General features: G+C 35.2%; 5 protein-coding genes and 1 pseudogene across 6 annotated transcripts; 2 read left to right on the top strand and 4 right to left on the bottom strand.

Annotated features, from left to right (window-relative positions):
* Window positions 1-13,477: 13,477 nt before the first annotated feature.
* LOC113762286 (calmodulin-beta-like) lies at window positions 13,478-15,127 on the bottom strand. Its single transcript, XM_027305672.1, has 2 exons — window positions 14,969-15,127; window positions 13,478-14,442 (listed from the first exon to the last, which is right to left on the bottom strand). Exon 2 carries the CDS (start codon window positions 14,332-14,334, stop codon window positions 13,717-13,719), a length of 618 nt encoding a protein of 205 aa, XP_027161473.1. The 5' UTR covers window positions 14,335-14,442; window positions 14,969-15,127; the 3' UTR covers window positions 13,478-13,716.
* Window positions 15,128-16,266: 1,139 nt separating this feature from the next.
* On the bottom strand, window positions 16,267-29,052 carry LOC113759468 (brefeldin A-inhibited guanine nucleotide-exchange protein 2). Its single transcript, XM_027302045.1, has 11 exons — window positions 27,391-29,052; window positions 24,666-24,983; window positions 24,145-24,487; window positions 23,619-24,041; window positions 23,165-23,457; window positions 22,064-22,337; window positions 20,241-20,740; window positions 19,794-20,115; window positions 19,201-19,582; window positions 18,401-19,086; window positions 16,267-17,211 (listed from the first exon to the last, which is right to left on the bottom strand). The coding sequence occupies exons 1-11, from the start codon at window positions 28,608-28,610 to the stop codon at window positions 16,600-16,602; spliced, it is 5,373 nt and encodes a 1,790-aa protein (XP_027157846.1). The 5' UTR covers window positions 28,611-29,052; the 3' UTR covers window positions 16,267-16,599.
* Window positions 29,053-30,708: 1,656 nt separating this feature from the next.
* On the bottom strand, window positions 30,709-30,873 carry LOC113764257 (annotated as a pseudogene).
* A 960-nt stretch (window positions 30,874-31,833) lies between these two features.
* Window positions 31,834-35,124, top strand: LOC113760502 (pentatricopeptide repeat-containing protein At1g01970). Of its 2 annotated transcripts, XR_003467056.1 has the most exons (3): window positions 31,834-32,684; window positions 33,477-34,382; window positions 34,562-35,124. XR_003467056.1 is itself a non-coding variant. In XM_027303106.1 (2 exons), the coding sequence occupies exons 1-2, from the start codon at window positions 32,208-32,210 to the stop codon at window positions 34,248-34,250; spliced, it is 1,251 nt and encodes a 416-aa protein (XP_027158907.1). In that variant the 5' UTR covers window positions 31,834-32,207; the 3' UTR covers window positions 34,251-35,124. The 2 variants fall into 2 exon arrangements, 1 of the variants encoding a protein (XP_027158907.1); XM_027303106.1 differs by having other exon boundaries at window positions 33,477-35,124.
* A 3,207-nt stretch (window positions 35,125-38,331) lies between these two features.
* LOC113760504 (LOB domain-containing protein 30-like) lies at window positions 38,332-41,700 on the bottom strand. The gene is made up of 2 exons (XM_027303107.1): window positions 41,368-41,700; window positions 38,332-38,823 (listed from the first exon to the last, which is right to left on the bottom strand). The coding sequence occupies exons 1-2, from the start codon at window positions 41,698-41,700 to the stop codon at window positions 38,431-38,433; spliced, it is 726 nt and encodes a 241-aa protein (XP_027158908.1). The 3' UTR covers window positions 38,332-38,430.
* A 24,909-nt stretch (window positions 41,701-66,609) lies between these two features.
* On the top strand, window positions 66,610-69,277 carry LOC113763928 (LOB domain-containing protein 19-like). The gene is made up of 2 exons (XM_027307923.1): window positions 66,610-66,956; window positions 68,843-69,277. The coding sequence occupies exons 1-2, from the start codon at window positions 66,666-66,668 to the stop codon at window positions 69,155-69,157; spliced, it is 606 nt and encodes a 201-aa protein (XP_027163724.1). The 5' UTR covers window positions 66,610-66,665; the 3' UTR covers window positions 69,158-69,277.
* Window positions 69,278-72,089: the final 2,812 nt, after the last annotated feature.

Raw genomic sequence — 72,089 nt, 5'->3', positions numbered from 1 at the left:
TAGTTATAAGTATCAGATTATGTATATGTAATATAATTAATATTATTAGTTACAGTACTAATAATTATACATTTATACTAAATTGCTAATTACACCTTTTACTAATTATACATTTATTCTATTAGCCTCCATGGGGCAGAGGGAGTAGGCGATAGGAGGCAGAGCAGGGGGCAGGGGAAATGTTTGGGCAACAGGATGGGGAGCAGGAAAAGGGTCCCCTACTCCACCTATTGCCATTCCTACTTGTGGTGGATGTTGTCATTACCACTAAAATTTTTTATTTGATATAATTTTTAAAAAATATATAACACCAATAACAATTGCAATTATCAATCTTTTGAATATTTAGCCAAAAGTAACATCCACAATTAATAGTCATTTTACAAACAATATGCTACATGTGACAAATAAAAAGTCAAGTAATTGACATAAAAAATCATATTTTTAATACAAACATAAAAAACCGTCAATAAATGGTACATTATTTTATCACAAAAAGTACCATTTTGTTAATTTTAAATTACAATATATATACATGCATATTAGTATTATAATACATTATATATAAGGCAGGAGAGAGGACGTGAGTGGAGCCCTATTTAAATCGATGCTAAATTATACATAAGTCTACACAATACATTAATTACACTGCTGTCCAACATTACATTATGTAGTAGTAGAATATTTTGATGAATATATAATAAGAAAATATAATAAACTAAAAGTTAACCCTTGAGAAAATAGAAAGACCGGAGGTAATTTGTGAAGAAAAACATACACATGGATTTGTCAAAATTAGAAGTACGAACATAATTCACTTGGAGGATAAAATATATTATTTTGAAAATCATGGTGGTAAAGTGTTACCACCCCATAGATTAGGGGGGGGGGGGTAAAGTATTATTAACCCTATAAAGAACAAATGGTAAAAAAGAATAAAAATAAAAATGAAGAAATGGAGCTACGTATATGACACTTATAATTGAACCAAATTATTTGTCAGGGAAGAGAGTGATGGAGGAGGGAATAAGATGTGGCGCATAGTGGGACAACATGAAGCCTGGACTCGCGAAGAATCCAAATACTTTACAACCCTGAAAAACTCTCGAGCCGAACAAAAACAGACAGATTAGGCATTATTGAGAACTCATACCGGCCACCACAGTCAAAGGTCACGCATAACTCAAATCATCCACTTAGTTGTAGCCCAAGAAGCAGTACTACGTCGTAAGTAACTAGGTAGGATAATAATATAGCACTAGCATCGTAGCATGATGAAATGAGAAACCGGGGAGAGTGGGCGTGATTGAGACCAGTGGCGTGGGTAGCTCTGACAGCTGACAGCTGACACAACTCTCTCCCCACCTCCGGCACCGCCACCGCCACCGCCACCAGCACATCACCCGCTCTTTCTTCTTTTTCTCATACCACTACTTACCCCTTACCACCGCTACCACGTCTTCTCAACTCAGCTAATCCGCTACCACGTCTTCTCAACTCATTCTCTCTTTGCTTAAATCAATTTGGCAGCTCTTTATTTTTAATGTTGTATCACGTATGTCACAATAGTTGCATGGATTGTAAATACGATATAATTTTTTGTAATTTTACATCGCGTGAAAAATTGTTTGAACAAGTAGTGCCAAAGTCCACATTATAGGGAGTTAAAAATTGTTAATATTTTATACTTTTCTTTTAAATGTAAGTAGGATGTTTCGAATTTGAAATCTCTCCCAATAATAAAAAGAAAGAAGAGCACAATTAGTTTAAAGTCTGCCAAGAAACATTTGTCTGTGAAAGACACATATTAAGATACCAACAAAGACTGATAGCCAATACCAAAACCTAATTAAAAAAAAAAAGGGAAAATGACCTGTTTCATCCCTTACATTTCGCAAAAATATTCTTTTCGTCCCTCACTTTTAAAATGAAGCAAATTCGTCCCTGACATTTAAAAATTAAAACTATTACATCCTTGAACCTAATTTTCAATCTGAATCAAATCATCCAATAGCCCAGTAATAAATTTTAAAAATAGAATTGATAGATCATTCAGTCAACTTCATCATATTCATATGACATTTATTAAACCAAAAAAATAAAAATTATAACATAAAGGCCATTCTTTGTTTTGGAATAGTAGAGTTTTTTTTTTGGATAAATCTTTTCATGCACCGTTAGTATATCTGCTTGCGAATCTAGATGTGTATCATAAATATAAAATTTGGTGTTTAAATTTAAATTAAAATGATATGGCAGTACATAAAACCATCAGTGTATATAATGATAATGTAGAAAAGATTAATCTTTCTTTTTTATGTTATAATTTTTTATTTTTTCTTTTTAGGTTCATTAAATTTTACATGAATATCAAGTTGAGTTAACCAAGTGATCTACCAATTACACCCCCAAAATTTGTAATCAGGTTGATTGGTGGTTTGATTCAGATTGAAAATTAGGTTCATGGATGTAATAGTTTTAATTTTTAAATGTCAGGGACGAATTTGCTTCATTTTAAAAGTGAGGGACGAAAAGAATATTTTTGCGAAATGTAAGGGATGAAACATGTCATTTTCCCAAAAAAAAAGTTAAGAAAGTGATCTTAATTAATGCTAAACGGGGGCAAAAAATTGATCAATTACCATCTCGATGGCAAATATATGAATGGCCAAATTCACATTGAACAAATCAAATCGAATTTCACAGTTTAGACGTTTTGTGTTGTGCTGTGAAACAATGAAAGACACATCAAAAGTGCCATTGCAAACTTGATTTTTGCATGCCCCAAAATGCTTCCTTTCTTCAGAAATAAAACTGGAACTAAACTAATAATACTGTGTAGTGGGCAATTAGGCAAAAAACTTGCCTTCCAAACAGACCCTGTATGTTCTGTAGAATTACAATCTAAATTAGCTTCACGGGAAATTAGTCACACATATATACATGAGTCCGGCCGCCTCCCAAACTACGAAATTGGTTCAATCACAAAAAAAGATACAATACCAATTTTCACCTTATGAATATAATCTCTAGCTTGTAATGTTTGAAATGTGCATTTAAGGGAATTAATCACTTTTGCTACAACTGATAGCATTTTTAGTCTCCTTTGTTTTTTTTTTTTATCAGACTTTTGAAGTTAGTTAATTAAACTTAATCCCAAATTTAACCCCAAAAGCCGGCAACTCTTAAGGCAAATTTGGGGACTTAACTACCCAACCCCCAAACCTCTTAGAATCGATGTGGGACTACGGGAAAGTTAATAGGGAAGCCTCTACTAGGCCTTAACGAAGAACCCACTTACCCCAGATACCTCCCCTACGTCTTTGCCTTTTTTTAGTCTCTTTTGTTGTGTCTCTTTTAAAAAAAAAAAATTGAGCTTTTAATGTCAATTAACAGTAGTAGTTTTTTTTTTTAGGAATACACACACATATATAATTTTTTTTACTGCAACGATAACATTTTTATAAGCTAATCTATCATATTCTCTGTGAAGGGGAGTTTAAAGAGATTGTGTAAAAAACTAACAGATATACAAACTTAAATCCGACTCACAATTCAAAGGGGAACTTATTTTCCTTTTTACGGCGACGGAGTTAAAACACAGTGGTTACACATATGTATAGATGGTGATTGGATAAAGGACAATCTCATTGTCAAGGGTCCCCCACAGGACAACCGGCCCGCCTCCTCCTCTTTTCCATGTTACTGACTCTCGTCTCTCTCATATAAATATGGCTACCTATTTGGGGGATTTTATGCCTTGTAACAATACAACAAACCATCGTTTTCCAAAAGCAGTCAACGGTTCCTCCAGGAAATAACCTAATACCCCCCCAACCCCACCCCCTCCTCCAACAACCCAAAAAATAAGAGAGAGAGAGAGAACCAAAAATAAAGATAATAAAAAGTCCTCCATCATCATATTTCCCTGAGTGAAGAATGTGCATATTATAAATCGTCCCATTAATGTCAAAATGATCCAGTGCAGATCGATGCTTTCAACCTATACATTGTGGTAAAGTCTCCTCTATTGATCTCAACACAAACCATTTGTAATAATAATTGGTAGTTATCCACAAGATGATTTCTTAGTGTTGCACATTGATATATGGTGACAAGGAAAAAAAAAAAAAGGTGGTATGCTACTCGGCCGCGGAGAAGGACCAAATTTTTGTCTTGTCATCATGGTGAAATTGAAAGAGTCAACAAATTAGCACCAAGTCTAAACACAGATTGATTTCTCTAATCTTTTATGAGTGGCCAAAAAGGTGAGAGACAACATATTGCATGATTGTACATTTGAACTCCGAAGAGCTCATGTCATGAAGATAATTCCATAGACTCGCAAATTATGTAGTGGTGGTGAGTAATTTGTAAGTGGGAATTGATGCTTTCTTCTAAAAATGGTCGATTGAAACCATTTAGTTGTTTCCATTTTGGTTAGTAATTGTTCGTGAAGAAACGAAAAAGAATAAATTGGGATTGAAGATTTAGTGTTCTCTGCGCAACAACCCCTCCCTTCGGCCTTCCCCCCGCCCCATCCTCAACCTAACAAAACAAAAAATGAAGAAGCAGAAACGAGAAAAGGGGAAGAAGTTGTGGTTCGTGAGGGGAAACTGTGTTGAATCTTTTGGACATGGAAACAGGAAAGTGGGACTTTCAAGGACGACACAGTCTTCCCTTTTAAGATAAGATAAAAGAGAGACAAATTAACGGCTTAGAAAAATGTTGCAGCTATGGTTTTAGTGCAACAAGTATAGAGAAATGCTAATGCTTATCTTAATCAGCTCCTTTCCAATTAAACTAATACAGCCCCATTACCTTCTCCAGATAAACAATTCAGATAAAAGCAAACTGATCTCAAAGAGGAGATGGACCACGTCAAAGAAAGAAAGAAGAGTACAACAACGTTCATGTGAAGAGCATACAAGGTTTCGAATCTGTCAAAAAAAAAAAATGAAGTTGCATGTTCTGACTTTTTCTTCGGAAGCCACTTAATTATTCTTAAGTAGTGGATCAATGAAGTTGAAATTGTTGTACCCCATTTCTTTCCATCAGCCGGTGGAAGAACATTAGTCAGTAGCTTTCGACTTGAGAGATTGATTAATGCAAATTGCAATTTTTTAGAGGCTAAGCAGCCGACCAAATTGAGGTCACCACGTGATGGATGGTGATGGGTATGGAATCCTTCTAGTCATCCGTCCACCACGCAGACGCAGTACCCCCCAGCTAGGTTGCTATGCCTCTTTCTCATCATCCAATGCTTAATTATCAGGCCATTTGCCTACCATTATGTCAACGCTTCCTTTTCATCCTCCATTCATTCGAGACTTAGCTCTAATCCACTAATTTCTTCCGTCGTATATATGCTTACATAACATATGTTTCAACACTCACATCAAGGTTGTATACTAATGTTTGTTGGGGTGTGCAATATATATACATATATATAGACACACATATATATGTGTGTGTGCGTGTAGGATAAAACTTTCTCATATTAACAATTGATACAGTAGCAGGCATGTACTTTAAATTTTACATACGTGACATGCATTTAAAACTGTCAATATATACACCATCAATATAAAAAAGATTAAATACAAGAAGGATAGGAAAATAATCAAAATATTTTTTGGGAGTCATTAATTTACTATGTTGAAGTTATGTGGTAGACAAAAAAGACCAAGTGTCAAGCTTCTTTTGACAATTGATAATATGATATGCAGTGCTTGAAATGAAAAGTACAATCAAATCAAATCCGACTAGTATATATATCATTGTGTTACTCAAGCCTCAGTTAATTAAGCAGTTTCTTGTTTTACTTGACCTGCAGTTTTGAGCCAGGGCAAAAAAAAAAAAAAGCAACGAAATTGCGAAGCACAAGAGAAAGCTGGGTCCTCAGGACTTTCCATCAGTATTATATATTAATGCTACTCTATAATTTGAGAGACATCGTGAAAAAATAAAAAGTTCCCAACAATTTGGAACTGAAGTTTAATACTATCTAGTTAGGCACTTGAACCACAAATAGTTTGTTTTAATAATTCCTAAAGATATTTATAGGTGGGTTTTGTCTTGAAATCCGTTCCAACATATACAGTACTGAATTGGATACTGCAATATATATATATATACACACACACAATCATAAATGTTTGGTTTATCTAATTAGCTTGATCATAAAGTATTTTTTGCATATAAGATATCTAAACATTGCTAAACTTAGCAACTACCAGAGAGTCTGTACGTGAAAAGTTGACAATGCACATGAGCAATGATGTATGCTATCTAAGATATATACCAAATGATTGCATTGAAACTGACCATGGCTACTAATAATATACATGTCCATAAGGGCTTAAAAAATTGCTTTAGGTTAATGAAAAAATTGAGAACACAAAGATTAAGCAACTGGGGTTATAGATTATATATGCAAGCATCCATATCTAGACTCCCAAACATAATGCTTAGTTTTCAAATCATGAGTTTTTAAGGTAAAATCGGGGGAGGGTTGGGTTGGGTGGTACGGGGGGAGAGAGTGTAAGTAAGAGGTTTTGGGTTCGAGTCCTTCTACTTATATTAAAAAAAATAATAAAAAAAAGGTAAAATCATCGAAGAAGTTACCTTGATTAACAGGTATGCAGTAGGTATAGTATATTTGTTGGATTTAATTAGTAACTAACAAAACAAAAGCAGCAAATGCACATATTGGGATTGAAGACTGCAAATTAAATTAATTAAATTCTCCGTACGAAACACAAAATATATAAAATAGGAAAATATGTGGGAAAAAGAGAGAGCATGTCCGACAGCCCAAGAAAACAACCTGAATATTTTAGATAATTTAAGCATCAAAACCAGACAGTTCGATTCTATCAACATGCCTACAAGTGCCATACTTTCATTGCATAGACATCATGATTATTAGGAACAAAGCATGATATTATCATATACTACTATGGCATAAGGATGTTTTGAAAAGCATCAAAAGTCAATCGCAAAATGATTTTAAAAGAAAAATTTCTAGATGTATGTTAATTTGGAGAGGCTAACCAACTTGTTTATTTCTTCCTTTTGTTTTAATTATGCTGTCGAAACAGAATATTGGTTAAGCATCCTAAATTTTCTTCCAATATTTCTTTTCATCAGTAAAAGTAACAAGCAATTAATGGTCTCACCAAAAGCATGTGAAAATGTGAAAGAGAAAATTGTGTTGTATTGATACCTCAACATATACCTCATTCCTTGCTTAGATCCCCAAATTCACCTGTACTTTGGCATAATAAGTTCATTTTTGTAGTAACTTAGAATCAGGTATCTTTAGCCTGTTTGGATTGTTATTTTTAGGAGAGTTTTTATTAAAAAATATATATACAGTAACGATTTGATGTATGTGAGATGAAAAGGTGATTGGAAAATGTGTTTATGAAAAACGTAAAAATTTTTGACCAATTGTTTTGACTTGGTTTATTAGTACAAATTAGTGTTTGCCAAAAAAGCAAAGGAAAAGCTAATCTAAGACCCTGATTACAGTACTGTTATACACATCCGTAGCCCCTTTCCCGTAGGCCGTAGTTGGGATGATGCTGGATCATGTACTAATTGGGCCCATGAAAAACTGCATTACTGGGTCTTCCAAGAATAGAATCCTGAATTAAGGATGGGCCCAAAGAAAAACCGTAAAATTGAGGTCTGCCAAGAACTCAAACTCAAGGCGTAGGTTGATTAGGCCATGCTTGGATTGCTTGTTTCCGTCGGAAAATATTGTCGTTTTTCGTAATCACATTTTCCTATCACCTTTTTCCCTCACATATATCAAATCGCTACAGTAATTTTTCCATGAAAAATGACGGAAAATGCAATCCAAACACAACAAAGATTGGCTGCTGTGCAAGCGAAATCCAGAAAGCCAACTGGGGTGAAATCCCGACGGTCACCTACAAAGAAGTAGAACAAAATGGAGCAGAGCTATCCCGCGGTATGGCTCAGAAACTCAGGTCAACAGTGCTCTCAGATAAAGAGGTGAAGAGTTCAGAAATCGCAAATTATGTACTTTTAAGAGAGCAAAATGAGAGGTATTTATACTAGTAGGGGTGAGATGGGAGTAGTGAGGGGTAGAATCGCAGCCTGACATTCTAGTCCGAGATAGTTGGACAATGTTAGACCTAAATTTGAATCCTACGGCGTCACTCACGCCTATCACATCAATGAAGCCACACCTTTATTGAGACTGTGTTTTGGTTATGAGTTGTAAATTATGTACTTTTAAGAGAGTAAAATGAGAGGTATTTATACTAGTAGTGGTGAGATTGGAGTAATGAGGGCTAAAACCGTAGCCTAACATTCTAATCTGAGATAGTTTGATGATGTTAGATCTAAGTGTTAGATCTAAGTCTGAACCCTAGGGCATCAACCCATGCCTGTCATATCAATGAAGCCATATCTTTACTAAGGTCGTGTCTTGGTTATGAGTCGCAAATTATGTGCTTTTAAAAGAGTAAAATTAGCGGTATTTATACTAGTAAGGGTTAGATAAAAATAATGAGGACTAGAACTATAGCATCACATTCTAGTCCAAGATAGTTCGACGATGTTACATCTAAGTCTGAACCCTAGGGCATCAACCTGCGCCTGTCACATCAATGAAGCCACACCTTCACTGAGGCCATGTCTTGGCTATGAGTTGCAAATTATGTACTTTTAAGAGAGTAAAATGAGAGGTATTTATACTAGTAAGGGTGCGATAGGAGCAATGAGGGTTAGAACCGAAGTCTGACATTCTAATCCGAAATAGTTCGACGATATTAGACCTAAATCTGAACCCTAGGGTAGCAACCAGCACCTGTTACATCAACGAAGCCACACCTTCATTGAGGCCGTCTCTTGGTTATGACCTCGAGGCGGGGCCTCGAGACCTCAGTGAATCAATATTCTCCATGTTCCCCTTCGGCATATAAGGTCAATTAGCCTAGTTGGGACAGAGGTGATCATGGTCCTCACAGCCGGCTACCCAAATTGTTCGAAATCAGGCTACAAAAGAGGAGCCCACGGCCCACCTTTTCAGTAACACGTAATGCAAAACACAGAGAAATCTCTCCGAATAAGAGTGTTCAGGATTGTTTGTTAAAGAAGTCTTATCGATGCTACATATTCGGCTCATTAATTTCTAAATTACTCTCTGATTAGGTTCCCCTCGGGCCTCAGCTCAGCCTGGTTCTGCCCAACAGGTAAGATATCCTAGCTTAGCTAGTCCATCCAATTCACGTGTGACCCAATTTCAGGCAGTCCATCACGTGCGTCCAGAAACTCTTTTGGGCCAAATATCAATTGGGATGTTGTGTTTCCAAACTGTGCAAAAGCCTGCCGAAAAAATTTCAAAGACTTCCAGTCTTCCAATCATCTTTTAGTTATTTAACCAGGCCTCAGGCCATGCCCTGATTCACACTCAAGCTTTCTTGCCCATTGTTACCATTGACACAGATGTATATAAGCGGAACCTCTTTCAACAAGTCAGAATGACTATCATTTTTCTAGTGCCACACTCATGTAAGATCTCACATCATATTAAGGCTTCATTTGAGATTGCAGTGCACTTCTAAAATGTTTGGTAAATAACTTAAATAGTCCAACTTTTGATAATTAAAAAATATTTTTGTTAAAAGCCCGTGTATCAGAAGTGCTCCTTTATAAGTCATTGTAATCCCAAACGTCACGTAACTTAGAACAACAATTTTAATGGTCTCAGGTGGTTCTCCTATTTGCTCAACCCCATGACCCCATCATATTGTATGAGCAAAAATATGATAATCCAATCCAGAATTCCATCTATGTCAAGTTAATCTCTTATTGGAAGTCATAAAACAATAATGATAGTTAACTAAGTAGTTGCACCAATATACCACTAAGTTTTGGCTCAGTGGCCACTAAAAAGGGAGCGAATTTCTAGGAATAATGTGAAAAAGAGAAAACATCACAAAAATGATGCTGTTGTGGGCTCGCTTCTAGATTAAGGGTCGCTGCAAATGTCAGACAAGACTTCGTAAAAAATTTGATTTAAATTTCTTTTTTTTTAAAGTCGGAACCAATTTTTTTTTTCGTTTTCACAAAAGTTTCGCCGCAAATGGCGAATTAGGCTGAGAAAAAAATATTTTTTGAATTGCTGCAAATTACATTTGCGGCGAAGCATGAAAAAATATTTTTTAAAATTTTTTTTGGGGAAAACCGCAAATTGCATTTGCGACCAAGGAGAAACCACCATTTGTGTCCATTTGTCTTATCATCAGTAGTGATTTTCCCATGCTCTAGTTGCATTCAATATGAAGATAATTATATAAATATTCATGTGTTACTTCCTATGATGCTGATCATGACATGCTAAATTTAAGCAAAATCGTCAGAATCCTCTGCTAGTTGGGATTATTACTTTTTGCTGGAGTTGATCATTTTGTACGAGACAAAGTGGTGGCATCTAACCTTATAATAGAGGATTTTTGTAGCTGATGGACTGTCATAACACCATAGTTGCTGACCTCATACAGTTGCAAAATCTCTGTAATATGTATCTCGATCCCGTCAATCCTGTGCAGTGTGCTCATCCTGCATTGATAGCAATTCGAGAAAAGGTTTTCGGGACATTACAATACTTGAATCAAAGAATCAGGATGACAGTTGGCCCATTTGACCATTAAGATGTTGGCCTATCTAGCTCTCGTACTGTCCCTTTTGAGATCTCGTACTGTCCCTTTTAAGATGCCTGTCGTGCATTTAGCTAAGCAAATGCATGCTAAAAAACAAGAAGGTAGGTGTCGCAGAGGGGTACATCCACACATGTTGTTCATGTACTCGACATATTTAATTTTCAATATGTCTTGCCCGACATTAAAACCAAAAAATTCAAAAATGGATGATTTGGACATATTTAATTTTCAATTCATTTTATATTTTCTACCAGAAGGAAGCTGAAAGCATTTTTATAGGATGATTAATCACCATTTATGAAATTAGCACTATTTTATAGTTAAATTATATTTGCAACTTTTAGGGTTAGGGTTTACGTATTAGGATTTTAGTGTCTTAGGGATGGGGTTTGCAGGCAAAATCATCGCAATTCCATTTTTTTAAAAAAATAAGGTTCGCTGCCCATTTGAGGTGCGGCGAATCCTTTAAAAAAAATTATTTGCTTCGCCATCCTTTTGAGGTGCGGCGAAGCCTTGTAAAATATAAAAAAAAAAAAATTCAGTCCTTTTACTTCGTTGGCAACGAAAAAAATGGAATTGAAATCAATTTTTTTTGAAACCTTTACTTTTCCATTTGCGGCGAACCTTAAAAACAAAATCAACCCCACATTTGTAATATTTTTTTATTTTAATATTATTCTAAGAAATTCGCCGGCATAAGCCGGATCAATAGCTTTTAGTAGTCCAGGATACCCAAGAAGTGAAAGACCTGCCAGAAAACAAAAGTTTAAGAGACTAAATCACCTGGAAATGAACCATAAAAAAGAAAGAGAGATGAATCAGCTAATACTGCCAATAGGAGAAAATTGGAGCTAATGGTAAGCAGTAAGCTGTAGACGCCAAGCCATTAGATGTGCGGTCATTAGCCAGACACTAAGATACGAACGGTCACGATCTTTCTCCCCACATCTCAAAAAATTGTGGGACCATCATGTACCTTTTGCCTCAAAATTTTTAGAAATAAAAACTTTTTACCTTCGCCGCAAATTACTTTTGCAGTTTCTGAAATTTTTTTTTTATCCTCTGCTTGCAGCAATTCAACAACAAAATATATTGGTTCCGACTTTAAAAAAAATGAAATTTAAATCAATGTTTTATGAAACCTCATATGACATTTGAGGCGACCGTTAATCTGGAAGCCAACCCCCAACAACATCGCTTTTGTAATGTTTTCTTATTTTTGCATTATTTTGAAGGACTAAGTCCCTCTTTGAACGGTAGGTCAAGGGTTAGAATCTATTTACAGTGAAAAAAAAAATTAAATGAGGTATCAGAGCACCTCTTTTTGATCTAGTCAGATTTGAAAAATTAGATTATACAAATATTATCGTTGTCGGACCAAAAAAAAAAAGTAGTTGTACCAATAACAATAGAGATAATTTCATAAACCTCTCCTGAGATTTTATGAAATATCACCTAACTCCCTTGAGGTTTTCAAAATCTCACTTAGCACCCCTTGAATTGACATTTTGGTAACATTGGAAGTCCTTCTAACAAAAAGTAATATTAAAAAATTCATGTTTGAGGAAAGAGATTATTTTAGTGCCTTTAATACCCTTAGACTATAAAATAAATGAACATTTTATAAATCAAGAAAAAAAGTACTATATTGGAACCATCTTAAAAGTGATGAGATGAAAATTAGTAAGATTTTATGTTACAGTCAATAGTCACTTCTGCACTAAAAAGAGATAGTAAAAGCAAATACTATTTTTTAAGCTATTTCTATAAATAGAACCCTTCATAGTGTTGAAGGTAATTAGCATGTAAAATCATACATTTGAACAAAAAAACTTAATAATAAATGGAAATCAACTTCAATATCATACAAAAAATTTACTCAAAATAGATAAACTTTTTTTATGGGTGTGAAATATGAAAATTTTATTATAGAAAAAGTCAGAATTTGAAAAACTATTCGGAGTTTCAATTACTTTATTTCTCTTGCGCTCTACGTGAATAGGAATAAATAAATAAGTAAAGTTGTGAAACACTAAAAAAGGGAAAAAATAAAAAGAACCTGCAGCTATTCTTCTCCAAATGCATTGAATATTTCATTGACATTTGCAATTCAATTATACATACATATATATTGTATGTATATTTATATAGACATTGTTAAAGAAAAGTAGGAAATTTAGAGAAAGAAAAACAAGTTTAGAAAATTTAAATATGAAGGTATTATTGATAATTCATCACCTTTGATATTAGTATATGCCCTGCTATCACTTCAAGGGTGCTAAGTGAGATTTTAAAAAGTTTAGAGGAGCTAGGTGATATTTCATGAAACCTCAAGAGAGGTTTCTAAAATTATCCCATAACAATAAGGGCCTCATGCTTCCAAACTACCAGAAAAATGTTGTTGCACCAAGAACAATAAGGGCCTCATGCTTCCAAACTACCAGTCAAAGTCTTGCGCCTCACCCTCCTCCAATGAAAAACTATCAACCAATCCCTTGACTGCCTGTCTCTTCTCTTCAACCAACGCGCTTTCTAATTTTCTTTCAATCTTTGTCCCACGCTAGACAGCATTCAGTACTAGTGTTCCTTTCCTCCTATATCATTCTTACTCCCAATTATCCTTTCATAGACAGAAAGATGCGACAAGATACTAGCTACTAGCATATAGGAGTAATACACAATTAGCATAAAAAGCTGTGATTGGTATGGTTTACATGAAAATTTTCGGTCTGACCACTGTCTTGGCGCAACAGATAAAACTTAATCGGTATATAAAAAATTAATGCAAACAGAAATTCTCTTACGCACTCAAACATGCTAATCCCAAATTAATCTTCCTAATTAATAGTTAGACTGACATGCTGCTGATCATCATCTTGATAACCTCTCAACTCTTCCTAGCTAATCCTTTTTAAAGAATGACTATGATAATGCAACTTAAATCCAAGTTGTGATCTCAAAAACAAGTACAGAGTATCACAGGCAACTTACGCTGCTGCGCAGTAATTAACTAGAACTAATTTCTGCTACATCCTGCACTCATCATGGACTTGAATTCTTGGAAGTTTACACTTCCATCTCCATCTCTATCAACCCCTTTTATCATTCTTCGGCACTCTCTAAGACTGCAGTTTTGGCATCCAAGGCTGATCAGAACCCTCTGCAACTCCTTAGCTGATATAAATCCGTTCTTGTCGGCATCAAATATCTGAAAAGCTTCAGCAAGATCATCTTCTCTGTCAAGAAAAGAAGCAACTCGTTCACTTTCGTCAGCGCCCATCACGTTCATGAATTCGTCCAAGTCGACGAATCCATCTCCATCACAGTCCATTTCTCTTACCATGCCTTCAGCTTCTGTGGTGGCCAAAGATTTTTCATGACCGAGGCTCAGCAGAACTTCACTGAGCTCAAGAGGGGATATTTTGCCATCTCCGTTCTTGTCAATGATTTTGAAAACATGTTTCAATTGGTTGGATACTTCCATGGCAGCAAAAGAAGCAGTTAACCAGCTCAAATCGGCACCAAGTTCCTTCGATCTCCTCCTTTTCCAGCTTCTGAACTTGTTCAAGAAACTGAATTTTACTGACTTGATCAAAGCAGAATTCTTCAAGTACATCTTGAGGGAATCCAGCATGGTGGTATGAGATTTTTTTTGGCTTTGAATTGGCGAGGAAGGAGGGTCGAGCTCGAGGGAGTCAATTAGACTATGGTCAAAAGGGGTACGAGATAGTAGTATTATTCCCTGCGGTCAAAAAAAGTTGGACAAAAATGATTGAGGCAAATAATGAAGCGTCTAAAATGGGAAAAATGGTACAATACTCGAGGATCATGAATGCACCGTGGCAATTACAGAAATCCTCTGCCGCTCTTGTAATCCAAAGCTATGAGCTCCTCGGATGGATGGTAGGAATTAAGACCATCCTTTTTCTTCTTCAAATGAACCATGTGAGATTTACAGGCATTTTCCTCTTACTAAAAACACAACTGCATTTCTACTACTAGCTCTGTTAAAGCGAGAGCCAATCTATGTGGAAAGAGTCTAGGACTAGAAGCATCTCGAGTCTTTTTCCTACCCCCTCCCCACAAAAAAAAAAAAAAGAAGAGAAAAAAACACCTTACTTTTTTGGTTGGTTGTAGCCAGTAAGAACATACATTATACATAGTAGCGGGATTGCCGGCATCTGATTTTATAATTATGGGTTCTGCATTTTTGCCTAAAATTTGGAGGGAAAAAAAAGAGAGAGAGAGAGAGAGGTTTGGTAGAGTACCTTGGGGTCTCCGCAAGTGAAGGAGCAATCAATTTGTCCTTGATGACCATAACATAAGCTCTTGGCTTTTAATGCCTCTGCATTATGGTCGGACACCACACCAGTCCCAATGTATCCTTCAATTCGAGATAGGTAAATAAACCAGAGCCCCTCCTCCTTATTTTCAATGCTATATTCATTTGCCAAAAAAATTCAAGTCAGGTCACTAATAAATGCGGTCTCCATTGCTCTCCAGATCCGTCTGGATTGTCAACTAACCGCAGTGGAAAGCCAATCAAGAAAAGAACCCCAAAAGCCAATCAAAGAATTGACGTACAAATAAAATGGTTCAATCGGGTATCATTCACAAATAAAATAGTTCTAACCATTATCCTCAATAAGATCCTTCTGATCATCACACCTTTTTTTTCTTTTTCAATTTTTTGCAGGTATCATTAGCGTAAATCACTCTTGTTGTATTAACTTGCCACTAGCTGCATAAAGACTTCGTATAAATTTTTTTAGAAATTCCGTTGGCACGTAGTCAGTCAGCTATAGATAGTAGATAGTAGTAGTGTATTTTTACCCATCTTGGCAAATATTTCTATGACGCGGTCTTTTCTACTTGCTTTGTCCATCTGAGTCCACTACGCGTGCCTGATCAAAAAGTACACTAGACATTAGCTAACAAGTAGGGTCCTGCAAATGCAATTAGCAAAGATCCAAGACCAATATGTGATTAAGTGAACTTTTGCAATCAGATTCAACAATCAATTGAGAAAAACATTTCAGGGACTGGGTTAGTTCCACAAGTCCATCTCGAACCAGAGCCAGCTTGCCAGAGAGAGAGAGAGAAAAAGGGTTGAAGTCTCAGTGGCCATTCTTCCTCCGCTTCTTTAGCTACTGGCGCTCAAAAACCATGTCAAAACCAACATACCACTTAAGAAAGTAGTGGTGGAAACAATCTTTTTTCAGCAATTTCGCTAACATTAAACATAATACATATAGTTTCCTACAATGTCAACTTGGTTCAGCTCAATGAAATCTCTTGATTGAGATACTACTAACAATACTGAGAATGCTGGTGTTCTTTCTTGGTATCATATTAAGAACACAGCTACTTTAGCGACCACAACCAGAATGAAGCCAGAAGGTCGAATTGTTCAACCCTAATAAGTAGGATGAGAATAGATGCATCACTAATAGTAAGTGTATCCTAGGTAATTCGTTGAAAGCAGGAATAAGTAATCTTCGGAACCAAGCAAGCCACCCCCCCCCCCCCCCTCCTCTACCTTCCTCCCCAAAAACCTCTAAATGGCAAGGCAATGGACAAACACGTCCAAAGCAAACCTTGGAATTCTATGTCAAAGGACCATCTTTACATGAGATAATCATTCTACCATATAAAAAAGAGAGCTAATCATACAACAATGGAGTTCCTAATATAACCCTAACATCCTAGATCGAGCCAAGTTCCCTGAAATTACTACAAGGTTTCAAAGCACTTGGCATAAAAAATCTCCGCTATCTCATCATACACTGAATCTATATATTTCAATAACGGTTATGATATAAAAAGAAAAAAATTTGCAAGACTCAACAAAGATATCATACAAGTAGCTCAAAAGCGTGTAGCAAAGTCCACTAAAAGCTCAACACGATCGAAGCAAAACTGGACCCACCGAGGAGTTGAGCATGTCACTAAGGGCTAACTGAACCTCATTTGATCCATGCTCACAACTTATCAAGCTTGATAGTAAGGGGAAAAATAAACTGAGGTTCTTCTCGAATGATGTATCTTGTAAGCTGCAAACAGCTTGGAGAGTTGCAACAACAATAGGTGCTCGTGCAGCCAATTCTCTCCGTCTACCGGAACCTAAAGGAATAGCCCAGCGGATCTGTCTACTAACAGATGAATCGGATACCTGCCCGGATTGTGCAGTTTCAACATAAAACTGCAACACCTCATGGCACAGCTTGACCAGGTAGGACTCCACATCCGACTCTTCATTATGAGAAGGCCTATCCTCTGCAAGATTCTGCATAAGTGTGAGGCAAATTTGATAAGACTCGTTCTCAAGGCGCAACAATGGGGGATCCTGCATTTGGGTAACGGACCCCAGCTCTTGCAATCTAGCGCGTAATGTGGAATCTGTGTTTATCTTGTGAGCATGAAACGCAACAGCATGCATACCATCAAAGAGGATGATGACATTTTTGACCGAAAGTTGAGATCTATACATAGTGTAAATCTCCATGACTGCCTGTAAATCAAACGTACAATAATTGAATGTCAAATTCAGACTACACAAGTATTTCATGGAAATACAAGGTGCAGCACATAAAAACTAGCTTCTGAAAACAGAATCCTTTCAAAAACAAAAAATACACTAGTATTTCATGGAAATACAAGGTGCAGCACATAAAAACTAGATTCTGAAGACGGATTCTTTTCAAAACAAAAGACCTAAAAATACGGTAGCACTATTAAATACAGAATCAAAAGTAAAAGAATATGGACATCAAATGCCAGCTGGTGGTATGATTTCTAGCAAGACACGGGGGAGTTTTTCCACTTGACTCTTCAGTCAAATGGTTCGATGGTAGATTTTCATATTTGACGGAGTCTAATATCAACTCCGCTGAACCTCAAGGGGTATATGTAATCACCGAACCTAAAATTACTGCAGCCTTCAGGATATTGGATACCAAAAATTTGTAACTGTTTTCTCATATGATCATTTCTTCTCTTTCACCATCTCTTCTTTGCCTCTAGGGTAAAGCAGTCTTGCTAGGAATATATGCAGATAACAATAGTACACGGGTGAAGCCAATGCCATTATGACCAGGGGATGGCCGATAAGGACAAATCCATTAAGCCATTGCTTAATTCCTCTGTCTTCAATCTTTGCATTTGAAGTCAGACCAGTTTAACCAACTATTTAAACAAACATCTCATGGTTATCTAAGAAGCATGTCAATCCCAAAGCAAGCATTTTGAACCTGTTTTCTTTTGCTAAAGCTATTTTGAATCTAAATATCATACAATTATTAAAAATTACAAGCCTCTGTTTTTTTTGGGGTAAGTTTTGCAAAGCCAAAAGCTATTTGTAAAGCACCTGCAGGGCAGTTTTCTCAGCATCTGCTTTTCTTTAGCATAGATTAAGCTAAAAGCAGAAGAAAAAAGCAAACACAACACCTTGAAACGTCTTTTAGCTTTTAAAAAAATAAAAAGAAAAGCTATAGTCAGCCAATTTTAAGCAAATGAGAAAAATACTTCAAGTAGGTTGATGAAAGAGTGCAGAATCAAATTTTAAATACATACGACAAAAACAATACATATATATACATACATACACAGAGAGAGAGAGAGAGAGAGAGAGAGAGAGAGATTATTAATTGGACTTCCAACATGTCATTGGGAAATGCATAGCATTTAATGGTAATATTTACCTGAATTAATAAAAGCTGAACAGCAGCTCGACATTTTGCATCAGAAATAGAAGCATACAGGCGGTGTCTCCTTAAGTTTTCTAGATCTTCATCCTCTGCATTAGCTCCAGCAAATTCCCCACTGCTCCTTCTACTCACATCTCCATCATGGACCAAGACTTCACTATCTTCATTAAGAGCAAATGAAAAATCAGGAAGTGTTGAATCAGCCGCTTCTTTAAGGGAGAAAACAACTTCATGCCACTTTTCTTCAGAAAACAGATTCCCGGCATGGCTCATCAAACGGACAAATGCAGCAATTCCAATACCAGCAAGGCTCTGGTGAGGACGCTTGATGAAACTCACCAACAAGGACAGGACTTTTCGCAGAAGGGGGTTCACAGTGTCATAAAATTTAACAAAAAGATCTACAACCAGTTGCAGAGCTAAGGTACATGTCTCATAAAGCCAAGCATCTTGGTCAAGTTCACCACTTTCCCTGTCAAACCCCTCCTCTGGATAGGTTTCACCAGTAGGGTCAATAGTATGACGAACATAGTCAAAAATTGGAAAAAGGACAGACTCAAACACCCGTTCCCACAAAGGTAGAGAGAAATGATGGCCATAATTTCTTAAAGTGTCAAAGAGTACTTGTAGGGCACTCTTTCTTATTTCAGTCCTTGGATCAAAGCTAAGTTCAGATAACCCTGGACAGAGAGGAAACAGAGGGTGAGTTTATACCATCTTCCCAGTCAAAAAGATTAAGCTTTATCAACACTAACAGAAGACTGACCAATAAAAATATGCACGCTTTGTCTTACCAGCCAGCAAAGGAAACCAGAAGTATAAATGATCCTCCTTCTCTGTTAGATCTCCATTCTCATTTCTTTTATCTTTTCCCTTCTGTGGCAAAGTCGGTGAGATATTTCCAGAAATTTCCTTGTTCCTGTTCCTTGCAGAGGAACCCAAATCACCTTCAGCGAGTTTTGCAGCACAGAAACGAAGGAAAGCAATGGCATTGAGACTAATTTCTTTGTTGAATCTATTATTAGTGAATGCAATCAGGCAATTCACACAGTCCGTGAATGTGGTAGTCTCTGTCTCAGTAATATATGGGAAATAATCTCGTACAATCTTCTCAATTATTTCAAAGGCCAAGAGGACAATATTTTTGCGCTCATCCTGAGCAGCTGTAGTGAAGACCTGGAAAAATATACCAACTTGTATGAGAACCGATAGGGAAAAAACCAACAGGTTTATAAATGTGTTAAGGAAACAAAAATATATTATGTCACCAATTAACCATATAATATAAAAAAATATGTCACCAAGTAACAACACATTTAAATATAGTCATAGGCCAGCTATATGGGACCAGAATGATCAGGAACAAGAGGGAAAGTAGATTTAATACCATGAACATGCTCTTCCATCCTGACTTAACATTGTTCACACGGGACAAGACCATTTGAGAAACGCATCTGATAATTAACTCTCTGATTTCAACAGCACTGCTCTTACGCATTACAATTACAAATGGTTTCATGAACTCATTCTGGAAGTTGTAATTTGCCAACTCCTCTCGCTCCAAAAATTTCATTGACAATTGTCGTAGAGAATCCATGGCAAATATTGCAATAGAGAGGTTTTCAGAACACCCAATGGTCACAAAAAAATCAGAGAGCACCCGCCAGATTTTTGACCAAACAAGCCTGATGCGGCTCATATTATAATGCCTGGAAAGAAAATAAAGTTATTTTCATCTCCAAAATACAAGTGTAACAAAATAAAGATGAAAACTATTTCAGATGGATCAGATGGAAATAGCAGAGAAGCTAGACAGAATCTTCAAGAAACATACGCAATCTCAACTATCTTTGTAAGGCTAAAGACCCGTGGATCAGATGTAGATCGCAGTTCTTCCATGGACACCTTGCAAAGTGCCTTGACAAAATCAACTATTGCTTCACTGTTTAGTTTTTGACTCCTTACAAATATACGGCTCATTTCACCAACTTGTTCCAACATGTTCAAGTTAGAGACCAAATTGTTCATCTGTTCAGAAGTAATCCCTGCAGAAGCATTGCCGCCTATACCAGCACTATCGTATGAACCCCTTCTCACAGATGCAGCTGCATTCTGAATCTTTCCAGGTCCCTTCTTCTTAAGAACTGGAAGAACATTTGATTTGGATTGTTTCGACTTGTCAAACTCATTTTGAGGAATTGCAAAAAAAGTTGCATCAGGAGGAGCACCCTCTCCTAAGAGATGCAAATGCTCAAATCGGGAAACACAGGTTAATATATGTTCCCAGGCCTCCTGTAAATAATTCCCATCCTCATCCGCAATCGTAACTATCATCTGTTACAACGACGAGAAATGGATATATCAGAATTCATGTATGTAACTTCCTAGATATCACAAGGATTCTTTAGTTTCTGATATGTTTGCTATCAAATAACCTTACCATATAAGTTATCAAATTAAACAACTTATGGACAAAATGTTGAAAGTAACTTCCCATAAAAATAAAACAGAATTGTGGTCACTAACTTTCACTTCCAAACAATTAATTATCCTTGCACAGATATTACTGTATTTAATCTCTTTTTTTGCATGACAGAGTAGAATACAATTTGCATGACTTCACTTTCAAGATATATCAAACAAATTATAGTATATTTTCCTACTTCCAAAAGCACATCTGCCAAAGGATAAAGCAGAAAAACTAAGTGATTTGGTTGTACTTGAGCCAATTTCAAAGCCTCATTGTCTTAAAAACTAGACGGTTAAACAGGCATCATCCACTCAAAAAGTTGAACTTTTATTTCTTTTAGCCTCATTGTTAAAACATAGCCGAAAGAGAACATGAAACCGAAAAACTTTTCACTTCAGAGGACTTTCAAAATGACATCTGGCTTTCACTTCAAAATACAAATTTAGATGAATTTAATCATGTCTGCAAACAGATAAGATCTGTTGGTTTGCACTTGTAGATAGTAAACTGCTTTCAAAACTGTCATTAACGCACAGTGGTACAGGAGAACTGGAAAATAATATTTCAAGGTCATAATGGAAAAGGGAAACCATTATATTCCTATCAACTGTATGAGTTCATCATAGAGTCTAGATCCAAACAACTAACGTGAAATTAACCATTTGAAACACATGGGTAAATCATTCCATAAAGATTATGCCTACCTGAATGTTCCAGGACAGGCAAATGGGAGAATAAGTTTAAAACAAAAAATGTTGCTATTTTACCACATGAAATGCAAATGCCTGCAAATTTATCAACCAAAATAAACATATGTGCTCAGAAGAAACATGTGAAAATGACAATTCCAGGAAAATAAAAGGTCAACAGAAGCAACAGCTACATCGACATTGTATGTTGAAATGATTCTTCATGAATCTGAGACTTCCTCCATACCGCTTTCAACTTTTGAAAATGATTCTTGTGCGCTAAGTACTGATCTCAAATAAAAATCTGAATCTAAGAATTGAACCCAGAGAAAACCAACAAAAAGATAAGACTGAGAAAAGTTAACTGCCGATAAATGCAAGGGACCACATAATCATCTCCTTGAGATAGACAAGGTGCAATAAACATCTTAAAACATCAGAGAACAGCCATCACTAATAATGACCTTGTAGCTTATAAAGAGAGTTAGAGGTCTGTACCTTTATAGCATCAATGTTTTTTTGTTTGATATCTGCAGGAGAGTGGAGAGAAGTAAATTTTGCTAGTGATGTCACAAAAGCATCTCTATGAGTCTTCATTGACATTCCTGCGGTGACATGAATGGCACTTTGAAAGCCTTCCAAACATTGATATATTACAACTTCATCATCACTTTGGTCAAGAGGAACACTGAAGGCAGCCAACATAGGTGCCCAGCATACTTCAATCATGAATCGAAGGATCACAACATCTGTTGCTGCATAATAGACTGACCTACAAAATGCCAATGCAAGTCATACATCAAGACCTACACAAACTTATGGTCCAAAACTTGTCGAACCTGGTCAACTAAAGGAAAAGAGAGGTCCAAAGCAGCAATATAAAATGAAAAAACAAAGCTTACACAATTAATGCAGCAGAATATAGGTTATCAATAATTTATTATTTTTTTAAAAAGTACAGACATCTAGTTAGATTAGTCAGAAACTTCAACATCAAAAAATTACAGAAACATGTCTTGATTGAAGTTAAAATCCACATGTAACAAAGCATGAAATTTGTTATCTCTACCAGACTAATATCCACTCATGAGCCCATGCATTTTTTGCTTAAAGACAGCCTCACTGAAGCGCTCCTAGTACCTGATTACAATATCTTTAACCAAAACTCTTTTCCTAAATCATCATTTTTCTTCAAAAAATACAGCATGTAGACAAACAATACAGAATAAAATCAACATAGAATCAACATAGAAGTTCAGATCTCTGTTTTCTTATAAACATAAATACCACCACATACATAAAAAACCTGAAAGTCCTCCCAAGGGAAATTCTCAAAAGGGAAAAAAAACTATCTAAATTCGGATATATCAACTACATGAATACCAATTACGATGGCTGCGTACACTTTTTGTTAATTTTTATAGATTATATTTTAATTTTTTCCACCATTTCTTCCCACTCCAACTCCTATGCCTTTCCTCATTTTCTTCTTGGTACCATTGTGTAACACATGCAACTCAAAGATAAAGTGATCCAAATAAATTCATAAAAGAGAGCAAAAATAAACAAGCAAACGCAATTTGAGATGGTTGCTCTTACTCAGATTTACGAGCTTTTTCTTTAAATTGTTCCTGCATGTGTCTCATGAGATCATCACTAGTCTCCAAACGATTTTCTTCACCTCTGTTGCGGATTACAATGTTCAAAATACTATCCAAGCCCAAAATTCTATTTGAGTTCACAGATTGCTTCTGCTGGATAGAGAAATCATCTTCTTTCATTTTAATCTCATTCTTTGATATCCGCTCAAATAATGATCTCATGTATTCTTCTGGTAAATCCTTTCCATCATCTATTCCACGATTATTCCTTATAAAATCATCAGCAGACATCTGTACATTTCATCGGCAAAAGTAAGAAAGAGCAGAACAATGTTGAATGAATAGAGTGCATATCCAGTCCTTTCGTGTCTAGAGTTACTAATACACCACTTCAACCAAAAAATTAAAAAACAGTGGAATTCCACTGGACATTGAGTAAAACAATAACCTACCTTATTCTTGACCATAGGGTTATGAGCATCAGTATTAAGCAAAATAACGGAGTATGCAAGAACATAGGCTGTATCAGCGCTGGTGAAAACCGTAGGATTACTCTTGCAGTACCGTTCGGCAAACTTTTCCATGATTCTATCAATCTTCTGGGCCTCACCAGGCAATCGGAAGCCCTGTAAGAAGACTCTGATCGCCTCATCAAACTGCATGCCTTGAAAATCAAAGGAATCTACATATGCATGCATTACTTTCAAAGATAAATCTTCTCTTTCCCCCAAGTAATCTCCAATCAAAGTCTTATTCAAACCAGAGGCATTTTTCAGGAAAGTAGCAACATCTTCTGCAGAGTTTCCCACTTTATTCGCATTTATTAGGAATTCAATGCCTTTCTTTGGCTTACGATTAAAAAGAGATATGCCTTCCTGCAACAAATTATAAACAAAACTCAATATCAGATATACCATTTAAAGATGCCAGACACTACAATCGACCACCTATTTAATATGCATGGATACTTATTACCACCTGAAGTTCAAGTTTGTAAGCACGACGCTGCTCAATTGTCGAAGCATCAGAAACTTCACTGGATGCTTCAGAAGGAGAATCTGATGCTTCAACAGGATCATCATCATTGCCATTAGCCATTAGGAGGCTTGCAGGTTCAGAACCATTTTCAGCCTCAAATTTCTTTGCAGTATGAGGATCTGGAATTCTCAATTGTTTGTTCATCCAGTCTCCCATCGATTTCAAAATAGCAACCAAACATTTCATAGCTTCTAGCTTCATGGTCACATCTTGAGGTGGCACCAAAGTAGTTGAAGCTCCAGGTGGGACACCTTGAGCAGTTTTAAGAAGTCCATTTACCATTCTGTAAGAGTCAATTAGGTATAAAAAAAATTGATAACGTTTCAGATGAGCCAAGATAACATATGGTTAGTAACTGTTAAGGATCATATTTCCATGGAAACTGTACCTAGAATCATCAATGGTCATGCATAACTGAGGCTCAAAGAAAATAAAACAGAAAAACTTTGAACAGATTTTACCTTTCAAATATGTTAGAAGAATTCACATCACAGTCATAGTTAAGGAATATGTCCACCAAAATCTGCGAATCAACACAAAGTTTCTCAAGAAATCGAAGAACTATCATCTTTTGCTGAAAATTTGGTTGAGAAACATTTTCCAACACTCTGAGAACAATCATAGGAAAAAAGACTCCAATCTCCGCCTTCAGTCCAGCCCTAAATCTTGAGACCAGACTGATGAAAATTGAGCAGGAAAGCTGGAAAACAATCATGAGTGTTGATGCACTGTTCTTCAATAATGACAGACACAGGTACTGTTTTATAGCCCCTAAAAACCTGTTATCCAAAGGTAGAAGTAGCGAAAAATGATGAATTAGAATGAAGAGCATTTCTCAATTGAAATACGAAATGGAGAAAACTTATCAACAAATAAGAAATACAGTTGAGGAAAGCAATCCTGACCACAAGAAATGCTACGACTACCTTCTATGATGAGTACATCAAACACAGATATAACAGCAAACTAGACCAAGCTTGCAGCACAATCGGTTTGAATTAGCAAAGGAAAGTCTCTTCAACACTAGATTAAATACACCTTTGCTCCAATATAACAGGACATCATATATTATTACTCAGGAAAAATTCAAAGAATATCTCTATGAAAACAGTTTTTGATAGCAAACATTATCATGCATTTCTTGTAATCCACAATGGGCGAAGAGGTAGACTCAGTACTTGTATTATACTTCAAGTGCAACTGATTAATATGTGGAAAACTACAAGACTGCTTTGACCAGGTACAATCGTCTCACAATTCCTTTCCACATATTCAAACATTATTTTAGGTGACAGTTTCCTTGAACTCAATTTCTCAGTATAAACTGCTGTCACATCGTTGCTATTTATGGCCACTTCAAGGAATGCATTTTCTATATTCCAGTCAAGCATGTCTATACAAATCTAGTATGAAGTGTTGAAACATTTGAAGCTCAAGTGAAGTAAAATAGTTAACATCAAAAGTCAGCAATTCAAACCACCAAGGAGGAGGAAGCTCTTGGACTGCATGCTAGGAGATTGTTGGATGCTAATATAGAAAACAACTCAAGAAATGAAAAGAAACCCTTCTGGTGGGGGTATGGGACGCCTATCTAATTATCGTTAAAAGACTGAAGTGTGTTCCAGAGAGAGGAGAATAACCAAGAAAAGAAATAGCGGTAACAGAGTATACATATCAGTAAACATATTTTAACCAGAGAAGGCATAACATTGAAATAACACCACTTTGGGCTTAAAAGATGACTTTCTGATACTATCAAATACCACAACCCCAGCAGCTGTCTCAATGTCCAGCTGCACAAGAAGAAAAGAAAACAACTACTAGCTTCAAAGTTCTGCTTCCTTAATTTTCAGATGACATTCAGAAAGAGTTAAAGCTTTTGGTACTTTCTTATGATTCTCACAATAGGTATAGACAATTCCGCCTCAAGAATCACGTGTCATTATCTAGGAAGTCACTTTAAGACAGTCAAAAATCATGAAACGTCAGTAGCATATTCTTTGATATCATCCCAACTGCAATATCTATTTTTGCTGCAATGTAAAAAATGGACATAAAAATTTTTACTCCAACAAGGCATATTTCATTTCCCTGTATGCATCTCCTTTAAAACTCAAAAGAAGAACCTCAAAAGCACCATCCAATTACGTATATAACTTCTCCAGCTAATTTATTCTGCAGCAATGTAGCATCCCATATATGCAAGTTTAAGAGTACTTTACACTTTGATGCTCCAAATTCTGGTAATGCAGAATTAATTGTGTTAAGACTTGCAACACCAATGCAAAACTCAAGTGACTAAAGAGCATTTTACCACAGACAACTAATTTCCCTTTGGGGCAACATCACATCCAATCTAATTGGCACAAAAATATCTACACACACGCAACAAAGAGTGAGCAAAAATACTGAAATCAGGGCACCAAAAAGAGGAAGAACAATCCCCGTGTACCAAAATCATGCAGTTATTTATCTAAAAGCCAAGGCCTCCCATATATACCAAGAAGAAGTCCACATCTAGGAAAAGAACCTTCAGTTTTGAAAAACAGTCATAAAAGTCATACTTTTTCTATTTCACAGTAAGATCCATATTTCCTAATGCACTAGAACTACTTTCTTCCATTGTACACCAGAAAGCATGAAATGCGCTTCCTCATAAGCCATATACCCTTTCCCTAGTCCAGAGGGCAATGGGCCAGCAAAATGATAATTGCTTCATAAAGTGGCCTGACACAAAAAGCTGAAAGTGAAGAAATATTGTCATGTAAAGCATGATACTTACTAAAATCCTTGAGATCGTTTACCCAGACAAGCCATTTACAAACCAATTCCAACTACCTTACTACAATGAATAATAGCATCAAGTACTCTTGACTCTTTTACCAAAAGATATATGAGAGAAATAAATTTGCTTTATCTCCAATATGAACATCACCTCTCACCAAGCTAATTCATATATTTGCTTGTTGAATTTCCCAATTAACACACGGCCTAAGCAAATCCAACACATTTCATCACCTGCCTTTTATTATTTGAGCGAGATTCCCAGGATTAAATACTCAAGAAAAGCCCCAACTACAATATTCATGCATAATATAAGTGAAATACTTGCACAAGCAGCAAGATTCCTAAAAACTAGAACAATGTAGTATGAGGAAAAAAATTCCAACAGCTATAATCAAGTACCTTTCACTAGTCCTAAATACAGCCCCGGCATTCTCCAACAAAATCTTGAGCAACTCCAGTGCCACAATCTTCCCTCTCATCAACTGTGGATCTGCCAACGCCTCCTTAGGCGGTGTCTTCATTGACAGCTTACACAAAGCTCGAAACACTAAAAATGCATCCCGCCTCAACTTATTGCCAATCTGAACTTCTAAATCATCATCCCTCTCGCCCTCCCCGTCCGCCAATTCCCCTTTCCGCCCCTCCAACGCAGTCTTATACATACTAATCTCCCAGTACTTAGCATCCAGCATATCCTTATCAGTGGAATCCAACAAATCTGCTGGATTAGTCGATTCCACAGTAGATGTTTTAGTCTCAAAGGCCCCATCGTGGGCCCCGCCGGATGTGGCCCCATTTCTAGGTGTAGCAGGGTTCAGAACCCCATCAATGTCGTGCATAATTTTCGTGATGAAACCCTGCACAAACATTGTCATTGTCCCGTCCGCGTCAGATTTCTCCGTGGGCTCCATCAACTCAGCCACCACTATCGGAGTCAGTGGCACAGTCGATGAATCGGCCTCCATCCGCCGGAAAACAATCACCAGCATTTGAATCAACGAAGCCTTCGCCGTTGTCTGATTCACCACATTTTTACTCCCTAAATAGATATCATAACACGTCCTAACAATCAACAGCAATGAGTCCCCATGGATTCGCAAGGAGACGGACGTCACCGCAGACAAAATCGACTTGATGACCAGCAACTCCACCGATTCATCCCCCAAATCATGGCATTTGCATACGGATTCAATCAATCTCGATAACAACTTGGCGTCGGGTCCTCCAGTGGGGTCGGACTCGCCATGGAGGTAGCCATTCGCGATGAGCTTCTGAACAGCATCGACGGCGGGCTCGGCGATCTTGAGGTGGCCCGAGTTGGCGGCGTTGATGAGAGGACTCAGAATGAGCTCCGAATCGGAAAAAGAGAGGTCTAGGAGGACTCCATCTGAGGACGTAGGTGCCGTGGCGTCGCCGCCGCCATCGGATTGGGCTGCGGAAGGGGAAGCGGGAGGAGTAGGAGTGGCAGGGCTTTGATTGGGTGAGGTAAGATGTTCGATAATGGATTTACACTCGGTGGAGAGTTTGGAATGCTTGCGCCAAGAGCTGTTCTTGATGATCTTTTCTAGGGCTGGAATCAAGACTGAATTGAGTCGGGAATCGGCTTCAGTTGAAGCCATTCCCCGCAACTGGGGGGGCTGCAGCGGCTAGATCTGGAAGCAGCAAAGCAACTCTCGAGGGCTATTACAGTCTTTCCACTTCCACGGCGGCTGCGAAGGCGGAGGAAGAAGGCGGGGGGAGCGTGTGGAGAGTGGAGAAATGCGGTGGGGGTGGCGTGGGGTGGGGGAGAAGGGCCGGCGGTGGTGCAACTGCTCGAGGTCTAGGAAGCCCAGATCGCGGTTGGCGTTGGTTTAAAAGTTGTCCGCGAAGTGAAATGACTAATACATCCCTATGGTTTGACTGCAGCGACCGACGACGTCGTTGATGCAGATCGGAGGAGGAAAACGGAAATGGAAGTTCTGATGACAGATGAAGGAAGGATCTGAATTCTGAAGAAGAAGAAGTTTCCGGGAAATGGCTAATTATTTGTGGAGGTTGCAGATTTCATCGGTATTATTACGGATTATCATCACGGATTATGATTGAAACTTGACCTATACCATACCGGACGATGTTTGATTAGTAATTATCAGTTGTCGGAGTAATGAGGAGATTTTTTCTATAACGATTAACGTGTAACGTAAATTTCAATTGCATGAGGAAATAAATGGAAGAATTTCTTTACTTTTTATTTTATTTTTTGGTGATTACTTTAATTTAGATCACTCTTGAGTGAGTTTAGTATATATTAATTTGAGTGTGTTTGGATTGTAAGTTATTTGAAATATTTTTACTGTACCACTTTTTGTGATGTGATGTATGTGAGATAAAAAAGTAATTGGGAAGATAAAAAGGTATATTAGAAATTGTAATTGTGATGTCAGCAAATATATTTGGTCAAATAATTGGCTGTCCAAACACAGTAAATTATTGGCATTTGAGACTGAAAATGACTTTTAAAATTAGAGGAGCACGTGATTGTGACAACAGTTGTAACATAAATAAGATATTACGAAATATCTTAGTCAATTTTTATATTTTAGATAAGTTTTTGCAAAATATATGATGCATTTGGACGATAGAAAACTTTTTATTATCCTGTGAATACACATTAGTGTCATATTGAACTAATAAGAATTATTGAAGCATTAGAACGTATTTTCTTTGTCGTCATCTTTTTCTTCTTTTCTTTTTCTTTCTCGTCATCTTTTGGTAGGCGGAATAACATGGAAAATGTTTGACTAATTGGATGCATATTTAAGTGATTAAGGATGCATTTGATAAAATTGATGTATGTAAGTTGTAATCTAAAATCTGAATCCATTAAATTACTAACTTGATAAATATTAATTTGATACATTTGAGTATATAATTGATAAGTGAATAACTTATCACTTATTTCTCGAATGTATCAAATTAGTATTTAACAAGTTAGTAATTTAATGGATTCAGATTTTAGATTACAATTTGCATACATCAATTTTATCAAATGCATCCTTAATCACTCGGTGCAAGTTTTGTTTAGAAAATGCAGTGCTACTTAATTAATTTAAATATATTTTTTTTTTGTTATCAAACGCGTATGAGCATGTTAAAATCTGAACCTATTAAATTTAAGTGTTGAATTAGACTATCAAACAGGACCTAAGAGTACAAATTATGTTGGACAAAGCATAGTCCGTGAATATTGAACAATATAGTAAGAGAACTATTATTTGCACTTCATTTTTTGTTTTTTGCGCTCCCACTATTTGTTTTATCATACAATCTAGTAAATAAAAACTCTCTAATTAACATGATTGCGAGAGTGTAATTAACAAAAAAAAAAAATGAGGATGCACATGGAAGTTCCTTCAACAAAATGAGAGCGAGAGACACGCAAAAAGCATCAGCAAACCGGCCCGAAAGCAATCTAAGGAGGATCTACAAGAAACACCCATCCAACCAATTGGTGACAGGAAGGTGCTCCTATGGATCTTAAATCCAAAGTAAATACTCCACGATCAACCGATGTGGGATGGTGTCCCGCAGATATGAGGACATTATTCAGATCACATAAAAATGGTTTTATGACCAATTAGCTGTTTTTTTTTAATCTTTTTTTGGTTTGGGGATTGGCGAAGAAGGATGGAATAAACATGAAGAAATGTACGAGTGTCACCAAAGTTATTGACCAGCGCGTAACACATCTAATTGGCAAATTGCAATTGCCAAAGCTGCCATCACATGCTAATTGGCAACAATGCATGAGTAAGAACTACTTAAAAAGTTTGAATCAATTTAAAACTGATATGAGCAGAACAGAAACTACGCTTGATCTTAGCCAAATGGCGGAGGAAGTTTCAATCAATTTGAGGAAGTTTCAATCTATGTATTCATTGGAATATGTAATGTAGTGTTGGAACTAGTGCTCACACCCAATGTGTGTGCAATCAAAAAAAAAATACATATATTTATCGTTGTATATTTTATATAAAATTTTTATTATTGAAGCAAACTTTAATCTTTTAAATATTTTTCATAAAATAATTTTATATCGTTAGTTATAATATTTATTAGAATGTTGAAAACATATACTTAAATAGTTAAAATAAAAAATAATCATGGGTAGTTATGGATAATTAAAATAAAAGTAATTTTTATAAGGGTAAAAATATAAATTCATAAAACAATGATAAATGTTAACACTAATATTAACCCCAAACCCCTTTTTCAGACTATATATAGTATAGATTTGGAAGGGGACTATGTAATACACTACTAACATTGAAAATTTTAAGAAATGTTGATAATTTATTATTTTAAAAAATCTTTTTAAAACGTATAAAAGTGTTAAAACTTGTGTCGCACTTGCAAATTCAAAGATATATATGTGTAGTTTTTTTTTAAAATTTTTTTTTGATGCAATCACGTTGAAGCAAGACATCCATAATGTATATAACAAAGTAACTATGCTTGATCCATATGACGGTACACAAAAACGTGCAACAAGTACACTAATTTTTTGCTAAATCGAATTTGAATAAGCTTTTTTTTAATATTTTAATATTATTGAGTTTGAATGTTATCTAACATAATTTATTCAAATTTAAATTGATTAGTTGATAAACAAAACTCGAACCAACTCTGGTCAAGCCAAACTTGATTGGAGTAACTTGCTCAATTTTCAACCTATATGTAGCATATCCTATCTAAGTCAGTCCAATATGCAGAGTTTGTTATTCTTTGAGAAATGCAATTCCACCCCTCTACTGCTAAGAATTCAACGAGCCCACTTCTATCCTTGGTTTCTTTTCAACTTTCTCCATCACCCATTCTCTTCTTGGTTGCGTGCTCCGCCTTTTCCATTGACTCCGTTTTCTTGCTTCCTTCTTCATCTTCTTACGGTATAAACGGGTCTTTGATTTTTTTTTTTTGAGACTCGATATTTGTTTATTTTACATCTACTTTTACTCTTATTCTATCCTATTCTAAGGGATCAACTGGGCCTATGGACCGACGGGACTGAACTAGATAAATGGGTCTTTGATAATCTTGCAAATTTTACTCCGTGAACTTGTAAAACGGTTGCTTCGTTGGGATTTCACATGCACATCGTGTGTTTGACGTTATTCCTCAGCAAGCTTAACTTGTTAAGCTAGTTAAGAAGTCGAAAGAAAGTTTCTGGGTTTTATTGTATGGTCGTATTTGTAATGGGTTTCTACGACTGCAAAATGCTTTCTTTTACGGACAGCATTGTTGGACCGAGTCAAAATAATCTTGAGTTCCTGCGTTGCTTTCTATGGGGCAAGTCTTTATGGCAAATTCCCTCGAGTTTTGGATGTTCAAAATCAAATAATGGGCCAGTAGTGATTGTGAAAAATGAAATTGAGACGGAGAAATTTGAGGTCAAACAGGAAGATAAACCAAGGTTTAGGTGGGTTAAAGTAGGCCCTGATATTAATGAGGACCAGAAACAGGCTATTGCACAGCTCCCACTAAAGATGTCCAACAGATGCAAAGCCTTAATGAAGCAGATTATTTGCTTCAAACCAGAAAAGGGCAATCTTTCGGATTTGTTGGCAGTGTGGGTGAAGAGTATGAAACCCAAGAGAGCCGACTGGCTTCTGACTCTCAAAGAACTGAGCAGATTAGAGCATCCACTGTACCTCGAGGTCAAATTTTTCTTTTTTTTTTTGTTGTGTTCATTAAATGCCGATAACTGGATATTGGAGCCGCTTTAGCCTTTCTGTTTGGTTACTCCCATTCTAGCTCTTCTGTTTTGTTCTCTGGAATGCTGCTTGTTTACCTAATGATCTTGACTACTACATTTATTTCTAGAAGGTTAATCTTTGTCAAATGCCCTTGAAATCTGTAGGAAATTTTTGAATATTTTTCAAAAACTTATAAACATAAATAAATATTCCTTGCGGTTTATGCTTGTTTCTGTTTCGCTGTAAGCTTACATAATATATGCAGTTGGAGTTTCCACTATCTGAGATTCCAGTGTTGTAATTGTTGTATAGCAAATGAGTTGTAGAAAAATTGATTTTGAGATGATGATAACCTGGAATTATAAAGCAGGAAAAGATTGTTTAGCGGACATGTCCATTGATGTAAATGTTGATTTTGCTCTGCTTTATTATATTTCCTTGGATGAGTTCTTAAGTTGAGGAGAAAGAGAAAAACTTTCAGTGAATGACACTAAGCTTGTTTGTTTTGTCAAATTTATTTATCAAAGCATCGAATTGGACTAAAGACATAGCCTGCTACGTTCTTCTTTCTTGTACATATCATTCTCAAAATAATGTATTTCATGAAATGGTTAATGTTGCAGCGCTTATAAATATGCTAGAAATATGGTAGCTTTAGCTTTTAACTTGTGCAGTTTGTTCATATGAAGCGGAATTGAGCTTACTAAAACATAACTTAAGTACACTTACTAAACTCTATGAGTCCTTAATCAGTTGGCTGGACTCGCTCTCATGGAGGAATCATTTGAAGCATGTGTGCGTGATTACACCAAGATAATACATGGTTACGCAAAGCTAAAAAAGGTGCAAGAGGCTGAAAATACTTTCTTGGCCATGAAGAGAGGAGGCTTTATTTGTGATCAGGTTACTCTAACAGCTTTAGTTCATATGTACAGCAAGGCTGGTAACCTTAAGTTAGCTGAAGATACATTTGAAGAGATGAAGCTGCTTGGTGTTCCACTGGACAGGAGGTCATATGGTTCAATGATCATGGCTTACATAAGAGCTGGAAGGCTTAGCCAGGGAGAGAGTTTGCTAAAGGAAATGGAAGCTGAAAATATTTATGCTGGAAGAGAAGTTTACAAAGCACTGCTGCGAGCATATTCCATGAACGGTGACAGCAAAGGAGCTCAAAGGGTTTTTGACGCTATTCAGTTAGCAGGAATGATACCTGATGCCAAGGTATGTGGACTTCTAATAAATGCATACGTTGTGGCAGGTCAGAGCAGTGAGGCCTGTATTGTTTTTGAGAATTTGAGGAGATCTGGTCTTCAACCAAATGATAAGTGTGTCTCCTTAGTCTTGGCTGTTTATGAAAAGGACAACAAGCTGAGCAAGGCACTTGACTTTCTGACAGACCTTGAGAGGGATGGTTTTCTGCTGGGAAAAGAAGCTTCAGAAGTACTGGTTAAATGGTTTCAAAGGCTAGGGGTTGTGGAGGAAGTAGAGCAGATTTTGAGAGATTATGCATTGAGGACAGCTCAATAATAAGCATTGCTTTTGGTTTCACTTTAAAATTTTCTGCTTATTTTGATCTACTTGAAGAACAGTCTTAAAGGCTGAGGTGATGAAAAATGAAAACAGCGAACTTTGAACAGTACAACTTGGAGAGTTTAGAAGGTAAGTGTTGATTGTAAACCTCTCATAGCATTTCCTACGCTGCCTTCTTTCCCACCTCCCTGCGTCCAGCCTTCTTCTCTTGCATTGGATTCCAAATGGGCTGTCTTTATTTAGCTTAAACAGCAGCTGTACATGTTCTGCTTTGACTTAGTGGCCTTGGTCTTGGCTGCTCTTTTCAGGTCTCTCCTGTGGTTCACACAACTATACCTATGAATTCTGGGAAGCAATGGATCAATGTGCTTTGCTGCACAGTATTATGCTTCGCATACGCATGTTGACAGTGAGTTGCCTCTGTATATGCTGGACTATATCTGAAATGCTGCCTGCTGAAGCCTAAAAGCATCTACTGGTTGTTTGGCAAAATAACTTGTAATGCGTCATCTGGGACTGGCTCTTTCAACTGATATAAAAAGATAAAAATGTGACTCAGCACCTCACACTGCTGGTGGGTTAGGGCACCTTGATTTAGTTATCAGGCATAAGGAGACTTTTTAAGCTAATGTAATTGGCTACAAGTACAGGTAGCTAATGTGTAAATGATTGATTTGACTCTTCCTGTGAGACGGTGGCTTGCACAAAGATTCTAACTTGGATTTGACTGCTGTTTGGTTTTAAGTTGTGTTAAAATTCAAGGCTTCCAATTTGAACAGAAAGGAAGAGTATCCTTCATCCGTTACATCCAATGCAGTAATACTACTCTGTTTTTGTTTAAATTATTTCATTTAGCCATTCAATTTTACTCTTGATGTAATTTCTTTCTCCGGTTTGCAAGTAAAATGGATTGGACTGAGGGTTGATGGTAGAAATCATGCTGTTATGGAGGTGAACTGATGTTAAGCCGAGTTCGTGGTGGCGGCACAGTCCAACAGCAGCCCTTTTCTTACTAATTGTTACAATGGACATTAGATTTGTTCTAGCTTGCAAATTGGCTTCAAGACCACTGGCACCTCGGCTTGGAATAGGCAATGCAGAGCAACTGCAAGAAGCCCCATATCGTTGAGTTGGCCAGGAAAGACTGCAGCTTAATGAAGTCTGGGGTTCTCAGGCCACGGGACGCCATGGGGGTTTTATGTTTCTCTTAGACTTTTTTTTTTTTTTTATCGAGACGGTAATTGTATAACCTTTACATATTAAATTATTGGAGAGGAGGAGTCTAACGAGGCTTTGTATTGGGAGCTAGTAGATATACAAACCTTACTAGATCAAGGAAGTGTTTTGACATAATCCTTAGATTTTTTTTGCTGCAGGTGGAATTTGAACCCTCACCTACAGTTCAAGCAGGATCTTAAGACCCACCTTGGTGGCCACTGAGTGGTTTTCTCTTAGCCTATTCCTTTTACTAATTTGTTCCTTTCCAACTGCTAGTACTTTTTTCTCTCGTTCGCAACACTAATCTAGTAGTATCAACTATCAAACAGACAAATAAGACTGGACGAAGAGCCTACATGGGCTTCTCCAATTATCGATTTTTCTACAAGCTTCTGTCCAATACCCCTTGTATATGCGTACATTAATGGATTTCTTTTTTGTTTGCTCTTTTGACCTGGTTGTGTAAGCTAACATTAGACCAACATCCTAGATCCTAATGCAATACTAGATCAACATCCTATAGTAGTGTTTAGATGCCTCATTATTTGGAAAGGCTTTTTTTTTCTTTTTTTCTTTTTGCAATAATACGGCACTAGGATTTTGTAATATGATGTATAAGATATAAAATTGTGATTAAAAGGATAAAAAGATAATCAGAAAACGTGTTTATGATCTAAGCATAGAAGTTTTTCTTAATTATGAGGTTTGGAAACACATATTCTTATGTGTTAACTCGTGCATCTCTATAAAAGAAATTAAAACTTAAGTTATCTATATAGAATTAGGCCACGGTTTAGCTTTGAATCGGAAAGATGGGCAGTTTATTGAACCAGAACTGGAAAACCGAAATTAGGACGAGGACCATGACCGTGATTAAAGGTTTCGATTTATCAAAAATTTGAATTGGAATGGCGATTCATGTTGGGCTCAAACCATCTTACAAAAAAAAAATTAACTTGGGCCAAATTGGTTCAACCTAGACGATGCTTGATTAACTCAGATGTTTTTTCTTTTCTCTATTTCGATAATGAGAAAATTATGTATCTTTTTATTTAATTTAAAACATTCAATAAATTTTGAAGTTTTTTCATAGAATTTGTATCATTTGTTCTTTTCCTTGTCGCACGATAATACAATAAAATTCTTTTTTTTTTCTATATTCATTGTCATGTTTTCTTAGAATTAATATTATAATAACAAGTGTTTACACATAACTCAAAGAATAGGGACCGTAACTAGAAAAAACCGAAATTGTAATAAAAAATAAGTAACTATAATCGAAACCGGAGATTCCAAAATTGTAATTGTAATTGTCCCTACAATGACTAATTCTGGCTTCACCTTTCAAAAGAATGGAAACCAGTAAGTAATTTTTAAACCGAAACTAGTAGTTTTAGGCCAGGCTATGGCTGCACGGAGCGAATGATTCACAAGGAGGCATTTGAGTAGAAACATGCCGTTTGCTTACAGGAGAGTTTGTTCTTTGTTCTTTTTTCAGCCTTTTTTATGAATTCTCCTCACTTTTTTCTTCTCTGCCCTTTCCTTCAAAAAAAAAAAAAATCATAATTCATAAAATTTTTTTTTTTTTTTTTAAAAAAATTCCTAACAAGAGATGGATAGAATTTAAAAAATGAGGAAACAGACTGAAACATTCGAATCCAAAACCTCTAAATTTTGCAATCTCAACCTTAGTCACTGAAGCTCAGTGGCCACCACCAAGGTTGGTGGGGTAGGAGGTCCCACCATTGGCCACGAAAAATGTGGCAAGCCACTTTGAGTGGCTTCCAGACGAGTGCGTCGTGCACTCGTCTGGGCCGGTAGGTAGTTCAGTTTCCTTCGATTTCTCCCGACTTGTTTATGTCCTCCCTAGGCCTGTCAACGGGTCGGGTCTAGACCCGGATCCGGACCGGATCTGTGAAATTATTGCGGGTATGGGTAGGGATTTAATTCCGTTTCCCGGATCCGTTTTGTCAAACAAAAAAAAGGGTCGGATACGGAATATAGTATTTCGACCCGTATTAGACCCGGATCCGGATATAAATGAATTAATAATTTAAAAAATATATATTTATCAATATAATTTGATTAGAGTGATGTATTTGAGTAAAGTCAATTTGATTTCTTTTCCTATTTGGTTTTTTCTTTGCATTAGTTAGAAATTAGTTTACAAATATATTTTTTTCTCATTTTTATTAGAAATTATAAATTTTGCTAAATTTGTTCGGGTAGACCCGACCCGGATCCGGGACCCGCCGGATCCGGATCCGGAACATAGAATAAAAGACCAGTCGGGTAAACGGGTCGGATCCGGGTCCGGAATAATGAATTCCGGCCCATTGACAGCCCTAGTCCTCCCCTCCCCGTAGCATAAAAATACAAAAAAATGTAAGTCTATTGTATCAAAAAAAAAAAAAAAAAACCTTAGTCACTGGATCAAAACACCTTCAACCCACGTATTTGAATCTAAAACTCTAAATTTTGAAATTTTAACTTTAATCACTAGATCAAAACTTCTTCTACCTACTTTGAAAAAAAAGTTGTTAATGTTGATATTTTTACCACTTAATTAGACCAACACCATCCACTGCATAGCAAATAGCCTCATATCCTCTCTGCAACGGATGGCATACCATCAAGTCCTATTTTATATGAAAAATTTCAGACAGCTAGCTAAGTTTGCATCCACAATATATATATTCATCAACTTGTAACTAGTACTAAAGAAATTCAAAGTAGTATGATCTACAAAAGCATGTATACACTAAATTTGAATTAAATTCGAGCCAAAACAATACTATGAAGTATGAACAGAAAATAATATAAAATAAGTAGATTAACCATAGAAATTACTTGCCTTTGTATTAAAAGAAAAAATCATAGTTAAATTGCCTTTAGGACGAATTTAACCGGGGGACCATAATGCAAAAACCTAATGCTACTAGTCAATAAGGTCAGAGTCTCATTTTGAGTGGGGTGGCAAAGGTAGTACTTCATTGCATGGCACTGTGGAGGACGTCCGATGTCTATGCAGCAGTTCCCGGGCCAATTCTTGAAGATCACCGGTGCCGGCTGATGATGATGCCTCGGCCGGAGCTCTTGCAGCACCAAACTGATGAGAATCCATCTGGCGTGGCTGCTGCATTGTCCACGGCGGTTGCACCACTGGGTCAAAAAGTGACGACAAGTCATACGTTGCTGGTGCTGCTGATGAACCCGTCGGCAGGTCTGCTATGGTGAGCGAAGGCGGTGCAATGATTGGTTGAGGCTGTGCCGATGGTGGTGGTGGTGGAGGAAGCTCTAGGGTTGCTAGGTGGCCTTGCAAGTAAGACAGCTCTGCTTGTAAGTTCACCACCTGCGATCACAAATTCAGAAGAAAACATGAGCACTAAGATCAAATGAGACGCCTAACATGGAGAAATCAAATTAAATAAGTTGGTAAACTAACAATTAAAATCGAACTTCAATGGATGTTCTTCAATAATTTGTTCAAATTAAAGTATAAACTCGAGGTATATATCCAGAATCTGAAAAAACTGAAACAAAATAAAATGGCATGCTTTACAGGCTAGGAAACATTATGATGCTCCTGAAACTAATATATATTAAGCACCATCCTACATAAATAGGCCCTGATTCATCCTGACAGGGACCGTACGTCCAAATATTAGGTAAGAATTGGAATTAATGAACACAAGAATATTCTTCATTGTACTTGCTTACAAATTCTAATGATTATTATCATGACTGTCTCCTCCGTACAAAGATTAAATCCTACTATAAGATGTTACAGAAGATCGAAAGGTAGTAAATTGTGCAATTTTTTTCGCACTTTCTTCTTTTGGTAAGTGAAAGATTTTGAATCCAAAACTTTCTACTTATGATTTCTCCCACGCTATCATTTAATCCAACCCTTCCCCCGTGTGTAATTTATCGAACGATGATGTGCTTTGAGCTTCTAGTTTTAAGATTAGATAGACCAACCAGATCATCACCAACTCCTAATCTTCCAAACGTGAAACAGGAAAAGCAAAAGAAAAAGGTTAAGGGCTGGAGTGATAAAAGAGAGCAAAGGAAAATGTTGAACTGCAAGATTAGGCGATAGACGACATTTCTGTTTAAACAAACACATGGGACATCAATTGCTGATGATTCAAGAGCAAAAAAGGAAAAACAAAAGGCTGGTTGAAGATACCTATATTCGTATGTTTTCTGTGGGGGCATTTAAGAACTGCTTACGATATGCATTTGAGCATCATTTTGAGATCCTCATGTCACGAAAACTACTAAAATAATCGTGAAATATTTTGTCTTTTGCACTCTCTTTCTGGTAAGATGATCATAGATTGAACACTAAATGGAACATTCAGAAAATCCAAAAGATCGAAATTCAAGAACCACATGATCAAGAGTTAAGCTCTAATCTTTCCTCTTTACTGTAAAACACAACATCTGGTAAATTCCAGACTCCAAAGGCTTGTCTTCTTCTCCATAAATAAAACTCCAAACTCCAAACTCATCCGTAACGTAAAAAGGCAATCTAAGGATTGAGGATGGAGCATTTCTGTGGAGAAATTACGGATTTATCCCCCAATGTCTGTGGAACGCTGGACCTCTTAGCTAAGATACAGCAGTTCAGTACCATCCACGGCCGACCATCTCCTTAATACCAGCAAAAACCGTCTATCTTTGCAGCAAAAAAGAGGAGCCACTGATTCCCCACAGTATTTTCTTACTCGCCGACTAACATAAGTTATTCAATCAACCTTCTAGATTTCAGCGAAGCATAAAACTATATCCTCAATGCACCACATTCATGGTCCACAATTTCTTGTGTTCTCATTCTTCTCTAAGCTTATTGTTTGGACAGCCAATTTTTAATCGTCGTTTTAACTCACACATGTCAAATCGCTACGGTGCATTTTTTTTAAAAAAAAAACTTCAGAAAATGGCAATTTAACTGGGCTGACTATTTACACTAAAAAGGGAGTTACGTACCTAGTTGCATCTTCCTAACGTACGCTAACATTATATCCAAACATAGTACATTTATTCAGGTTTACAATCTGTAAAGCCACATTCCAAATACTCCACTATATAGTACTGTACCAAGTGCCAACTTGCTCCTTAAGGTTTACTCAATGGAACCTTAAATCCTGACAACCAAAACCAGATCCCAGGTACCCCTAGTTCCACAATCAACTCATCGATAATGGGGTTTCCCAAACAAAGATGTTCGACAACCATACTTTTGCATTCAGACACTTACACACTTGTGCGTCTATTTTTATATGTGACAATGGAGAACTCTAATCTACATCCATAAAAAAAAAAATTATAAATCGGTTCCCATGTCCTAAAAATTGATATTCTTGAGAAGAAGAAACCAAAAAAAAAAAGAAGAAGACGAAGAAGTAATTAAGAAAGAAATGGGAGAGAAGGTTGGCTGCAAGAGCCTAGAAACCGAAAGGATCGTCCTAGTTTACATATATTTATTGATTATACTTTTATTCTGTAGAGGACGCTTATATACCTGACCTTGCCTGCGTTTGCATATTCATTTAATTTGTACCTCATTTGCTGTCTATACATAGACAAATATACGAAGACAAGTTCACAGTTTGCATAGACAAAAGAGGAGGATTAAAAAATGATATCAGGCCACAGAAGACTAGTAAATGAAGCAAAAGCAACAGCTAGAAGATTGTAACGGAAGAAGAGTGACCTGGGATGTCCTTATTTCACCAACTATGATAAGACCTCCTAGGATAAAGGTGAAAAACCACAAGCAACTGTACATTAATTTGCAGGGACAGTTGAGAGTCCCTTTCCCAGAAAAAGTAACTTTAACCAAGAAAATCATTCCTCTCTATTATTAGTAAGACAATTAAGTAATTACCTGTTGCTGAAGAGCAAAGATGTGAGCAACACAGCCAAAGACAGGGTCCCTGAGCCGAGCTTGAGCTTCATAACAGATGGTGACGACCGCATCGAGCCGCTTGTGAACCGGAATGTGTAGAAGCAATTTAGAAACGTTACTAGCTCCAAACACCTTGTGCACAGCTGCAAAGTGAGCTGCACCTTGCTCTGAATCAAAATAAGGTGCAAATATGCAGCCAGCCACACACTTCCTTCTCAAGAATTTGCATGCCCCGCATGGCCCTCCGCCAGTGTTCCCGCTGCTGCTTCCGGCAGCCCCACCACTTGCACTGCTGCTAGTATTGGCACTCATGATATGTATATATTTGGGTGGAAATCAGTTTTCCTTCCTAGCAGTTTTCACCTCACATAATTAGGGTTTTTGAAGTTCTTGCTGGATTGTGACCTGTAGACTCAAAAGAGAGAAAGATGGAGATCAAAAGATGTAGAGAACGAGAGAGAAATAGAGAGGTGAGAGGTGGGTTTTGTAGGGTTTGGTGTGGAAGTCTTTGTTTTTAGTGGGGGGGGGGGGGCAAGAAGGGTGGGGGGATGGGGGGAGATTTTGAAGGCTAAATGAAGTCTTTAAAGCCACGCGATGAAGCAAACCCCATTTAGCTGCTTGCGTGAAGCAAACATGCGATAAGCCAACTGCCTTTTTAATTTATCTTCCTTCATCTCGTGAATTTGCCTAACTAAACTCATGTTTTCTTCCTTCCTCGGCTCTCTTTCTCTTCTCTTTATTGCTTTCTTGCTTTCTTTCAAGATATGTATGCAACTATACATAGCCAGGTGATGATCATAAGATGAGGCTTGCAAACAAACAAGTGCATATATATATACTCGGTACTGTTTCCGCTTTATTGAATGAGATTACTACCACCTTACGGCTAAAAAATAAGAAAGAAATATTGAAATGAAATGCAAAATATTACTAGCATAAATCGATACTGTTTTTGAGAAGTGGAAACGTGTCAATGGGACTGTCTCTCGAATATTAGCCTCTCTCGGCGTGTTTTAAGCTGCGTAGAGGGCAAAAGACGCCAACTCCATCCCTCTCTTTTTCTCTCCCTTTCGACGTTGAAAAAGACCTTCTCTATAAACAGATTTTCCCTTTTTATACAAACGACTAAAGAATACGGCTTTGCATTCCTGGATCAACAAGAGTCCGTTACAACTTAAAATGACATAATTACCCAAAACACACACAGACACACACACAGCCGTATGTATGTACAACTACGAGTATATATATATATAGATGATGCATTAATAAGTCAGATCAAAGGGTTTTAACGTTTTTGTGAAATTGCCAGCTAGCTTAGCATCTCAGGTGTTATCTGTTTTTAAACCAAGGAATGGAATTACAGAATATCATGTTAAACGAAGATAGAATGGTTAATTACTATATACGTGAGAGGGACAAAGGGAAAGAAAAGCATTTCAAGCGAAGTCCATGTGGTAAATTATTGGCTAGTGTCTAACTATATCCAGTTTTGTAAAGTTGGTACGGCTGCACTTGCACCCTGGAAATGGCTGAAAAAGATAGGAATGATGATGACAGCGATAATTATCTGATAACTAGTTTGTAGAAATACGTTGAATATTGAGTTATATCCAAGAACAACTTGCATATATTGCCTTGCCTAATAGTAAAGGTCATGATTAAAGTGCAATGTGTGGTAATTAAAGCTGGACTTAGATTATTGTAAAAATTAGGTCTAAAGTTAATTTCATGGAGCAATAAATAATACTATATGAGATGGGGCCATGGAATTTGGATTGCATTTTTCTGGATTTTTTTTGTAGAAAAATTACCGTAGCGATTTGATATATGTGAGATAAAAAGGTGATAGGAAAATGTGTTCACGGAAAACGTAACAATTTTTCTAAGGAAAATCGCAATCCAAACTGGGCCTAAGTTTTACACGATCTTTTTAATTGTTGCACATAGTTTTACACAATCTTGGTGTACATTTCTCTGTGTTCATTCGATATTCAAATTAGTTTTCTTTAGAATGATATTCAAATTAGTTTTTTCTAGTAGTAGGGGCAGGTTGGATTGGACAGTGAGGTCGGAGGAATTGGTCTTGGACCCAAGACCTCCCACTTAAAACAAAAATTAAAAAAGGTTAGTTTTCTTTACTTGCCTTTGACAAAGGATAATCTCTAGCATGAAATTTACGTATGAGGGCTGTTCATTTCTTTAGTGGAGGTTGCTCTAATACATTCTTGTTTCCAGACCATGACTTGGGATTTGAAGTTCATGACAAAAGGGACTTCCGTTCATGTATAGGAAGTTGCTAATTATCAAATCACCCTTTGGGGTTTTCACATTTTTACATAAAGTACACTCTCATTCTAAAAAGAAAAAAAAAATTAGAAACCCTTATTGGTTGCTCATCATTGCCAATTAATCCGAGTCGTTTTAAGCATACATCAAAGAAAAATTGCCACAGCATATATTTTTCGACAAGAACAAGATAAAATTTAATTGGAAGCACAATCACTTTCATTTCACTCTGGAAAACAATGATGGTTACCTCTGTGAAATTTCGAAAGTGCTAATTACCAATCGCACTGGTGTGAAATGCTGATATGCTCAATTTGGTTAGTTCTGTTATCAAATAATCAATCAAGTCAAGTTGATTGTATTGGTGAAATTTCATTCAACAGTTAGCTGGACTTTACTAAGTATAGAATTTCTTTTCTTGATTAACTAGAAAAGGGTCCAGATTTCATGATCTATAGAAGGCATAGAAGATCTTGCACGCTAGCTTTTTGAGAAAATAAAGTTAAAGGGCAATTTTTTTTTTTTTAAATTTACCTTCACCAAGTCGCCATTTGATGTAATGTGACTTAAAGTCTATACATGATCATGTTGAACGTAATTAATGTTCCAATCCATCTTATATTATCTTGCATTGTCAATTATTAACTAGGCTTTGTCTTTAATTTTTTTATTCTCTTGGCTAATTATACCTCATCAATTCTTGATTCTCTAATTTTTTATTCACTTGGCTTATTCTCTTTTACGCATCAACATTTAACTATACCTTCTTTGGTTATTCCTTAATTGTTTCAAAGAGAAAAAGCAACCTCATTTGTGGCTTTTGTATCGGTTTACTGAATTTTGCTTCTTTTTTTTTAAAAAAAAGGTTTCATCAACTTTCCTTTAATGGCTAGAAGACAATAGCATGGACAAATAATACTACCAAATTTACCTTCTTATTCTATCTATGTTTATATTTGTGATTTCACGAGGGCATAATTATGGGATTTCTCAAAATTAATACGTTTACATTTTATTTCAATTGTGACATGAAATAGAAAATAATAAAAATCAACCAAAAGTTTGTTATATATTCATGCTTTTGTTTTGCATCAAACGAAACTCATATTGGTTGCCTTTTTCTGTCAAAATTACTTTACACCCTGTGCTTTGTAAATAATTTTTGCAAGAATTCGGGAGAAGTTCTAAATTCTTCAATATTAGAACTATCTCCTATATGTGAATAACAACAATAGCAGTGTGTCTTCTTTGAAACTTTTCTTATTGAAAAAATTAAAAGGTAATTCTTACTTTCTGGTTTCCAAATTTATGTTTATGTATAAACATACATTGTTATAAATTTATATGTCAGTTTGTTAATCAACTCACTTTAGGAGAATTGGCCAGTAGCCAAAATATAAAATGTAGTTTTGGTAGTTAGGGGTGCATTAGATTGGAGTTGAGTTTTTCGCTTGTAACCTCATTGACCTAGTTGGACCCTGCGCTAATCTAGATTAGTGTAGTAGTGTGTCCTTTTTTTCTTAACTCCTACTCTTCCCTATTTGTATATGAATCAAAATTTGATTTCTTAAGCTCGGTGGCCACCAGAAAAGGATTTGAGTCCCTCCTTGGGCTGTAGGTGAGGGTTCAAACCTCATCTGTAGCAAAAAAAAATCTAAGAGTAGTGCCATAGCACTCCCTTGGTTTAGTTGGATCTTAATTAGGATAGAATAGGTTATACAATGTATCGTTGCTAGCAAAAAAAAAAAAAAGCTCAAACAATTGAAATTGCAGATTTTCAAATTGTTGTGAAGGAATAGCTTTTAATTATATGGATAAACACTAGTTGTAAGACACAAACATAACTGAAATTTAACAAAATAAAAAAAATTGCATTTTTTATTCCTAAAATTAATTATACATGTTCAAAATATGGAGTTTATTTAACTTTAACAACTTGTTATTATTGTATAAGCATATATTGTTTTTATAACGAATTTTGGTACTCATTAATATACATAGTACTAGTACAAAAAAAAGTACCCGTTGGTTTGTTATAGGTACTTTACAAGATGCATATAACACCTATAGCAAAAAACTATACACAAGGTTGAGGTTCTAAAAATTAGAGATTTTGGATTCCCCTTGCCCTCGATGTTTAACAGTTTATGTCATCCCACCATTTCCTCATTGGAGAAAAGTTTAAAGCAAAAAAGAAAAAAAAAAGATTTGTACAAGATTAGAGAACCACGAAATAACCAAGACTAATAATTTAGTAGTAAATACTATACACAAAAGGTAATGCAAAATGAACTTTCCTAGCAGTAAATGTTTTATAATTTTCTCATATGAGCAATCATATCATGTTTTCCAATTAGAACAAATCGATTGTTCAAAAGTGAAAGTGGACAAAAAGAAAGACACCAACTTATAATAAGAGATTTCTTCTTATACCTATTAAAAATATAATCTTTAGACCTTGTTTGGATTGTGATTTTTTGGAGTTTTTTTTTTTTTGTCAATACTCCATCTACATATTTTTCACTCATTTTTTTACCTCATATACATCGCATTCTTAAAAAAGTGTTACAGTAATTTTTCTTTAAAAATTGCTCAAAAATGCAATTCAAACAAGCTCTTGGTGAATAATAAAACAACATTGATTTTATTGGCACATATATCATATATGGCTATACAAAAACTAAAAGATGGGAAGAGAAAAGAAATTAGAGACTCAAAAAATATAAATTAATCTTTTGTGATACTTAACACCAAGCCCCCTCCCCTCCCCCCCCCCCCCTCTCTCTCTGTCTTTCTTCTTCTTTTTTCTCCTGGCGTAATGAAAATATCTAGGAGGGAAGTAGGCACATTCGGTTCCTCTGCAGTTAGAGGAGGATTCAACTCATTTAGTGAAAGATTCGAGATCGAGTTAACAAGATCCGGCTCAATTTCAATTGTCTACTGCAGATTAATTTTCAAATGGGCAATTGAAATAGATCAAGGCTTTGTTGGCTCGATCTTGAACCGTTCACCGGACGACGACGCATATGGGCAGGAATTTTGCATCTGATTGCCCACTGATGACGCTCTTGCTAGCTGGGACTCAAATTCGAATTGTGGCAACACAAGGTCAAAGTATTACCAGTTGAGCCGCAACAGGTTGGCAAATTTATTAATTATCATTGCTTTTAAAAAAGGCCCAAAAAAAAACAGGAAAACAATACTCAGCAGCATCAGCTTTGCAGCACAAAGTCAGTCAAAGCAACAATTCGGCGTTCAAAGGAACAATGCAAGCGTTACATGTCGAAGCCATTGAAAAGCTGCCAGCCAGGACAGGCTGACGATTAACGTAACGGCCCGGGAACTGCTGACCTCAGCATGCCTATGTCCCACACGCCGTTTCTTTTATTAAAATAAATAAGAGATTTATATTGATAAATTAAAATTGTATAATATATATATATATATATTTTTTTTATGAATACAAGATTTGAAGTAGTGTAAGTAAAAAAAAGAAAAGAAAATGTGAGGACTGACGAGAGAATCAGTAACAGTTGGTAACGGCGCTATCACCGCGCCGTCCGGCTATTGTCTAATCCTTGTGGGGTGAAGGGGAAGCAATGACAGAAAGGCCTTTCAAGTCCGTAATCGATTGACACGTGTCTTAGTGGAACCCACTTACTTCACCGCTTGCTTACGTTAGAGCAGTTTCTGTCCCACCAAACTCTGGAAAAAGATCGATTTAATTCTTGCCCAAAAAGAAGAAGAAAAAAAAAAAGGATCGATTTGATTCCTTAGTTACAGCTCCCATGGCTGGCAATTGGTAACTAGCTCCCATAACTATTCAGAGCATCACAACTAATGGAACATCCATGTCCATATAATTAATGCCTGTTTAGACTGCCTTTTTTTGGGGAATTTTTAAATAATACTATAAATTTTTAAAGAAATGTGATACATATAAAATATAAAGTAATTACCAAATTTTTCGACAAAATATTTGTTAAGAACTCCAAGAAGAATTTCCACATAGTTTGCAATCTAAACAAGGTTTAGTTTTCAATTTCCATTGCTTTCGCGGAGACAGTTTCATTATAGTTATAACTTTAAAGTCAACTAACTCGGGAACGTAAGAATTAGGATTATTTTTTGAATTAATTTTTCTACACTTACAGCATTTGATGAACGATAATTATACAAAATTTGAATTTGAAATTCAACTTTTGCATAAATGTCATAAATCTAATGGTGACGGTGTATACACTGTCAGTGTATATAAGATTTACTCTTATTTTTTTATGCATTGACACTATAGTGATTTTGTTTAAAACTAACAGTTATAGATATATGTCACATGTGTGTGATTCGAATTTTAAATTTAAATTCATGTTATGTGGCATGATCTAAACATATTAATATAAAAAAAAATGAATGCTGACAGTGTATAAAAAAACTTACCCTAAGACTTAACTGTAAATCTTACATTGAATAAAACTGCACACATTCCTGTTTTTGTTTGATAAGCATAAAGTTTAGAAGGAGGCCAAAGAAATTGACACTTCTTTTAACTTTTACAATGGTTCTTATAAGTTACTATCAACAAGAGACAATTAGCAATGAGGCTTACATGTATACACATACATACATATATACTTTTCTATGCACTAAGGCCCGTATTTGAGTTTCCCTTAAATAAGATGAACAAACTTTATTAGAATGAGCCTTACTTTTTCCTTACTTTATTAGAATGAGCCTTACTAGATAAGTCAATCTCGGTGGCGACAATGTATCTATACTAGATCCTAATAGAAACAAAAGAAGGGAGTAAATCATCCAATCGGCCCTTAAATTATTGCTTTTATATGTTTTTGACCCCTCATCTATTTTATATAATAATTAAGTCGAAATTTTTGGTGGCCGACGGCCATCCATTGCGGCCGACGATGGCTTGGTAGTAGGGCTGCAAACGAGCCGAGTCGAGTCGAACTTTGAGCTAATCGAGCCGAGTCTCGACTAAATTTTACCAAGTTCGAGCTCGAGCTCGAGCTCGACGAGCCGGCAAATTTCGAGCTCGAGCTCGACTCGAATCAAGTCGAGCCGAGCTCGAGCTCGAGAAAAAATAAAAAAAAATTAATTTTTTTAAAAAAAATTAATAAAATAATATTTTTTTCTTAATAAATAATAAAATATTAAGGATATATACGTAATTTTACTATGAAAATAAAAAATAAAAAAATATATATATAATATACGTAATTTTATTATTAAATAAAAATAAAAATAAAAAAATATATATATATACCCAAGCTCGCGAGCCGGCTCGCGAGCTAACGAGCTTAATATTCTGAGCTCGAGCTCGAGCTCGAGTTTGACTCGAGCTCGACTCGAGCTTGACTCGAGCCGCTCGCGAGCGGCTCGATTCGTTTGCAGCCCTACTTGGTAGTGGTGACGCTGCTAGAAACCCCATGGCTGCCGATCAGTTTTTAGAAGAAAAATGAGGAAAAAGAATAAAGAAAAAGAAAAGAAAAATAATCAAGTTTTACTAAAACGATTTTTTTGGATGAAAAGCTTAAATTCATACATGTTGACTTGTTTAGGAGTTTAAATATTAAATAAAAATAGATGAGGGGCTAAAAACGTACAAAATCAATAGTTTGAGAGCCGGTTAGGTGATTTACTGCACGCCCTTTAGTTTGCTTTTTGTGAAGGGACGAAACTCCCTCGCGAGTTCAAACGGCTTTTTTTTGGACGTATGGGCCCAATTCATTCGCACTTATTTGTTCAGGGGCTTAATAACTACATAAAATTCATGAGGGCCAAAAACGTAGAAAAGCTATAGTTTGAGAGCTGGTTGGGCAATTTACTCTAAAGTATGTTGGCAAAAGCCTCCATACATCAAACTTACTTTGAGGTTGAACAATGTTCTTATGATATCATTCATAATGATATTCATTTTCCCATTTCCGGCTTTTATTGAGTGAGCCAGTATGGTTCGGTAGAAATCAATGTGCAATACTTTTTAAGTTTTTTTTTTAATATACATTATTAGTGTACAATTTTCTTTTTTTATACTAACAGATTTAGACTACGTCACACAATATGAATTCAAATATAAAATTCAAATCACAAATATGTAATTATTAGTATAAAAAAAATTATTGTATTGTCAGCATATAAAAAGTCAATTCATATTTTTTCCCCTCTTTATCTGTGTCTTTCTTCTCGTCGATTGCAAGGAGTCAAAAGGGGAAAATGGATGTACCAGTATATGAGACAATTTGTTGGAGGTTCTTAAATGTACAGAACCATATGGCCATGACGATGTACCCGCAGTTTGTGATTAGTGTTTTAGTGAATATGGAAAACACAACGTCCCAGAATATTTATTACCGTTAGAGGTAAAATATTAAAAAATTAGCAAATGTTAATTGCACTTTATTTTTTAGAGTGACATTTTTATTATATGAATTTTATTTATTAGACTATATACTAAAAAAAAATACTAAAAGTGCCACTATAAAAATATGAAGTGCAATTAACATTTATTATGGACATATATATATATATGTGTGCTTTTGTATGTATTTAATGTTAACTATGGTAAAGTATAGCAAGCCATACAAGTTAATTAGTTCAGTAAGTTACACGAGTTACCTTTGACTTAAAAAAAAACTAAAAAAAGGAGTTACACCCAACATTCCTGTGCTTGAAAAAGATGGTCAAGTATGATGACAATTACATAATTTTCTTTCTTTTTCTTTTTTCCTTTTGAAAAATATGTCCTTTATTCTCGCCACTTTGTTACCACAAATGTTGGTTACCTTGAATTTAGAATAAATGTAAAACTGGGGCCAAATCTGCATCCTTTTAGACTCCTTTGTATAGAGCCATGCTATGTATCATCAACTGTGATGAGTGTCCTTGTCAAAATTTAGCAAAACCATTATCATGTAGTAACATTTAGCATGTCACCAGCAAAATTTAGCAAAATCATTAGCCAAATTTAGGTGTTTAGCATCTCATCAGACCACCCACCGACTCATAATTAAGCACGAACAAGAATTCAATAATTGGACTCCTGGTTTCGTAGAATACGATGCATATTTAGCTTGTGGAAGTTGTTCAGATTAATGGTAAGAATTAACATAAGTACCAGTTTGTAGGTTGCTTAAGCTTTGTCTTATATTACTAGCTACTAGCTAAACCGAGATCTTATTCACAATAATAATAATAAGAAGAAGATTGGACAAGTAAATTTCCACGAAGAAACAGAAATGAAGGAGTAGCTAGCTAGCCAACAGCCTGTCTCTTGTTTTAGCAACGAAAGTGCATTTGTCAAAACGTACACTCTAAGGTAGGAGAAAAATTGACACTTTTAAATGTTTAATTACTAACAATGAGATATATTATCATAAAGCTTTGTTGGCTTGTAGCTTGATGAGTTAATTATTTAGGGATTTGTCTAACGATGTCTACAGATGAAGTTCGAGTGTTGATATTTCAAAAAATATACTAAGAAACGTAATAATTGTTAATGTGTGTATTTATATGATAGATTAAGTGTGGTTTAGGTCTGCTAACGACTGCTCGATTAAGCACCCTTAGAAATATCTAATTATTTGGATAGGGGCTTAAGGAATCCCCTACCTACATACTCAAAAAAGAAAGGGGACATTTCAGTCAATACCTTTCTCTTCATTCATTGGTTTCTAGCGTTTTTTTTTTTTTTTTGGGAGGTAGCCCATTTAAGACTAGATATTAACATCAGAATACATATTCTGAAAGGAAATATCATTAGCATTTCTTAGAAAATCTCAAGCATTCTTTCCCTTCTTTTGCATTAGATGAAATTTTGAGAAGTGACTGAGGTTTTTTTTTTTTGAAGAGTATTAATATCATTTCCCTATTCTGAATTATGCAATGTGAATATTTGAATTCAGAAAATGTATAAAATTCTTGTCCATTTGGAAAGCAAGTTTCCCTATTCTGAATTATGCAATATTCTGTTGTCCACATGTAATTTAACGGAGTCACTCATATATATATATATATATATATATGTGTGTGTGTGTGTGTGTGACCATCCATATTATTGAATTGCATGTAGTAAAAAGGGCAACTAAACTTCTGCAAATTGTCCCAACTTTTTGTAACAACCAAGGTGTTTATAATTCATCCTCTACAGTATTATTAAACGGAGGTAAGTATTATTAATTGCCAATATATATATATAAATATATATAACACAATAAAAATAAATGGAGACAGATTGTGCGTTGATTTGGGGCCTACAAGGTTTTCCTTTTCTCCCACTCGTGTGGTCAAATCCTAGGAATCATAAAAATTGCTTACAAATTGAAGAAGGAAACTTTATATTTGTTTTTAATTTCAGGATGTCGCCCCGACATTAGGCAAAGATAGCTCTGGATTAGAGTCAATTGGCTGGATTTAGCTTTAAGAAGAAAGCAAAGCATAGACCAATCCAGTCTTAATTAAATAGTACTAATGAAAAGGGAACCCCAAAAGTAGAGTCAAAGTATTAGCAATAGTAGTAGTCAAGCAGCATGAAGTTTGAAAGATGCTAATAATAGATTCCAAGGATTAATTTATGAGATTGAAGGTAGAATTGGTCAATCCAACAGATCAGTTTAGCCATAGACTAATCCATGGAGACTCGATAATCATGTTCCATGGAGTGATCCAGCAGCAAGCTTTTGCTGGCTCATACTAATAATCTATTGCAGTTGATTTCTGGGTAGGAAGTTTGAGCCTCTTAGTATATCAAAAACTTGTCCCTAGGTTGGCTTCAAGAGTTGCCGGCTTTTGGAGTTCAATCTGGGATTAGGTTTAAATTAATCAACAAAAGTCTATTACTGGAGTTGAAAAAAATAGTATATCAAAAATTATTGCCTATTGGACAATTTCATAGCCACTGCTTTGGAGGTATTGACATGCCCTTTCTTCCTCGTTTGCTTTCTTTCCCAGTTGGTTAGATTTATTATCTTAAGAATTAGAGGAATTTAAAAAAAAACCCTTTAAAGAAATAGATTCAATAAATATTCACTGTTTAATTTTGTAGAGAAATTGTATAAGGGTTTGGCTGACAAGCGTTAAAAGAGATTTCAAGTATAATTTTTTTTTAAAAAAATAAAATTAATTTAGAAAAGTTTCCAAATATAGAAGCAGATGTAAATGCATATATTCACATCGTTAGTTTGGTATAATTTAGGTGTACTAATTAATACCTGTTCATTTGGCACTTGTTAGAAATTTTTTTTGTGTATTTATCAAGCAAGATATTTACTATTACACGATTTACTGTACAAAGTTACTTCGTATGCTTAAAAAGACACGTAAGAAAAATAAAATAAAATATTGTTACAACAAAGCTAAATAGTAAAAAAAATATTGTTTGAGAAGAAAGAATATGATCTAGCTAGCATTTAAATGGCTACTTAAGAGAAAGACTTGAATACTAAATTGATAAAATTCAATCAAGTAATTAGGCCCATTAAATTGACTGAAAGAGGAAAATAATTTAACTCAAATAGCAAACTCTCTCTCTCTCTCTCTCACACACACACACACACATAAAGTTGGTCTCTGGCAGTAGGAGCTAGTTTTATTGTACTCAACAATAACAAAACTGCATGCTGAAAAATTACGTAAAATTATTCTGAACTCTTTAGCATATGGTTATCCAGGTCAAAAAAAAAAAAAAGAAGAAAAGTTAAACCATTCTAAATATAGTATTGAAGCAAGATACACCGAGAAATTAATCTGCAAAGAATTATAAAATCTCATACGATTTGTTATTTGATTTTCCTTTCCGTCTTTGCTTTCGTGGACGAATCTCTTTTCTTATGTATTTCAAATATAATCAATCTGGCTCTCTTTATATTAGTGCAAAAGGAACAAAGTTGGCATCTTTTGCTTCCATATGGAATCAAGGGATTTGCAAGGATTTTAGGTCAGCATACAAACCCTGGATTTAGATTAATGCCTTCTTGTTATATTTAAGAACAAAAGAAGAAAACTCTGGCATATTTCTTATATTTTGGACAGACCAGTGTGTGTGTGTGTGTCTGTATATGTATACACACACACATAAATGGGAGGTATTGAATCAGAATTTCTTATTCACTATCCCTACACACACACACATATATGTATATACACATAATAGGAGATTTTGAATCAGAATTTCTTATTCACTATTCTTTCCATCTTACCATCCAATTTAACCCTCTCTTCTAGACAAACTCGTATATTAGGCCTTGTTTGGACAGCCATTTTTTAAAGAAAAATTGCTACGTTTTCCGTGAACGCATTTCCCAATCACCTTTTTGCCTCACATATATCAAATCGCTACATTAATTTTTCTACAAAAAATCTAGAAAAATACAATCCAAACACAAGTTTTTGCAAGCCAGCAGTACAAGTGTCATTGGCAATACAAGTGTCTTGTGAAATGGACCTAAAAGAGTAGAGCGAACATAATTGGATTTAAAACGAATTTATTTGGGCATCAATAGTATTGCCTTCGGGCCAAGGTCAGATGCACTATTTTCTCGATTAGGAGGAATTGCAGTTTGCAATAACTTTGAGGCTTATCTAAAATTTATTGTAGATTTTATTTTAATTCTCTCCTTGTGAAATCCCAAAAAGATAAAAGAAAATTTCCAGAAACTTCCCTTAAGGTTTTCATAATTACACCTAGTACTCCTGAAGTTTTAATAATTACACCTAATTAATCCGGTGTATTTCAAAGTACAAAAATTCATGTAACCCTGGTCTGGTGATCTATAATGCTCGCAATCTGGTTAACTGGTACATTAGAGAGAGAAAGTTCGAGCAGTTTTTCAGGTTATGGACATATCAAGACCAATCGAAAAACTTTATGCAACCAATGGGCCAATAAAGCTTATGAGATATCATGGTGAACTGAAGTCCCCGTTTGGCAAGTGATTTTTTGGGTGTTTGCCTAAAACTTTACTGTAGCTTGATGTAGAAGTTTTTAAAAAAATTTTGAAGTGTGTAAATTTTTTGAATATTTTGAAGTGTATAGTTTAAAAACTTTGAGAAGTTTTTTGAGATTACTGTAACTAAAAGTTTTTTAAAAACTTGTAGCAGACAAACTAGGCAAAAAACTCAAGTGCCAAACAAGGCCGTTCAGAGTTCGACAACTTCGACTCAATATTTTCATGATCACACATTTTTAAAATTATTAATTGATAGAATTTATATTTGTATGAAATGCTTTGAGGCTTTGAGCGGAATTCAAATACTTGTACTCATAGGAAATTTATATCTATATCTATATCTATATGTATCTACATCCGCACTCATAGACATACATATAAAGTTTCAAACTAAGTAAAATGCTAGAATTTGTTTGGATTTGAATTTACATTCAGCGGCGGAGTCAAAACCCTGGATATAGGGGTGTCAAACCCTGATAGTACAAAAATTGTAGTGATATATAGTAGAGTTTAAAATTAATAAACATGTCTATCTTAAAAATTTATTTTTCCTATAATAAATGAGCTTTCAAATCTAAGTTGTGCTTAACATTTGCAGTGAAAATTACCTTTGAATTAACATCCATATTTAACTATTAGCAAGTCTAACACTCTAGTGAACAGTAATAGTTAAAAACTCTTAATCACACAAGAGGCAATGTATGATAGGATAGAGAATTCTAAAGATTTCAAGGGGGCAAACAAGGAATAATTTTTAATTTTTTTTAAGCTTAAAACGTAATTTTCTCAAAATTCAAGGGATGCAACTGTACCTCGTCTGGTTAACTCCTAGAATTATCCATAAACTTTAATTAGTAGAAGTATGAGATGCCTTAATGGGTACATGGGATATGATCATGTCATTATAGCTTGTGAATCAAGACTTCACTATCTTCTACTTGTGAAAAATTAATATTCATGTGCCACATTAGTCAATAAGATGACTCTTCTTCACTTGTCGGTGGTGGTTATCAATAAGACGTAGTAAATCACAAAAAAAAAATAAAAATTTCTTGTGCTTATTTGTGGGTTTATTTTTGCTTGAAAGTCTTCAGAGTCTTCCTTCTTCAAGTTCATTGAAGAAAAGAAACAGGTGTGAATTGGGTTTTATGATCAGAAGTCAGGAATGAAACAAAGCATTAGGCAGTAATAATTGGTTGATTAACTTTGGTCCAGGTCCAAATCCAAGCCTATGAACTGAAAAACCAGTGTACTCTAGCGGGTAGGGTAGTCTTGCGAATGCAAGTGAAAAAGATCGAGGAGCAATCACTTCAGTTTCATCTTTGAACGTGAGTCTCCACTCCAGCAGCATGCCGGACGGCGAGGACGAGTACCGTACTCGAACCCTTTCTGCAGTTCTCTGCTTTTTTCGCATCCTGTGCTGAGATGAAATCATGCAAATCCAAATCAAAAAACAAAGTTGATATTTTTGCTTTCTCGTAAGCAGTTAAATTCTCACGGGTTTGTATATTTGGTGCCTTAACAGCACAAAATAAGAAGCGAGCCCGCTATAATTTGTTTATAAAGGGTAAATTTCTTGTTCGAATTTGTGTTTTTCTCTTTCTTTTTTCTTTGGGCAAGACATTCGAAGTCCACAGTGTGATTCTTAATAACATGCATGAAAATGAAAAGCAGGGTTCTTGGAACATTTGCTCAGTAAGAATTCGACAGTCTCCTCTTTATAGATCGAAAATGTGTTTATAATACAAGTAAATAAATTTATATAAATAATTCACTATCCAAACAAATTCTATATCGTTACAACTAAAGTATATGTATATGTGTATATATATATGTTTCCCTAAACATTTGAGGACATCTTTCTCTTGTATAGTTAGTTGCATGTGGAAGTTGGAACTAAACACAAACATTTGTCGAAGATTTTCCGTGCAAATTGAACAGAAAGAACATTTGTTGAAATTATTCCTTGCAATTGAAGCAATATGAAAAAGGGAAGAAGGAACAAGAAGAAGTTGCAGGCCTTCCTACCGGCAGTAACCTGGGTCCCGCTTACTTAATTAAGAATTGCTACGTGTAAGAGCATCTCCAACGGAGTATAATAAGGAGTGCAATGCCTGATAAAATATGGGTCCATTACACGGCCACAATGGGTGTAATGCTACGTGTAATGCCCATTACATGCATTATTTTGATGATGCGTGTAATGGGTGGGCTAGCCAGGGTCCAAATTTAGCAGTCTGACAAAATTTTGCCCAGCAATCTTGAAGGTATCAACGTTCATATTTTGCAATATTATTATTTGTATTTTATTTGAAGGTTTCAATTTTATTATTTGTATTTTATATGATTTAAATTATGTAATATTATGTTATGGAGTTCAACTAATTACATAAAGAATTATTAATTAAGTATGGATTATTATGATATCTTCGCATTTGAGGTATCAATATTTGTTTAATGTTCTGCATAATTATTTTTCAAAAAATAATAATATATTATTTTTGAGAGATAGAAAAAGATATATTGTTCAAACTTAGAAATTAATAATATTATTTTTAGAAATAAAAAATTCAAAAGGTAAAAAATTTAATGAAAGTTAACACTTTGTTTTTGAAAAATAACAAAATTATTTTTAAAAATTACTTTATTTATTTATGGGATATGAGTTATGCATTATTAAAATAAATGTTTGATTTAATTGTGGATCCATGTTATTATTCCTTGAGGAGTATAATCCATTGTGAGTGGAAGTATAATAAAAGAGGAGAAAATGGAGTGGCATGTGAATTACACTCTAAAGAGTGTGAATCATTGTGGATACTCTAATGTTGACGTGGGGAATTGTGCACTCACAGAAAAAAATAAAAGTTCCAACTTTGATTACCGTGCGATTCAGTGTGGGTTTGTTGACAAGAAGTCTGGACTTGTTTCCTTCACGCCCAGCTGCAGCATTAATGTATCCTGTGACAAAAGAAAGTCAGTGTTTGCCATTTGGATTCGTGAAACAAGTCCACAAATGCTGGACTTCTTTGGATTCCGAGTTTTTGCAAGAAAATTCTCTTCACATATCTATTAATTATTTTTTACCTAATATAGTATGAAAAATTTTACAATATATATTTGGGATAATTTCAGAAACCTCCCCTGAGGTTTCTGACACTTTCACTGACATCCCCTGAGGTTCTCAAAATTTCACTTACCTCCCTTGATAAAAAATTGGGCCCCTTTTCTGACGTCATCAGGGCCAAAATTACAGATATATCCCAAGTAGTTGGGGTTAATTACTACCGTTTAGTTACATAATGGCATCTGATATGATTAATTAAGCTTAACAACAATAATAGAAACTTGATTCCTGATACATGAATTAATCCAGTCATTTTGGGAGTAAGGCGCCAATTGAGCTGCAATATTGGCGCCATTTTTTGTGCCTGGTGTGATTTGACAAGAGGAAATAACAAGATCACATATAAGATCACTTATATGTGGTCTTATACGACATTCTGGATATAGGAAAAGAAACAGAGGAAATAACAAGAACAAAAATGGAAAGGAAATTGTGATCAAACCAGTGGTCCTAATATGCACTGGAGTAGCGGCAACAAAGTGAAGAATTAATTGTTACTAAGCTCCACCGCCAACCCTCCATTTCGAAAAAAAAAGACAAAAGCAAAACAAAAGCAAACACACGAAGCGCAGAATAACGTTGAAACCCGCAAGCGGGATTCTGTGTTTTTTCTATTTCAAGGTTAGCTCGCATGCGGGTTAATGTTATATTTGAGCGCGAGAAGAAAAAATTGGTAATTAGGCTCTTTGGGCATTATAAGTAAATATTTAAATTAATGGCAGTTTTATTACACCAATATTATTGTATTATCATTATTATGATTATTGTATTATTTCTTATGCAAATATAACATTTAATTATCCAAGCAGTTTGATTTTATTTTTACAATTTATAAAATTTTTATCACTTATATAATATTTTTAAAATCCTAATACATCTAAATTTGATTTTATTTTTCAAATTTATAAGATTTTTATTTAAAAAAATGGGATACGGATAAGATATCCGGTTGGTTCGATTTGCATAGGTGCATATGAGAATATCCGAATACTCCTGAAACCCGCAAGCGGGATTCTGTGTTTTTTCTATTTCAAGGTTAGCTCGCATGCGGGTTAATGTTATATTTGAGCGCGAGAAGAAAAAATTGGTAATTAAGCTCTTTGGGCATTATAAGTAAATATTTAAATTAATGGCAGTTTTATTACACCAATATTATTGTATTATCATTATTATGATTATTGTATTATTTCTTATGCAAATATAACATTTAATTATCCAAGCAGTTTGATTTTATTTTTACAATTTATAAAATTTTTATCACTTATATAATATTTTTAAAACCCTAATACATCTAAATTTGAATCTAATTTTCTACAAGTCATACTTATAAATGCGAAATCTAACAAAAAAGTTAAATACAATTTTTGCAGGTCAAATTTAACAAATGCGAGCTATTTGCAAAATTTTAAATATTTGCAACATTTTTTAAAACAAAAATTAGAAGCTTTCTGCAAATAATTCCCTACCTCTCAAAAAATACCAAAATAAAAAAGATAAGAGCTCGCATTTGCTTCCTAGAAATAATTCCCTAGCTCTTAAAAAAGGAAAAAAAAAAATTGAGAAGAGCTCGCATTCGTGGAATGCGAGCTCAATAACCAGAGCTCGCATTCCACGAATGCGAGCTCTTGTAAGCTCGCATTTGTGAAATTCACAAATGCGAAGACCCCCCTGACGGAAATTAAACCCAAAATCACCCCTTTTGTAGATTTTTTTTAAAATTCATCACAAAGTTGGAAATTTCTCAATAGAAATACAACTTGTCTGGATTCCTTTCACTCTCTGATATCATTACGGTTGCTTTGCGATTACAGCGGCAAAACCTGTTTTTAATGGAGAAAGATGTAGGTGAATTCCATGATTCTCCCCTATGGCTTGAAGAGGCCATGGTTGCAGCTAAAACTTTTTACTCAGAGCTCTAATTGTAGCACAGCAAATGCACTTGTTATCACTCCAAATTAGTAGCAAAGAATGTTAATAGCTTGAAACCTAAGAGGTAGTTAAGTTGCTTTGCTTTATATGCTATTGCTACTGAAACAGCAAACCTTCTGGCCGTTGCAATTTGCAGCTAGCCGTTGCAAAATCTGCCAAATAACTGTTGCATGGCACATCTGGTGCATGCAATTTTTTGTATTGCACTTACCCCCCCTCAACTTTACTAATTAGTCCAAATCATTTATTCTTCTTTGAATCTTCTACTAATACAACTTCTGCAAAGGGTAGCTATGGAATAAAAATACCTTCTCACACATGAAAATAATATTTTAATCTGATTTGGACTGGATTGTTACCACAAAATCAAAAGCAAGGGAGGTAAGTGAAATTTTGAGAACCTCAGGGGATGTCAGTGAAAGTGTCAGAAACCTCAGGGGAGGTTTCTGAAATTATCCCTATATATTTTTATAGAAATTTTAAAAATTTACAATTCAATTGGATTCGTCTGGATATCATCTTATTTGTAAAAATTTTTTTGCTTATATCATAAACACATTTTTCAAACACATTTTTTATATTTTCAACCACACATTTATTTTACATAAATCATATTATAAAAAAAATGCTATAGTATTATCTCAAATAATCTTTTAAATAATTTCCTGTCCAAACACAATGAGAACTATGATCCTCAGCCCCAATAAAGTTGCGTGCAGTATAGCCAAATCAAAAAAAGTTTCTCAAATCCAAATTAAAAAGAAAGAATTTGCATGTAGTATTTGTTTTTGACCAAAAAAAAGAAAAGAAAAGAAAAACTCATCCAAGCAATAAAACACCCCGCTGTGCATACAATTTGGTGTTTTATCGTTACTCCCTTAGGACTAATAGTCCAGACAGGGGAAAAGCAGAGGATAATACTATGATAAATCATGCATATCCGTTAGTAAAATTTATGCGTATTTGGATAAAAGATTATTTGAAATATTTATTATAAAATTTTTTATAATGTGATGTACTGGAAATGAAAATATAATTAAAAAATAAAATAATAATTAAAAATATATTTATTATATAAATAAAATAATATTAAAATTTTTTTTTTCTCAAAGTAGGAGAAAGCATGGTATGTTGTGTAGAATGAATTACCTTCTATGTGCTCCGGGATTAACCCAAAGTTTTTTTTTTTTTTGGTCTTTTCATGCAATTGGAATTACCCAGAAGTTTTTTTTTTATCGAAATCGATAAATAATCCACACACACATCCACCTAATTTAAACAAACGCAGGAGTTAATCGAAGAACGGCCCGAAAGCAATCTAAGAAAGACCCACAAAGAATCACTATTCAGCTACCCAGAAGTTAATTAATAGCAAAGTCTCGTCAGCAATAGCACAAAAAAGTAAGAGAACAATCATCAGTTGTTCATTGACAAACCCAACTATAATGGACATATGGATCCATTATTGGTCATTAAGATGTCCACTAGCTACCTCGGTAAAGCCACTCTTCATTTATATGCTTCAGTCAATCACTTGAACATAAATTTTGCAGTTGGCTCGTGTAGATTATCCTCGTGCTCCAAGATCATACAAAGGTCTATACAATTTGAGCTCAAGGCTCGATTTTTCATTTTAAAAAAAACACAAAAGGATTAAAAGCCTTTACCATTCTCATAACAATTTGTTTGAATTGCCTTTTTTTTAAAAACAAAATTTTATGTTTTTGTAAACCAATTTCTTAATTAATATCTTTTTAATTTATATATATCAAATCGTTATTCAGTATATTTTTTTATAAAAATTTTAGAAAATAACTATCCAAACAAGCTTAGCAAGCCTCTTACATCCAAGATTTCGTACGTTTGTTCTTAGATTTGAATAAGATGCATTTTAATGTGATTTTGTCATAGGTTGAGAGTGTGCATCGAGTCCAAACTGTAATCCTTGTACAATTAATTGAGAGCTGTTGATACAAACTCAAGTATGGAAACACCAATTTTCCTTTTTGGTTTTCTCTTGGCGGCGAAAAGCTATTGATTTTTGCGGACGTAAATTGGATGACAACGAACTTGGGGATTTTGTCTTCTCTGTGTGGTCTTGAAGGCCGCACAGGTCCCTGAATGGTGGTGGTAGTAGCGGTGGAAAAGCAGCGTGGGGTAAGTCGTGGTGATGGTGGTGATTGTGGTTTTTCATCGAAATTTTTTTACATTTTTTGTAAACATATTTTTTAATTACTTTTTTTTCATCTTATATATATCAAATTACTATAAAATTTTTTTTTTTTACAAAAACTCTTGAAAATATTAATCCAAACAAGCAGCAAATTAATGATAATTAAATACTGTGCCAAAAATTCATAGATGAAACTACTACACTATCAGAATTCACAGTTTTAAGTGCAAGTTAGCAGTTGATAATAGTTTAAGGATGTATTTAGCAATTAATCATATTGACATTCAAGAAAAAAAAAGGAGCAATTGACCATATTGTAATTGCCATTTGAATCAAGTTTACATATGTTTTTTCGTGACCTAGTCTTTTTTTTTTTGTAATCCGGAACATGCCCCGACCCGAATCATTAGGACCCGAGCCGGCACACCAAACCGGAGGGAAGCCGATAGCCCCATACAGCTTTTCCAGGCGAGTCAGGATGTGCAGCGCAGCGGGCACGAATCGAACCCCGGTCAGTGAGAAAGGCGGCAACTCAATACCGACCCTTCAACCGCTGCGCCATATGCCCTGGGGGCGTGACCTAGTCTTTAGGGCTTAATAACTTCCAATAAGTAAAAGGTTTAAATGACAATGTGGATAGTGCAGCAAAATAGCCAATGCACGGTGAGATAAACGATTTTGTTTAGAAAAAAGTTGTTCAAGATAAATGAATGTGCGGCGAAGGGTTAAGTTTGGTAAGAAGGGAGGGAGATTATAAGTAGAAGATCATTGATTCAAGATCTTTCATTTATAAAGAAAAAAGATAAATGATTGTGCTAAGAATTCATCTTCTCTACAACTCATTTTCTCACTCTTCTCTTTAGAATTCCTTCAATTAAAATCTCAATTGACTCTTCTATAAGAGAGAGACCAAATGATCTGGTATGTGGGAGGGCCTTTCCCTAAATTTAAATTCTCTTAAACTTTCTTAGTGAGAGATTGTTTTCTTTCAAGATTTTCTAGTAAGAAGTTCTTCTTCCTTAAATTTTTCTAGCGAAAGTTTTATTCTCTCTTAGAATATCCCTCAGAGTTTTTTTTCAATGGGTTCGATTAGAGATTAGGTAGATGTTAAAAACCAAATCTAGAAATCAAATTAAAATTTTTCTTTGCACTTGAAGCAATTTTTATGCGTATAGATTGATTGGGTTGCTATGATATTCATATGACAAAATATTTTTGGAGTTTCCATATTGTGATCATGTTTTTTTATTTTTTAATTTGTTGTATCAAATAATTTTCATATCTATATATCTGTATCATGTTTGATATTCACACTGTCACTAGTGCAGATATTGGAAGGAAATTATCTTTTTTGTAAAAAAAGATAAATAATTTTACCTACTAAAGAGTTATTCAAGTTCCTAGACGGGCAGATACAGCAATCTTTCATGGACTAATACCCATGTGCTTTTCAAATCAATGTGTTGGATATTATATTTTTTAAAAAATATTATTTTGTTTGTACTATAAAAATATTTTTTAACCAATTATTTATATTTTTAATTATCTTTTTATTTCACATATATCACATCATAAAAAAATATTACAATAATTATTTCAGATAACACACTATCCAAGTACACTCAATTAATTATTTTCCAATAAAAAAATGACCTACCTAACAATCCATCAACAAAAATATTGCATTTACTCATGCTATTTACCTTAAAATATATTGCATTTACACTATGCTATCTACCTAGATGCTGAACTCGAAATCTAGTAGTAGAAGTGACTACGATCGTGAGACAGGCTTAAGTTATACTACATATACACATAATTGAAACAAGAAGTAATCTTGACTAGTTATCTGCCAGTAAACCAACTAATAATGGCCTGCAACAATTTTCCCTGGCTCTAATCATTTTGTTACTCGTTCCGTGAACTACTAGTAATTTATTCAGAAGATGAAAAGAGTGAGCGGGATAGAGATAGACATCCAGATGCAGCTGCAAGAATGGCAACGACTGCAAATAAAACAGCGCTAGCTCTCTCACTATCCTAGACGACCTAGAGTAGCACTAGTAAGTACGTACAATACTGCAAAGTGCAAAGGACCACAGACATGCAACTAGGGGTCTCTCTCCCTGACCTTGAGCCTTCTTTATCATGCAGTACTACTGTTACTGCTACTACTACGAATTCTCCCTCTCTTCCCTGTCACCCCTTTGTGTAATTTTGTGTTTGATAGTGATTCGATGGAAGTGACAAGTGAGAACTGAGAAGATGATAAGATGGGATGTTTGTCCCACGTGGGGTTCGCACGTGGGTAGACACTCATAATCATCAAGAAGTTAGCATGGCTGTGCGGCGGTTGATGGAAATTACTACTACTAAGTACTAAGTACTGACTTGGCTTGGACTTGGATGAATGAATGAATGAAATGAATGTTGAAACCAGTCCCTGGCCGCTGCTGCTGCCACTGCTGCTGCTGCTCCAACTTTCTGTCATCGCATGTCTGTGTGCTTGCTTCACGCAATCTTTGCACCCCGGCCCCCATTCCTTCATCCATTTCTTCTCTTTCATGCCCCTTGCCGTGGCTTTAAAGTCTCCACTTCGCTGCTAGCTTCCACCACCACCTTAACTACTCGCTACTGCTAATTATGCTTTCCGTTGTTTGGGGATTGTTTTTTTGATAAGATAATGGTCCACTTGGCAAGTGAGTTTTTTGAGTATTTATTTAAAATTTTAATATAATTTACTGTAACAGTTGTAAATTTTTTTTTTAAAGTGTGTAAATTTTTTAATATTTTGAAATGTATAGTTTAAAAATTTTGAGAAATTTTTTGAGGTTACTATAGATAAAATTGTTAAAAAACTTGTAGCAGATAAATTTAACCAAAAACTTACTTATAAATAGAGTTGTAAACGAGTCGAATCGAACCGAGTATCTCATGTTTGAGCTTTGTTCGTTAAGCGATTCGAACAACATTCGTGTTCGTTCGTTAATTTTCGAACTCCAAACCTGTGTTCGTATTCGGTTCGTTTAACATAAACGAGCCGTTCGGGAACATGCTTGAAATGCTTGAATCCAAATTATTTTAAACCTTAAATATGTCATGCAAATCATTAATCATTCTAAAAAATAATTAAAACACTAAGTGACTAAATTCTATTATTCATTAACTATATAACTAACATTAACATAAAAACAACAAATAAAACAAAACAATTTGTCCTCCAAATATAAAAGTCCAGCCATAAAATTAACCCTAAAATTTGTCAAATGATAATTATGTCCATGTTCGCCAACGTTCGTTAAAACTCGCGAACATGCTCGTGTTCGCTCAATTATTAATCGAACAAAAAAGTTCGTTCGAACTCGATTCTTTTAAGATTTCGAACGAGCCTTTCACGAACACGAACGAGTCGAAACGAACCGAGCTACCGAACACCTCGATTCATTTAACAGCTCTACTTACAAACAAGGCCAATAATAGAAAACTAACTCTCAATTTGAATCATGGACAAGACAGCCCGTTTATATTGAATTTTATGAAGTTTTTGTAGAAAAATGTATTGTATTGATTTAATGCATACGAGATTAAAAAAGTGATTGATAAATGAATTCATAAAAAACATTAAAAATTTTTTGAAAAAAAATGACAATCCAAATAAGGCATGATCTATAAAATTGGAGCAGTAAATTTTGAGCTCTATTTGGGATCAAAGCTGCACATCCTTGAAAATAAAATTTTGTTTCGCTTTTGACCTTGAACCTTGAGGAGAGTGAGGTGTGACGCATAACGTTCCTTCCCTTCATCCTATGTTCCATTTGTCGACATAAGGAGTAAGTAATTAAGGTACAGAGTCATCAGCATAAATTTCATTTGCACTTTCATTTTGATTCTTAAACTTTAATATTCGATACTTTACCTTCAAAAGTATGATATCCATATCATTTCATTATAATCATTGATGAAATTATCAAAACAGAAGGAATATTTTGTCATGCTTTCAACATCACTTGCCAATTAGTTCATTATTTTTGACAACTCCATCGATGATTGTACTGATGAACCATGACACATGTCATACTTTAATAATTAGGAACTCAAGTGTCTAAAATTGAAAAAGCACATTTATATTTTAAGAGTCTAAAGTGAAATTTACCTAAGTAATTGTAGTGTTAAACAATAGATGAAGCTATATAGTATATTATGGTTTCCATGATTAAAATTTATTATATACTCAATATTTGTTTTCTAAAATAGAAATATATAGACATATATATATATAAGCAATTAAAATTTAAAACTCTGAAAATCTCTTAATTTTAATTTTTTTAGACGATACATCAATTACGCGTAATCATTAAAGTAATTGATGACTCGAACTTGTGACCTGAAATAAAGCGTGACAGCGGCCATTTCATCGTCGGTTACGCATAATAACTCATTAGTCACGTGTATCACATAATTAGCAAATAAAAAAATTTCGTTAAAATCTAGGAATACCCTTGTTGATATATAATTACTCTACGTGGAGATAAATTAATTTTCATTATTTAGTTAGATACGCATTATAAAAAGGTCTGGGTCCGTGAACTGACCCAGCACCAAAAGCTTCACAATAATTTTTTTTTCTAGGAAACTATTATCAGCCTCAAACAGAGACAGAAAACCCTCTTTTCTTTTGATGCAAAGCTCTTCTTCCCTCTCTCTCCAAATCTTTTGTTCTTTCCCCCTTGTGCAACTTTGAAGACCCCACAGAAGAAAGAAAATTAGTTGTATCAGGCGGGACTAGAGAGAAAGAAAGATGAGTGGTACCGGGCATAATGGAAGTGGTCCTTGTGGTGCCTGCAAGTTTCTCAGGCGAAAATGCTTAAAGGGATGCATATTTGCACCCTATTTTGACCCGGAACAAGGTACAGCTCACTTTGCTGCAGTCCACAAAGTGTTCGGAGCTAGCAACGCTTCCAAGATGCTGCTGAGAGTTCCGGCTCATAAGCGTCTGGATGCCGTGGTTACACTTTGTTATGAGGCTTTGGCTAGGATTAGAGACCCTGTCTATGGCTGTGTTGGCCACTTATTTACTCTTCAACAGCAGGTATATATTCCTTATCCATCTCACTTAGAACTTAATTTTCTTATCTAATTATCTACCTCCATATCTGCCATATATGGAGGAGTCCTGTTTCTTTCTTCTTTTCTTCGCTTTTTTCTTCCTTTAAGTATATAAACTAGTTTTATGGGAACTATGATTCGATGGTGAATGTGGTCAGTAGTTTTCTTGTAGATTTTCTATTTTTAGCCATGATGAGGCCACTAAGTTCATAGCTGTTTGACTTTGGGATTGTGAAATCGAAGAACACTGGAAATGCTTAAGATTTTAATCATGGGTGATGTTACTATGGATCTGATTGTTGAGAATTTCATACTCGTTTATGTTTAGTAGTTAAACATGATTTGTTTCATTAAGAAAGCTTCCTCTTGTTAGTTGTCATGTTACTTTAATTTTCTCCATTTGTGATAATCTACTTAACCAGGGTATTGAGCTCATTTCCTCTTTCTGTCTTTCTTTCTTTCTTTCTTTCTTTCTTATAATAATTCTTCTCATGTTCAATCAAAGTCACGTTAACTAGTTTGAACTGCAACTTCAATTCATTGAGAGGACTCTAGAAAAAGATGGGAGTATTTTATTGGGGTCCCCAAGGGGGAGTGGGGATGGTCGACTAGTGATAGGGATACCTGTGGATTTGTGAGTTCCATTTCTCTTGCTTGCCCGAGTGGCCAAACTAAACTGCAATTTGCAGCTCGAGAAATATACAATTGTCGGATGTTTTGACTTTCCTGCTCTCTTTCGAGTTGTTATCTTTAACTTCAAGTAAAATATGTACTACAAACCATACATTATTGGCTAACTAATGCATAATGTCGTCTTTGATTGACATCCAACAATTGAGCATGGTGATTTCCAAGACATTTCTAGTCCGAAGCAAATTATACTACTTGCAGAATAGGTAACTTTCTTGCATCCTGTCCTGTAGTAGCATCTTGACGAGAGAAGAGAAAGTTGCAAGTCTGTATTCCTTTTCTAGAATGGTTGAATACACTACTATATATAATATTCAGTGGTGTCCGGATTTGCAGATGAAATTAGGACTGCTCGTGGCTTTAATTAGGTAAGATGGCAATACCACTTATAGTTGACTCCACGATACACCACAGGAGCCTAGCCTAGCTAGGATGGACTCATTGAGAAAACAAGAAAAAAGTTTCACTTATTTGACAGGATTAATTACCCTCCATGCTGATACTAGAGGGTTGAGAGTTGGGACATTTCATATCCAGTCTTGTTGTAATATGCCAAGGCTCCTCCACCAATTGATTAGATCATAGATGAAGCACTATGTCTAGGGAGGAAATATATGGTTCATCTATAGTTTTGAGAGTTTATTGTTTGGAAGATATATGAAGTGTGTACTTGAAAATTTTCATACTTCTTTGAAGACAAACATCACAAATTGATCAACATATATACACTTATACTTAAATAAAAAAAAAAAGGGAAAAAAAATCTAATTGCTGTACAATTCTCATCGACTAGATATTAATTAGTATGATGATTGACCTTTTATATGCCAAATTCAACTCAAGCCCTTGATTATTCTTCAAAAAGTGGGCCAAAAATTATTTTTAGTGTCTGATATGACATATCAAATTCGTAGTCACATCAAGCATCTTATTAATTATTAATCATTTCTTTTACTTATTAATTATTTTTAGCTTTTTTGGGCATTTGTTCAGTACAACTGTTGATGCAATGACCGTCTTTATAAATACAAGTTAATTGCCGTTATGACCAAAAAAAAAAAAAAGTTGTTGTTGCATGTGGTTCTTTCTACCTAAGCAAAGTTCATCAAATTACATGTTTGTATCATAAGCTTGGGAAAGCTGGTAATTTGGATCTGCATTGTTGCATGTTATGTATAGGTTGTGAATCTGCAGGCGGAGTTGGCTTGTGCTCAAGCCCGACTTTCCACACTGCAGCGGCTACCTTCGATGCTGCCTCCACCAGCTCAGGGTCCCTCGCCGGGCAATTTCCAATCTTGTACTGCCAATGCATCTTCAATCCACAATCTTGAACATCCATTGCCATCGGAGCAAACTTCCATGGATATGGAGGGCTTTTCCAACCCAGTAAATGATCAGGACTTGGGAGGTGGAGACGACCTCCATGCATTAGCTCAGGGTTTTGTTTCTAGATACTTGCCTGAAGTCAAATTCAAGCCTTGTACTTCCCCTTGAAATTCTATTAGACTTCCAACGTTTTTGTTGTTTTGGGGTTAAGTTTCAAGCAGTTTTTGTATGTAATTTAAATGTAACCGGAAGGCATTTCTGAACCTTAAAAAAACTGTTTTTGAAACTGCAAATATCAACATCAGCCTCGTCCAGTTTTGAATTCTTTCGGACAGCAAAAATGAAAGGGAATTCCCTTCCCATCAAGTTTTGCTGGACCAAATTTTCTATTAATGCTATAATGGTTCAAGAATTATGTCAATTTGTTGTTTGTACATACTCCCAAAACGGCAAACAATGCATGGATTTCTAATTTTATCTCCCCCACCCTCCTCTCTTTGTGGCTAAATTGTCTCTCTCGGCTAATGTACTAATTCACTTGTCACTTCAATATGTAAGAGACTTTGTGTAGCATTAGAGTGCAATTATTTTTCAAACAGTTATGACTTCAACATTTATGACATTTGCTTCCAAAAAAAAATGTATAGAATGAAATAATATACTGAAGGAGGACAAGTGTCAATCACCCACGCGATAAACTGACACGCATTCACCAGATGTCAATTGATTAAAAGTGAAAACATGAGTCACTCGACACGACTAAATGATGGAGATTAATTTCAATGACGCCTCGTTCGAAATCTCGAGATATTAGGTTGCACGTGGCACCGTAGCAACGGCGCATCCCCCGAACCTACAATGGAGCAAGCAAATACAAATAGATTGATCCAATTGAGAGAGAAAGGGAGATCGTCCTCTCTCCTACAAAGAACATGCCCGATGCTTTGTTTCATATTCTTTCCTTCCTCTTCCCCTTTTAACTTGGACGTCGGAGTCACATCGGAGAAGAAAGTTCAGTTCTTTTCTTTTCAGGTCAAAGACTCATTGGATCACCGCCAATCTCGCTGTGAATCAATCCAATCTAAGATACTTCATCATTATTGCGAATTTGTGTGTCTGCAATGTAGAATATGTAATTAATAAGACATCAATGAAACAAATAATTTCCGGTACGACAAGATCATAATTAACTTACATCAGTTTTGAAGTTATCCTTCTTTCACGGTCATTATATCAGGAATGTAATTTATGTTCTTCTTCTCTACCAATAGATTTGAGGAAGAAGAGAGCCCGCTATACCATGGAATAAAACAAATCTTCAATTCCTTGATCCCAGAAAAAAAAAAAAAACACTATTGGAAGCTCCAACTACGACATCATCATTTTCGCATGATTGAAACGGTGGCAGCAACAAAATAAATATAAGTAAATAAAAGTGAATATGTCATAACTCATACCCAAAAAAAAAAAAAAACAGTGAATATCTCATATAGGCAATGGCAGAATTTCTGCTGTATAAAGAACAAGGGTCAGAAGGAAAGAAAGGCAGTTTTTGTTCTAATTGATTTTTTCATCGTGACCATGCCTCCTTTCTCTTTGTATTCTCTAAATCATCAATACACCATCATTAGACAAAATCTGTCGAAGAATATTCTCCATCATTCCTATTCTTCTGAGGTTGAGTAGTTGAGATTTCTCTGCCATTGTATCTCATCCTCAATTAGTTGGAATGATTTGTTGAGTTATAACTATGGAATTTAAAATGCTCCCAAATTAGATGTAATTTCAAAACTTTTCCTCTTCTCACGTCTCAATGTCTCATGTTCTTTTTTGAAGTATGAAAATACTACAAACATTATAAGAGGAAGAACTAGAGATCTTATAGTCATCTGATCTTATCAGTTAAAATGAGTTTCAGAGACGTAAGCAAGATTTCTTTGTGTACCCTTTCACTTGGGAGGGAAATCACTAACACAAGGTAAAGATTGTTAAACAAAAAAAAAATTTTTTTTTTGGTATTAAAGAGAGTGATATAAGGATTCTGCAAGCGTGGTGTTTAAGAGTTTTAATGTGAGAATGTGCAAAAGAGTGGCTGGGTATCATCGACTAGAACGAGAACTACTGTGCTGGAAATCCGAACAGAAGCAGCATACGTTAGACGAGAATAAGAAAAATAGAGTATTCATCATTTAACCCCTAAACTTCTCATGTTCTTCACTTTTTTTTCCAATCTCTTTGTCAATAAGAAATTCTCCTTGTCATCCAAACAAGGTAATTAGATTAGTGTGGATTTGAAATGAATTTATCTTGATTCTATTCATTTAAAATCCTTCCTTCTCCCATTGCACCAACAACAACTATAATCTATTCTAATTAGCTCTATAGGTTATCTTCCCACTGTTATCTCTTCTCCTCTCGTCCTTCTCTCTAGAAAAAAATTCTCTAATTAAAACTCCCTTCAACTCTCCCATGAGAGAAAGATTAGATTTTTTTTTGATACTTTTCCATGGAAGGAGCCCTCAATATAGTTTTTTTTTATCTGTATGAATAAAATCTTTTCTAAAATTTTCTAGCAAAAATTTCTTCTCTCTTAGTGTTGTCTAGTGAGAGTTTTCTTCTCTCTTAAATTTTTTTAATGAGAGTTTTATTCTCTCCTAGGAATTCCTAGTGATAGTTTTTGATAATTTTTTCAATTTTCTTTTATTAGATCTGAGTTTTATTAAATTTTGATTATCAGATCTGAAATTTCTTATATCTATTCGACAGATCTTATCATAATATTTGGACTTAAAGTATTTAATCAGCAGATCTAATGATTGAAAGCACGCACACATGTTCGTAGAGTTATCTTTATCTCATTTTTTAAATTTGAAGATTTATAATGTAATTTTTATTGTTCTTCATATCTAGAGTATCATTTCTTCAGATTTGTTCTTTGATATCTGTGTATGTTTGATAATGTAATTTCTGCATTAGTGCAGATTTTAATGAAATTATGATATTTTATAAAATAAAATCCTTCATTCTCTTTATATTCAAACCAATCAATTTAATCGATTCACATTTAATATTATGATGTATCATGTCAATTTGAAGGTTT

The sequence above is a fragment of the Coffea eugenioides genome, chromosome 2 (genome assembly GCF_003713205.1).
Source record: "Coffea eugenioides isolate CCC68of chromosome 2, Ceug_1.0, whole genome shotgun sequence".
NCBI lineage: Eukaryota > Viridiplantae > Streptophyta > Magnoliopsida > Gentianales > Rubiaceae > Coffea > Coffea eugenioides.
Note: the sequence above shows the minus strand (reverse complement) of the source record. Positions and strands in the feature narration are given on the sequence as shown.

What these genes read in the sequence shown, in the direction of transcription:
- LOC113762286 (XM_027305672.1), bottom strand. Translation starts at nt 14,334, where the DNA reads ATGCTGGATTCCCTCAAGATGTACTTGAAGAATTCTGCTTTGATCAAG.
- LOC113759468 (XM_027302045.1), bottom strand. Translation starts at nt 28,610, where the DNA reads ATGGCTTCAACTGAAGCCGATTCCCGACTCAATTCAGTCTTGATTCCA. An exon ending in GTATTTAGGACTAGTGAAAG is followed by an intron (nt 24,984 to 27,390) that starts GTACTTGATTAT and finishes TTTGGATAACAG; the next exon opens with GTTTTTAGGGGCTATAAAAC. An exon ending in CTGGTTTCCTTTGCTGGCTG is followed by an intron (nt 19,087 to 19,200) that starts GTAAGACAAAGC and finishes CTCTCTGTCCAG; the next exon opens with GGTTATCTGAACTTAGCTTT.
- LOC113760502 (XM_027303106.1), top strand. Translation starts at nt 32,208, where the DNA reads ATGGTCGTATTTGTAATGGGTTTCTACGACTGCAAAATGCTTTCTTTT. An exon ending in AGCATCCACTGTACCTCGAG is followed by an intron (nt 32,685 to 33,476) that starts GTCAAATTTTTC and finishes GTCCTTAATCAG; the next exon opens with TTGGCTGGACTCGCTCTCAT.
- LOC113760504 (XM_027303107.1), bottom strand. Translation starts at nt 41,700, where the DNA reads ATGAGTGCCAATACTAGCAGCAGTGCAAGTGGTGGGGCTGCCGGAAGC. An exon ending in TCTTTGCTCTTCAGCAACAG is followed by an intron (nt 38,824 to 41,367) that starts GTAATTACTTAA and finishes TTGTGATCGCAG; the next exon opens with GTGGTGAACTTACAAGCAGA.
- LOC113763928 (XM_027307923.1), top strand. Translation starts at nt 66,666, where the DNA reads ATGAGTGGTACCGGGCATAATGGAAGTGGTCCTTGTGGTGCCTGCAAG. An exon ending in TATTTACTCTTCAACAGCAG is followed by an intron (nt 66,957 to 68,842) that starts GTATATATTCCT and finishes TGTTATGTATAG; the next exon opens with GTTGTGAATCTGCAGGCGGA.